Source organism: Piliocolobus tephrosceles, chromosome 9, assembly GCF_002776525.5.
Source record: "Piliocolobus tephrosceles isolate RC106 chromosome 9, ASM277652v3, whole genome shotgun sequence".
NCBI lineage: Eukaryota > Metazoa > Chordata > Mammalia > Primates > Cercopithecidae > Piliocolobus > Piliocolobus tephrosceles.
The window spans coordinates 25,688,274-25,760,362 of NC_045442.1; positions in this window are offsets into that span (position 1 = coordinate 25,688,274).

The following is a 72,089-nucleotide window of genomic DNA, read 5'->3' on the forward strand; positions in this document are numbered from 1 at the left end:
TTTTTGTTTGCTTTAATGTTAATTTTTATTTATGAAAATTCTCAGCAGTAGATTACTGGGTCAAAGCTATATATATATATGTATTTTTTGGTTTTTTTTTGGGGGGGTAATTTTATTTTTTTTAATTGTGGTAAAATATACATAACGTAAAATGTTAACCATTTTCAAGCGTACAGTGCAGTGGCATTAAATAGTACATTCTGATTATTGTGCAACCATCACCACCACCCATCTCCAGAACTTTTTCATCTTCCCAAACTGAAACTATACCCATTAGACAAAAACTCCAATTCTCGGCTGGGCACAATGGCTCATGCCTGTAATCCCAGCACTTTGGGAGGCTGAGGTGGGCAGATCACTTGAAGTCAGAAGTTTGAGACCAGCCGGCCAACATGGCAAAACCCCAGCTCCACCAAAAATACAAAAATTAGCCAGGCATGGTGGCAGGACCCTGTAGTCCCAGCCACTCAGGAGGCTGAGGTGGGAGAATCCCTTGAACCTGAGAGGCAGAGGTTGCAGTGAGCCAAGACTGTGCCACTGCACTCCAGCCCGGGTGACAGGGCAAGACTCTGTCTCAAAAAAAAAAAAAAAAAAAAAAAACCAAAAACTCCTTCTCCCCTGGCAACCATCACTCTAGTTTCGTGGGTTTTTTTTCTTTTTTTGTGTGAGACAGAGTCTCACTCTGTTGCCCGGGCTGGAGTGCTGTGGCCCAATCTTGGCCCACTGCAAACTCCGCCTCCCCAGTCCAAGCCATTCTCCTGCCTCAGCCTCCCGAGTAGCTGGGACCACAGGCACCCGCCACGACACCCAGCCAACTTTTTGCATTTTTAGTAGAGATGGGGCTTCACCGCGCTGGCCACGCTGATGTTGCACTCCCGACCTCATGATTCACCAGGCTCGGCCTCCCAAAGTGCTGGGAACACAGGCACGAGCCACCGCGGCCAGTCTCTAGTTTCTATCTGTATGAATTTGATGACTCTAGGTACCTCATGGAAGTGAGAATTGTAGAATGTCTGTCCTATTGTGTCTGGCTTATTTCACTCAGCATAATGGGGAACTTTAATTTTTGACGTGGATGTTTGTTTGCTCTCTCATTCTGTGTGAAAAAAGACTTCCAGGCAGGTACAGTGGCTCACGCCTATAATCCCAACACTTTGGGAGGCCAAGGTGTGCAGATCACCTGAGGTCAGGAGTTCGAGACCAGCCCGGACAACACGGTGAAACCCTGTCTCTACTAAAAATACAAAAATTAGCCAGTGTGGTATCTGATGCACCTGTAGTCCCAGCTACTTGAGAGGCTAAGGAATGAGAATTACTTGAAACCTGGAAGTGGAGGTTGCGCTAAGCAAAGATCACACCACCACACCGCAGCCTGGGCGACAAAGCGAGACTCTGTCTCAAAAAAAAAAACAAACAAACAAAAAAAAAAGACTTCCGTCATTGGGATACTTGTAGGAACGTCCCTCGTCCCGGATGTCCCGATGGTCTAAAAACGCTCAACAAATTCGGTATTGATGGAACGTACCTCAAAATAATAGCTATTTATGACAAACCCACAGCTAATATCATACTGAATGGGCAAAAACTGGAAAAATTCCCTTTGAAAACTGGCACAAGACAGGGATGCCCTCTCTCACCACTCCTATTCAACATAGTGTTGGAAGTTCTGGCTAGGGCAATCAGGCAAGAGAAAGAAATCAAGGGTATTCAGTTAGGAAAAGAAGTCAAATTGTCCCTGTTTGCAGATGACATGATTGTATATTTAGAAAACCCCATCGTCTCAGCCCAAAATCTTCTTAAGCTGATAAGCAACTTCAGCAAAGATATATGTATTTTTTGTTTGTTTTTTTGAGACAGTCTTGCTCTGTCACCCAGGTTGGAGTTCAGTGGCCTGATCTCTGCTCACTGAAAGCTCCGCCTCCCAGGTTCATGCCATTCTCCTCAGCCTCTGGAGTAGCTGGGACTACAGGCATCCGCCACCATGCCCGGCTAATTGTTTATATTTTTAGTAGAGACGGGATTTCACCATGTTAGCCAGGATGGTCTCGATCTCCTGACCTTGTGATCTGCCCACGTTGGCCTCCCAAAGTGTTGGGATTACAGGCATGAACCACCGCGCCCGGCCCTCAAAGCTATTTTTATGGCTCTTGTAACCTGGTCAGACTGTCCTTTCGAATTATGGAAACAATTTTTGCTGCCAATATTTGAGTGAACCAATATCTCACAATCTTGCTCATTTTTTAACCAATTTATTGTTTTTGTTAAGATCTGGAAATCATTTTGATAACATTTGAATGTATTTATTTACTACATAGTCTCCTTTTTCCCTCTAGGTAGCATAACAAAGACTCTTGGGATATGTTTCAGATATCTGCCCTGGGACTCAGCTCTCCTATTTCATCTTCCCATTGACTAGGTTTAAATAATTCTTATATTTCTTTGCACGTGGTATGAACAATGATAAAGCACTGGAGCATGAATGTTCCCTAAAGCAGGGCTCATACTGGAGCAGTGTGAGAGAGTCCTTTTACATCTAGGAGATACACATTTATCCCACTACCCTGTATCCTTTCCTTCCTAAGCCTCACAACTATGAGATATTGTATTAAAATCAACTAAGAGAAGCTTAAAAAACTAAGAAGACCCATACGGGTCACTTTAGCCTGAGGCAGCCTGGTAGGAATGGGCAAAGAGCACATTGACTGAAGCCTCATAAGCTAACTGCATGAGACTTAATTTCATTATCTATTTTTTAAAACACTATATTACATTCAGCATTCAACATTTTTCAGAAAGAGTGCACATATTCTTAAATTGAAACAAAATACAAGTGTGAAAATTTTATTTTCTATTTTTACTACTGTGAGGTATCCTGTGTTAAGATTTTAATTCTTTTATAGTTTTTAAATATTATTTAAAATATTAATATAAGCATACAAGAAAAATCAGGGAAGACTGCAATGTACACTTATTTACTTATAATTACCCACCATTATCAAACTCCTATAATTAAGAGTTTTTAAATGTTTTTTATTTTTATATACATTACTACGTTGGCAAATGTTTTCATTCTTTTTTTTTTTTTTTTTTTTGGTAATGCAATTATAGTCTGCATACAATTCCTTTTCTTGCTCTGACATTTTCCCAAGTCAGTATATCTGGATAATAGTTCTCAAAGGGACTGTATATTATATTCATATGAAGAGATTTTAAAAGTTATCACCAAGTTCATCGCTTGATGTTTGAAAGTGTCTTTTAGGGCCTTTAGATCCTTGCTGGATTTTTACATAATTTTGAATTATGTTCCCCACATTGCTTATTTATTACAAAGAGAAAGAGTGAGATTAGAGTCATGCTGATATGAATGTGCTGATAATTTCACATGTATACATACGTAAAAAATCAAGTTGTATATCTTAAATATATACATTTTTGTCAATTATACTTCAATAAAGCTAAAACAGAACACTATAAACATGCTCACTTTTTACATACATATCTATTTTATTTTTCTAAAGCTATTAATGTACAAGTTTTACAAAGAATGTAGATAACTTACAATGGACTTGGAATTTGAAGAAGAGTCTGTCAGACTCAGGGCCAACAATACTATAAGTCCTGATTGTTTCCTTCTTAAGTATCAGGGCTGTGTGTGTGTGTGTACAAAGGTGTGTATGTGTGTGTGGATGCATATGTCTGCATACACACACATTTGCTGTTTATGCCTGGCATGTATACAATGTGGGTCTATATATGCACCTGAGCGGGGATTTTAGAACATCTGATGACCTTATCATTTCAAGAACTGTGGCCACAGATTGAGAAAGAAAGCATCCTTTCAGCAGTCTGAGCATTTTTCAACAAAAGTAGAGACTTGCCTATCCTCAGTCATTTCTGTGGGAGGAGTGGCCTCTCATTTTATGCTTTTGTAGGGACATCTATTCCCAGCCCATAGTTTATGAGCAACATTCTGTCAGCAGGCAGGAATAGTAGCTCACTATAATTAATTCCCTTCTTGCCTCCACACCTCTGAGAGTGAGAAATAAAAGGGCATTAAAGGAAAGGTAGTTACAACCCACAAAGGGACCACATAAAGTGTCACCTGTTGGCTAAACACATGGCTCCCTTCATGACTCCTAGTTCTGAGTTTCCATCTCACAGGGCAGAGAGAGTGTATGGCCAGCTGAGACCCAAGAGAGACACACTGGCAGTCTATCTGCATGATGTGGTAGGGGTATTAGCTAAAACTTTACTGAAAGTTAACATTCTGTATCAAAGGTTGTTCCTTTTCTTATGTGTGTTACATGGAAGACAGAAGAAAACAAAAGAGATGAGTTGCTGCTGCAATTTAAAGTATGGGGGCAGAGAGTTGAGTGTGATCTGCAGAAGTTCCATGTGACAACATAGAATAGTGGTGAAGTTACTTTTGTGGGCTTCAGTCCTCCTTGCCTCCCTTTGTAACATTAGCATCATAATACATGTCTCCTGCTGTTTCAGGGAAGAGTAAGTGGGTTTAGATATATGTAGTGAATAACACAGTACCTGACATATAGTCAGTTCTCAGTGCTAATAATCATATAAATTGAAAGCAATTAAAACACCCCCATTTATCTTCCCACGTGTAATTTCTAACACACATTCACATCATGCAGATTCATCCTCACAACACTCAACACTCAATTAAGGTAAGCATGCACTCTTGTTTCCCTTTGCACAACTTTTGCAAGTTGAATGGCTAGCTTGGTTAGATTCAATCCAGTGTCCTTTGCATTAAAGGAGCTGCCACCTAGAGAAGAGGATGATGTTTCTTCCAGCCATGGAACATGCTGCATGCCTCTGTGAGGGCAGCCATCAAAACTCAGGCCTGCTGTTCTCCTCTAGGAGGACAGGTGGTCTTAAGGAATAGGGACCTTCTAGACCAGAATCCTCACACCAAACTTTTAGTCCATGGTAATCACTTTATATAAAACTTTTTTTTTTTTTTTTTTTTTTTTTTTGTTTTTGTTTTTGAGACGGAGTCTTGCTCTGTCGCCCAGGCTGGAGTGCAGTGGCCGGATCTCAGCTCACTGCAAGCTCCGCCTCCTGGGTTCCCGCCATTCTCCTGCCTCAGCCTCCCGAGGAGCTGGGACTACAGGCGCCCGCCACCTCGCCCAGCTAGTTTTTTGTATTTTTTAGTAGAGACGGGGTTTCACCGTGTTAGCCAGGATGGTCTCTATCTCCTGACCTCGTGATCCGCCCATCTCGGCCTCCCAAAGTGCTGGGATTACAGGCTTGAGCCACCGTGCCCGGCCTATATAAAACTTTTATCTTGTTCACTTCTTCGAAAAATTTCAGATCATTGGTGTTTATTGACTTTTTTTGTTACTTTAAAAACAAGGGCAAGCCGGGCATGGTGGCTCACGCCTGTAATCCCAGCACTTTGGGAGGCTGAGGTGGGTGGATCACCTGAGGTCAGGGGCTCCAGACCAGCCTGACCAATATGGTGAAACCCTGTCTCTACTAAAAATACAAAAATTAGCCAGGTGTGGTAGTGGGCGCCTGTAGTCCCAGCTCTCCCAGAGGCTGAGGCAGGAGAATGGCGTGAACCCGGGAGGCACAGCTCACTGCACTCCAGCCTGGGCGACAGAGCGAGACTCCATCTCAAAAAAAAAAAAAAAAAAAAAAAAAGACAGCATTTTCTCCATACAATATGCATGCAGTTCAAGGTTCCCTCTTTTTTTAAAAATCAGGAAAAGTACATTTTGGAGACGGTTGGTACAACTCTAAGGCATGGATTTGATATCCTCTCCTCTCCAACAGGACATGGGTGAGGCGATGCCACAGTGTGACTTCATGCATCTTCAGAAAGGTACAGACAAAAGGCTTAGAGATTCTGAGGAAGGAGAATTCTACAGTAAAATGCAGATATCCCTTCCCTAGCATTTTTATCAGTCTTTGATAGTTTTTTGAAATAAGGAAAAAGCAACAGGTCGAGGGCTTTATTCTTTCAAAAAAGTGAAATAAAGACAGAACAGGGAGGCAAGGAAATATGAGAAAATTTCAGCTCTGCATTCTTGAGCCTTGTATCTTCAGGTTGCCAATTCAGAAAACACAAAAAGTACATAGTAGTCTTATGTTTAATTTTTTATCAGTAAAATATATCCATATACTCATTTTTAATTTGCTAAAACTAAAATCTGTTATCAAAGCATTCGGGTGCGAGGTGTCATTCTACTACTCTGGAGACCTGTCCTCTCTCATTATCATAAGAGCATGATTAGGAATGCTCTCACAGAGCCAAGGAGGGGAGGAGACAGTGAATTCTCTACCACTCATCCTATATTACTTTATTAAAATTCATATATTAGCATTTACTGAGCATCTGCTTTATGAAAGGAGGAGTTTTCCCTGTTCTATTATTTCTGGATTCCAGGATAGAAAGTATGTTATTCTGGAGAAACAGAGACTCAACAGGAGTGAGTACTGGTGCTGCAATATAGGATCCAGGGAAAGAGTGTGGATCAATCATCCCCTTGTGCTAGAAATGCTACCAGAGGTTTCCTTGTGGTCAGGTGGTATATATGAACACCACCTTCTGTGCTAGAAGATTATTATGCCTTGATGTGCTCTGGCTGGAGTGTGACTGCCAAATACTGGAAAGTATTCAGAAGGGTACATCATGATGGAGGTGGTGGTGGAGACAGAAAGAATCATTTATGTCATGGATTAACGGAAATTATACCACCTGAACTACATAAAGGATGTACAATTGTCCAGCCCAAGTTTTTTATCTGGGAGATGAAAAATCTGAGATTCAGAAAGGAAAGGTTACTTTATCTAAGTCAGCCAGTTAGAGAGCAGCAGGAAGATTAAAATTCACATACTCCAATTTCATGTTCGATGCTTGTTTTCATAAACACACATAAACAGGAAGTCTTGGGAAGAGAAGATATTAGCTGTGTCTTTATACCACCCAGAGGCTTCACCTCTCTCATGCTTCTAAAATAAAATACCAGGTTGATGTTCTGACTATGGGCCATAAACCAGGGTCAAGGAAGTCCAAGGAGACTGGTCGTCTTCCCAAGGCATCCTCTCTTCTTTATCAAGGACACTCCCACAGGTAGTTAAGACAGAGTCCTAACATGGCTATAAAACCACCACTTAATTTATCCCTTCCCCACTCTAGTCAGATAGAGGCCCAGTGCTTCCTACACCCATCCAGACTTAGCAGCTCCTGGGGCCAAAGTGGTGATATTTGTTCAACAGTACAGAAGACAGGTCCATGAACCAGACTACCAATGGTGTTGGGTTTAGGAAACGAAGACTGGAAATTGTAACGTCTTTTGTAGTTGTTTTGTATAGACCATACCTTTTTGGCAATGTTTATTTTTTCATCATTTGGATGTGCAAATATTTAAGCTCATCAAAGTGGTACAAACCTAACAAGATTTTCCCTTATAGACAGTAACAGTTAGAAAGGAACTTAAGCCTTCTTTACTCTACCTAGAACATAGGAAGTGCTAATAGTTGTAAGGTAAGCAATAAAAAAAAAAAAAGTTTACTGTATGCTCGCACTGTACTTCACCATGAAAATATAAGAGAAAACAAAACAGACATGGTCCTCCTGACATTTAGCTTATAATTTTTCAGATGTAGATACCTTAAATAATCAATTATAGTGGATCAGTGTCTTGTCGAGGTAAAGGTAATATGAGATTGAACCACAGGGACACTAACCTAGTTTAGGGAGGCTAAAATATCTTCACACAAGAAGGGCATTTTAAAAATTGTTTTGTTTTTTTTTTTTTTACTTTAAATTCCAGGATACATGTGCAGAATGTGCAGTTTTGTTATATAGGTATATGTGCTGTTTGCTGAACCTATTTACCCATCCTCTAATTCCCTCCTCTTGCCTCCCAACCCATAACAGGCACTGGTGTGTGTTCCCCTCCGTGTCCATGTGTTATCATTGTTCAGCTCCCACTTATGAGTGAGGACTTGCAGCTTTTGGTTTTCTGCTCCTGTGTTGGTTTGCTGAGGATGATGGCTTCTAGCTTCATCCATGTCCCTGCAAAGAACATGATATAATTCTTTTTTGTGGCTGTGTAGTGTTTCATGGTGTATATGTACCACATTATTCAGTCATTGATAGGAATTTGGGTTAGTTCCATGACTTTGCTATTGTAAATAGTGCTGCAATAGACATACATGTGCATGTGCCTTTATAGTAGAATGATTTATATTCCTTTGGGTATATACCCAGTAATGGGATTTCTGAGTTAAATGGTATTTCTGGTTCTAGATCCTTGAGGAATCACCATACTGTCTTCCACAATAGTTGAACTAATTTACATTCCCACCAGCAGTGTAAAAGTGTTTCTATTTCTCCACAGCCTCACCAGCATCTATTGTTTCTTGACTTTTTAATAATCACCTTTCTGACTGACATGAGATGACATCTCATTGCGGTTTTGATTTGCATTTCTCTAATGACCAGTGATGTTTAGCTTTTTTTCATATGTTTGTTTGCTGCATAAATGTCGTCTTTTGAGAAGCATCTTTTCATATCCTTTGCCCACTTTTTGATGGGGTTGTGTTGTTCCTGTAAATTTGCTGAACTTCCTTCAAATTTGTTTAACAAGGAGTTAAAATTTGTTTAACTCTTAATAAACATAAAATTGTTTGTTAATTTGTGTATGTTAAATTCTGGAAATCAAACCTTTGTCAGATGGGTAGATTGCAAAAATTTTCTCCCATTCTGTAGGTTTTCTGTTCACTGTGATGATGGTTTCTTTTGCTGTGCAGAAGGTCTTTAGTTTAATTAAATTCCATTTGTCAATTTTGACTTTTGTTGCAATTGCTTCTGGTTTTTTCATCATGAAGTCTTTGTCCCTGCCTATATCCTGAATGGTATTGTCTAGGTTCTCTTCCAGAGTTTTTATGGTTTTGGGTTTTACATTTAAGTCTTTAATTTCATCTTGAGTTAATTTTTGTATAAGGTATAAGGAAAGGGTCCAGTTTCAGTTTTCTCCATATGGCTAGTCAGTTTTCCTGGTACCATTTATTGAATAAGAGATCCTTTTCCCATTACTTGTTTTTGTCAGGCTTGTCGAAGATCAGATGGTTGTAGATGTGTGGTCCTATTTCTGAGTTCTCTATCTTCTTCCATTGGTCTATGTGTCTGTTTTTGTCAGTACCATGCTATTTTGGTTACTGTAGCCTTGTAGTATAGTTTGATGTCAGGTAGTGTGATGCCTCCAACTTGTTCTTTTTGCCTAGGATTGTCTTGGGTATATGAAGTCTTCTTTGATTCCATATGAATTTTAAGGTCGTTTTTTTTTCTAATTCTGTGAAGAATGTCAATGGTAGTTTGAGTGGAGTAGCATTGAACCTACAAATTACTTTTGGCATTATGGCCATTGTCACAATATTGATTCTTCCTATCCATGAGGACAGAACATTTTTCCATTTGTTTGTGTCCTCTCTAATTTCCTTGAGCAGTGTTTTGTAGTTCTCCTTGAAGAGGTCCTTCACATCCCTTGTTAGCTGTATTCCTAGGTATTTTATTATCTTTGCAGCAATTGTGAATGTGAGCTCATTCATGATTTGTTTCTCTGCATGTCTATTGTTGGTGTAAATGAATGCTTGTATTTTTTGCACATTTATTTCATATCCTGAGACTTTGCTTAAGTTGCTTATCAGCATAAGGAGGTTTTGGACTGAGGTGATGGAAATGGGGTTTTCTAAATATAAAATCATGTCATCTGCAAACAGAGGCAATTTGACTTCCTCTCTTCCTATTTGAATAAGCTTTTTATTTCTTTCTCTTGCCTGATTGCCCTGGCTAGAACTTCCAATATACGTTGAATAGGAGTGGTGAGAGAGTACATCCTTGTCTTATAACAGTTTTCAAAGGGAATATTTCCTGCTTTTGCCCATTTAATATGATATTGGCTGTGGTTTTGTCATAAATAGCCCTTATTATTTTGATATATGTTTATTGAGAGTTTTTAACATGAAGGGATGTTAAATTTTATCAAAGGCCTTTTCTGCATCTATTGAGCTAATCATGTGGTTTTTATCTTTGGTTTTGTTTATGTGATAGATGGTGTTTATTAATTTGTATGGGTTAAACCGCCATGCATCCCAGAGAGGAAGCCAATTTGATTGTGGTGGATAAATTTTTTGAAGTTCTGCTGGATTCGGCTTGACAGTATTTTATTGAGGATTTTTTTGCATCCATGTTTATCAGGGATATGTGCCTGAAGTTTTCTATTTTTTTGATGTGTCTCTGCCCGGTTTTGGTATCAGGATGGAGATGGTACCATTCCTTCTGAAACTATTTCAAACCATTGAAAAGGAGGGACTCCTCCATAACTAATTTTATGAGAAGGCCTTTTAAGTTGAGATCTGATGGATCAGTAGAGGTTGGCCAGGTGACTCATATCAGTGTAGCACTGAAGCATTTTGAGGCTGGGGTGTGCAGGTTTCCCAAGTAGAAATATTGTAAGTTGAATTTTATAATCAACTTTTGTGGTTTTTCACCCTATCAAGAAGAAAAGACAAATAAAAATTAATGAAACCAATCACCTGGCTTATTATTACAGCAATCTGGGGTAGACTGCCAGTGAAGAACTGAGGTTCTCAGTCTAACAGCCTATGAGGAATTCATTGTTAACAACAGCCATGTGAGAGCTTGGAAGGGAAACCTCCCTCAGGTGATCCAGTGATGACCATAGCCCCTGTGAGAAAATAACAAATTTTTTTTTAAGTTGCTAGTTTGGGGGTATTTGTTAGGCAGAAGTAAATAATTAATACACCATTACGTGCTGGGACCAAGACTTGTTCAGCCTCATTTTTGTATGTTGTCTTTAAGTTCTTGTCCAAATCGGGGTATGGATGGGGGGCAAAAAAAATTTTTGTTATTTTTCTCAGTGAAGACAGAAACGATGAACCGCACAAATGTAGACATTGGATTTTTCATAGTCATAGAAGTCTGAGTCAGTGGTTGATTGACATGAAAGCACCCCATTATGCAGACACTATATCATAACACTGATTAATGCCTCGTCAAAACAAGGCCCTTGGGATTCTCAGCCTATGGTGCACTTTGGGCTAAAGGAGGTTAAGTGAAGAAGGTTGGAAGCCAATTCCAGAAGAAGAGCAGAAGCTGCTGCCATATTCTTTTCAATACAGCCTTTTTTACGAGTATATCTCCAGATGGCTTCCTTGGATGACATACGTCATTCCCAGTGAGTTTGTTTCCCTGGCCTCCTTTCCCTCAAGGGCCCCAAAAAACAGAGATGTGATTTGTAATCTCCTGGCAACCTGGGGCAGCTCTCATGTTAATAACCAAGGAGACAATTTTTTCCTTGGGGAATCAAGATTCCTATATGCCCTCTGCTTCCCACTTCTCTAAGGGGGAAATATTACTGCCAAGTATATTCTTAGAGATGCTTAAAAAGCACATACGCAGCAACATGTTCTGGCAGAAATATAGGCAAGAATAAGGATAAGCTATTTCTAGATAAAAATACAAGGAATGTATGCATACAAGAAAAACCAAGTTTATGTGATCTTTTTGCCTCTCCCACAGTCCTAGGGACCAACATCCCAAGAGTTTTGTTTTCCTTCTGTTTGTTTTAATATTTTGATTATGGAATATTTCAAACTTATCCAAAAATAATATGACAAACTCCTATGTACCCTCTTTTTCAACAATTATCAAGTCATTTATATTTTATCTAGACCCTTCACTCACTCCCACCCCTAACACACACAGGACAATATTTGATGCATTTCTAAGAAATGTAACATTGGTATGGGGAGGTATATATGATACCTACCAGTGGTATTTGTTTTTTCCTAGTACCATATGTGGAGTGAATCCATAGGTAGTGAGGTAATAGGACTTTTCCTAGATCTCCTGTTTATCAAACACGATTATATTGAATACTCATAATGATGCTCTAAAGAGAGTACTATTATTAATTTTATTTTACCAATGGAGAAACTGGTGTGATGAAATGAGGTCAGTTGCTCAAGGTCAAATGGTCAGCCCATGATTTGAAGTGAAGTCTCTCAGAAAACTGGTAAGAACACTTTACCCAAGAGTTATATGGTCCCTCAAAAGGATTAGATTTTCTCCTTTTCTAACATAGGCTTGTTGTTTGTTTTCCATGCAAGAGGAAGCAACACAAACCTTCACTTTTTGCTCTTTGCTGAAATAAGAAAGTGGGGCACCTAAGGATCTTGCAGTGCTTATGCTGAAAGCACTTTGTGAACGAAAGCCATGGCTCAGCTCAGGACTTCCAACTGGGATGACACAAAATCAAAAGAAAACAGTTTATTTCAGCTCTAATCAGAATAAAAGCAAATGGATCAATGTTTTCCAAATGAAACTTGTCTAGAATAGCACTTATTTTCTAAGTCTCACAGGTATTACAAACCAAAACAGGAAATGAAAAGCTATTAAAATAAATGGTCCAATAGTGTCCTTTAAACAACTATCAGCACTTCGATGAAAAAACTTTTACCCACCCCCACCACTTGTTTATTCTCTAAATTCAAACTCATATATCCTTCTTGGTATGTCAGCATTAAATTAGGATAAAGACTTCTAAGTCTCAGGTACTACTATTTGAAAGGAAGTTGAGATAAAATTAGAAAAAAAAAAAGACAAAGAATTTTTAATATATGTGAGTGTTATGTTTGTAGGTAATCTGTTGCTGGACCAAGAGGAAAGTTGATAAGACAATAAAAATATCCCAATATTAGTCAAGTATTATATTTTAATTTTATGTGCTGAAAAATATTTATTAATATGACATTTTCAGAATTTGCTTTTCCCATTTTCCCATGATGTTTACAGAGGATTTTTTGGTTCTCTCAATCTCTTTTCTCCCCTCATGTTTCTAGGAAGCATCTGGAGAAATGGAAGGAGGAGGAAGATAATAGGGATAAAGTAAAATAATAGCAGTCTCCATGTCTAATATTATTTTTTATTTGTACATAGAGTTGTGAAAGCGATGTAGTTTTATTGGGCTGGTAGCTTTTCAATGGGGTTTTAAGGAGGGTGGAGGAGGAGTTATTGTAGAAGGTTTTAAAATATATATATGAAGAGACTCAAGTCATTTTGTAATTACTTTTGTATGTCTGGATTATGTGTCTTTAATGGCCTCATTAAAGGGTTCCAGGCATGAACCCTGTAGGTCACAACTTTTATAAGCAGCCTGTATTTGTAGTGATCCTCCAGTCTATAGGAAGAGTTCAGCAATTTTTCCTCTGCATTCTTTCCTCCTCTGCTGACTTTTGCTTACAGTAGAAACAGCTGATTTAAATGCTTGCTCAGTACAGTGGAAAAGCCCTGGATTTGCCAAAAGTAAAATTTTGGTAAAGTAAATGAATGTGTAAAGAAGGACAAACAGCTTTGAAGGACTCTAGCATCAGTTTTTGAAGCTCTGCATGTGTTTTCTGCAATTAAAATCCCTTTCCATTTTCTCAATTTTGTATCTCCCCGAGGAAGCTCAAATCAGCCCTCTCCCTCAAATGCCTGCTTAATCTCCAGGGGAGGCTCATTCACAGAGACTGGGATTTACTCAAGAGGTGATTTGAGTATTTACAGAATATTTGATATCCAAACATTTTTTGCTTGAGCTGTTAGTCACTTTGGGAGGAATTCAACAGAGGTGGTTGTCACTGAAGAAGGCAGGGGTGGCTGCTGAACATTAGCGATCTCAGTTGGAAGCAAAAGTGCTCAATTTGCAGAGGAGACGTGGGGAGAGTGAGAGGACGCCCTGATATATTTAGCCAAATATAAATAGTGAACATGTATTAGTCATTTATTATAATGGCAGGCATTGTATTTCTTCCCTATAACCCTGAGAATTATGTTGTATTAATATCTCCCTTTCAAAGAAGGAAAATATGAAATTTAATGAGCTTGCAAACATTGCCCATGGTGTTTCAGGTAATAATTTTCAGAGCTGAATCTAAGTCTAAGTCTGTTTGATACTGAAGTTTAAACTTTTATTACTCTTTTTCTTCTCTTCAGAATGTTTTAGGTGGTGTTTGATCATTTAAATGGAACCTAGCTATCAAAGTACTGGGTTTTGGAAACATTTGTATTTAGTAAGAATATATTATATGAGTCAGGCTCTTTCTAGATATAGTGGAGGTCACAAAGATGAATAAAGTCCAGTATGTTTTCATGGAATCTGTAGGCTGTTAGAATAAGTTTTTCTGAAGCAAGGCAGATTATCAATGGCACAAGACAAGAATAAACAAAGGTTACGTGAGTTTACAGGTGAGAGGAGTTCCTTCAGGATAGGGGAAGAGAACTTGTGAGCTGGTTCTGAAATTCAGTGAGAAAGCTTTAGAGCACAATGAGCACGAAGCAGCACAATTGGAATACTGAACTACAATTCACCACTGAGAAGACTGGTTTGATCCATACATTTCTTTTTTGTTGAAAAGTATCCTCAGAGCACTTCAATTTTTCTAAAGGTTAATTAATGGATGCATCGAGTATTATGGTAAAGATTAATTGAGGTGGTGCTGGAGGGATGATGGAGAATTGAAAGTATTATGGAAATTTTCTGCTAAATCATTTTTCTGTGAAACAGCAATGGCTTTTTGTGTTTTGTTTTGAGACAAGGTCTCATTTTGTCACCCAGGCTGGAGCACAATGGCACAACCATAAGTTCTGCAACCTTGACCTCCTGGGCTCAAGGGATCCTCCCACCTCAGCTTCCTAGGACTACAGGGATGTAACATCGTGTCTAGCTGTTTTTTTTTTTTTTTTTTTTTTAATTTTTGTAGACACAGGGTCTCACCATGTTTACCTGGCTTGTCTCAAATGCCTGGGCTCAAGTGGTGCTCCTGCCTCTGCCTCCCAAAGTGATGGGATTACCAGCATGAGCCACTATGCCCACCAGAGACAGCAAATTCGATGGCAGCCACAGTATCAAATTCCTGAGTACATTTCTGAGTAAATTGTTTAAATCCTCACTCTAGTTAGGTTTTAATTTGCAAATCTAACAGCTAACTTCCCTAGAATGTGCAAAAGATAAAAAGTCCTGCGTAGATTTTGATTTAAAGTGTGTTTTGACCCTAGCTCAGGTCTAAGGAGTGGCTTAGGTACCCAAAGCAGAGAAGAAATTGTAATTTATTTTGAAGAAAGATCTTCTAGCATCTTGTGCCTTCCAGAAAATAGCTAGCACTTGTTAAAAAGCTAACGCTTGTCAGAAATAAATGCAAGAGGATTTATTTTCCTGATGCTTTATTCACACAAACATGTCACAGTAAAGTCAAGGTGTAAGTTGCCTCATACATTTGATTGGACTTTGAATATCACTTTGTAGAATCACTTGCTTGGGGCATGTCCAAAATGTTGGTTTGAAACTGCACATAAAGCCACTATTTGGTCGCCTGAGATGTTACTGTGAGATACTTCAATGACTCTTTTCTTCAAATCTTCTGCACAGTATTCTTCTACTTCACCAATATTTCAGTGATTCTAGGCTAAAAAGTTAAGATTATGTGAAAGTACATGGATTTTACTAACCAGAGTGTGACCAACAATCCCGGTATTCTCTCTGCAGATGACAGAAATGAAGTCTTTAAGGGTGTGGACCCTACACTGAGATCCTCTGGATTAGGATTTGCAAGTTCACCTCCTACTATGGGACAGTCAGAATGTAACTGCTGTTAAGAGTTCAGAGCCTTGACGAATTTGGAGTTAGACCATTGTTCAAATCTGAGCTCTACTAATTAATAGCTGTGCATTCTCAGATAAATCTGTTAACTTCTCTGAGTCAAGGACTAAGAGTGCAAGGGGAAACTTTGTGGAAGGAATAGATGTAGAAGACCTAAAATATGGAAAGGAGTCTACCAACATACCAATACTCCAAGCCTGCATTTGATAACATAGAGTTAGATGCATCTGAATGAATGTGGAAATTCTCATAAAATAGAATTGAATGAGAATGCTGGCCACTTCTAAGAATTACATTAAATTACTTGCATGATTTCTTTTTCAGACATATGTTCACTAGACTTCTCTGAGGCTCCACATTTTCCATTCCTGTTTGTGCTGTCCTCTTAGCCTAGAACATTCAGTGTTAGGCTGAGAATGCACTCCATCTGAGAAAGAGGGAAAACAAGGCAAGCATCTCTCTCTCTCTTTCTCTCTCTCTCTCTCTGTGTGTGTGTGTCATAGAAATATGAGCACTAAAGCTCAGATATGCCTGTCTTTTTACAGTTAGGGTTTACAGTAAAATGCTGCTAGGTCCTGAGACTTTGACTCTCTTGACAGCCAATGGGTTTGAATTTAGTATTTGTGGGGAGAAGGTTACCAAGTGTGGTGAAAAGTTCTGGCATTTCAATGTGAATTATCAAAACCTATTACTGTTGGATAATTCATCAGATATCAATGTTATGTCTTCTTCAGAGTCTTTGGAGTGTGAGAGGATTTTTGTGGTGATTGTGCTAGTTTTAGTGTTTTCTCATTTTCCTATTTGAACCAAGTGTTTAACTGTCGTGTTTTGATTGTGATCATTCCTCATGTGCACCATCTAATGACCACATTACCCACCTCCTTCACCCCTTGAAATCTGGAGTTTGTCTGCTAACGTGTCAGGTCATGAGCACTAGGATCAATATTACTGAATGCCAAGACATAGCCTATCTTCAGATTTAAACTCTGACTTAGCTTGGGTTCAACTACTGGAGGCCACTGTGCAATAAAAGTTGAAGTAGGATGGAAGAGGGAGAAATGCATAAAATAAAATGAAATACCATTATAAATATTAAGTCTATGGCTTCCCTCTTTTCTTGAAACAGAGCTATGGTATAAAGCAGGACTGTATTTACAATGAGTTAATGAAATTTTTATTTGAATAATCACACCCAAAGTTGCTTCCAATTTTTCATAATCTCTCTAAATGTCATCACATATTATTTGCTTTTTCCATTTTTCAAGACATCGTATTTTTAAATTTGTTCACCTGGTAAAACCTGTTGGTTTCTGCCAGAGACTTGTTAACTAGAAAGCAGCAATTTCCCTTTTTCATTCCAACCTCATACAATTGCCTGAACTAAAACATAATGAAAAACATGAACAATTTCGAGGAGCAGTACTGTTAGAAATGAGCTGAAATGTCATTGGATTTATTGGAAAACATCTCTGTAGAAAATCAGGACTGGTTTTCCAAGTTTGAGGGAGGAAAATGGTTTAATCAATATTGTCCAAATTGATTATAGGGAAATAGCAATATGTATTACACAAACTATGTTTTTTCATTGGAAAACATCGTGTTAAGTATTTTTAACAACAGAACTTGTTCAGAGCCTTTAACATATCACTGTGTAAGAGAATCCCCGATATAGTTTACAGCAACAATGTCTTTCTCTTAGGCCTTATTTTAGGACTAATCTTTAGTGAAGCACATTTAGGAAAGCTGACTTAGATTTCTTATTTTAACACTGATTTATTCATTCTGATAACTAGGATAGGAGCACATACCTAACCTTTACAGGGAAGATAGTATGAGGGTTCATTCTATTCATTCTATGACTACAATTTACATCTTGGTGTCTCTTTCAGAAACAGTCTTAGAAGGATGAAAAGATTGAGCCAAAATAAATAGCTTTGGAAGACACTCTTAGTTATAGTCTATCCAGTAGTCCTTCTACCTAACAGTGCTTCTTCTTGATAGTAATGTTTTTGTTTTTGTTTTTGTTTCTCCTCCCCAGGGAAGAGCCTGGCAGGGCGGGTAGTATTAATTGCAATAATGTTATTGCCCCTTTTATAGTTTTCCTTGCAACTAAGGGTTTCCAGGTGACTCAGTTATGGTAAAGGACACAAAAGGAAAATACTATTAGTAAAAGATGTGCATCTGAGAGGAGAGGAGATAGAGTTCTTGAGTTACCAGCTCTTTCGTTTCTGTTTGCATTGATTGTGTTTAGATGGCTTGTGACCATCTTGTAAAGGTGAGGCCAACATGTTCAATGTATACATTTAACTTCATTCTTTCTTTGATATAAGCAACTTTACTTCATTCTCTTTAACCTCTTTCTTTGAATGATTAGAGAAATGGCCAGTGAAGTTGATAACTTTTACTAATTTACACAATGTTCAAATAGTTTCTATTTTGACTTCTCTTTGACTTATTTTTTATTTTATGATGATCAAACAGGTAAAAGTTTCTTAAGAAACTTACCCATGTTCCTCAAAGGCACCACAGTAGGACCTGTGATATTTTAAAAAATGAAAGCAAAAAAGAAATATATAAAAGAAGTTCCTTATGATGTGGAGGTGCATTCCTTCTACACCTAAATTGTTTAGTTCTTATCATGAAAGGGTGTTGAATTTTGTCAAATTGCTTTTTCTGTATCTGTTGAGATAATCATATGATTTATATTTTTAACTCTGTTAATATGGTGAATCACATCTATTGATTTGTATGTTGAATCATCCTTGTATTCCAAAGAAATCCCACATGATCATGATGTATGAACTTTTAATGTGCTGTTGAATTGTTTGGTAGTACTTTGAGAAATTTTGCTTCTATGTTCGTAAGAGATATTGGGCCTAAAATATTATTTTTGTATTATCTTTATCTGGCTTTGATATCAGGGTTGTATTGGCTTCATAAAATGAGTTTGGATATGTTACCCCATCTTTAATTTTTTGAAAATGTTTGAGGATTGGCATTAAGTCTTCTTTAAATGTTTGGTAAAATTAACCAGTGAAGTCATATGATCCCAGGCTTTTCTTTGTTGGTGGATGTTTGATTATTAATTAAATCTTAGTCCTTATTGGTCTGTTTACATTTTCTATTTATTCATGATACAGTCTTGGTAGGATTTATATAAGTAAAAACTTATCTATTTCTTCCAGTTTATCTGACTTGTTGGCCTACAATTCTTAATAATATTTTTATATAATCCTTTTTATTTCTATTTCATTCATTGTATTATCTCCTCTTTCATTATCTGATTTTATTTACTTGGGTCTCAACTCTTTTAGTCTGGCTAAAAGCTGAAAACAATCAGCAAAAGGAAAAGGAAACCTATGGAAAAGGAAAAATATTTGCAAATGATATATCTGATAAGGGGTTAATATCCAAAACACATAAGGAATTCACATAACACAATAGCAACAAAACAACTAGCCTAATTAAAAACTGAGCAAACGACCTAAATAGACGTTTTTCCCAAAGATGTACAAGTTACCAGCAGGGTGAAAAAAATGTTCAATATAACTAATTATTAGGGAAATTCAAATCAAAATCCCAATGAAATATTACCTCAAAATTGCTAGAATGCCTATTAACAAAAAGTCAATAGACAGCAAGTATTCACAAGGATGTGGAGGGAAAAAAAACTTTATACTGTGGGTGGGAATATAAGTCGACTCACCCATTATGGAAAACCGTATGGAAGTAACTGAAAAAATTAAAAATAGAATTACTATATGATACAACAATCCTACTCTTGGGTATGTATCTAAAAATAAAAGTAAAATCAGTATTTCAAAGAGATATCTGCACTTCTATGTACACTGAAGTATTAGTCACAATAACCAAGATACAACAACCACCTAAGTGTCCATCAGTGGTTGAATGGAAAAGGAAAATGTGAGGATATATGCGATGAAATATCATTCAGCCTTAACAAAGAAGGAAATTCTACCACTTGATACAACATGGGTGAAACAGGACATTATGTTAAGTGAAATAAGCCAGACACAGAAAGAGAAATACTACATATTATCACCAACATTAGAAATCTAAAAATGTTGAACCCACAAAAACAGAGTAGTATGGTGGTTACCAGGTTCCGGGGGAGTGGGAGAAATGGGAAGATTTTAGTCAAAGGGTACAAACTTTCAGTTACAAGATGAATAATTTTTAGAGATCTAATTTATAGTATGGGGATTATACTCAATAATAATAAATGTACTGTACGCTTGAAACTTGCTAAGAGAAATCATAAGTATTCTCATCAAAAAAGGGCAATTATGTGGTGATGAATATGTTAATTAGCTTGATTATGGTAATTTCATAGTCAAATTATTATAGTGTATACCTTATATCATTTTGTCAATGATACTTCTATAAAGCTATGCAAAAGAAAAAAATGGACAACACGTACAAATGCATGTAATACATCAGGATCATTACTCATTTTAAAAAGCAATTGTTGTTGGCTAAAGTTTTAAATTTCCTGGAATCATTTCAGATAGGATTGCTAAAATATATTGTTCAGAGTCCTTGAAGGAACATTTCAGTTGTGTTGATTGTTCATTTTCTCTCTCTCTTTGTCTCTCTCCCCATCTCTCCCTTTCTCCCCTTTCTTTCCTCGTTTCCTTCCACAGCCCCCTCTCTCTTCTAATTCTGGTTGCTGCTAAGCTCTGTATAGAAACAACTGAGCATCTTGGCTGACAAGGACATTTCTAGGAGCTAGATTAGAGTCCTTGGGGCTAAGAATTACTATGTAAAGTCAAGGGTTCCATACAGAGCTCTAGAATTACAGATTATGGGGATGTAGTATTGAGAAAAGCTGTGTTGTAAGGGATGTTATTGACATGCTTTCATTTACAGTTTTGACACAGTAGTTGATGTTCTTAACTCTGCCTTCCAGTAGTTATCATGTACTCGAGGTTCCCAAATCTCAACTTGTCTCACTGTGGCCCTCCCCACTTTGTATCTTGTTTAAGACATGGATGAACTATGGCTGTGGTTAAGGGGTTCGAGAGTGGTAGAATGAATGAAGGTCCAAAGGCTCCTACTTACCTGTTCAAACTAACTCACCTTGCCTAACCTAATTACTTACCTATTTTCCATTTCCACTTACCCACCTACTTTCCTAACTTTCCATAATATAGTGAATGTTATATAAGTTAATGTTTAAAAATTTCTAAAAACGATAAGGCTGTGCTTTATATATTTTTTAACTTTCTATGTTGAGATCATTAGACTTAGAGCAGAGTTGCAAAAATAGTACTAAAAATTCCCAGATATTCTTATTCAACATTTCCTAATTTTAGTGTTATAACCATCATACAATTATCAAAATTAAGAAATTAACTGATAGAATGCCACTTACTGAACTAGAGTTACTCACATTTCACCAGTTTTACATGAAAATCCTTCTGTACCAGGATAAAATTCAGAACAAATGTATAGAGTTGTCATGTCTCCATAGTCTCCCCCACTATGAAACATTTTCTTTAACTTTTCTTTTTCATGAACTCCAAAGTTTTAAATTACACTGGTTAGCTATTTTGTAGAATATTTTTCAATTCGAATTTGATGTTTTTTGAAATTAGATTGAGATGATTCATTATGTAAAGGTCATGAGACCTCTGGGCATAATATGAGAGGGTATTATCCCCACCTTTGTAATAATAACTATTTTCCATAATTAGTGTTTTGGAGGCATCGGATATTATGAGACTATGTGAATAGCCTTTGCATCTTTTTTGTCAGTTTCAAAAACCTTAAAAACATGTATTTCAAAACCGAACTAAATATTTCTATGGTGCTGTAATGGTGATTTTCTAGTTTTCTCATTTTAGTACATTTATTGAGATTATTTTGTAAGAAAGAACTGTTTTCCCACACTCACACTTATTTATTAATTCAGTTATGTACTTACATTAGCATGGACTCAAGGATATTTATATTATTCTTTGATTATGATCCAATACTATCATTATTTATGTTGCTAATATTATTCTTGCTGTGACCATTGAAGTTTTTGCAGATTAGCTCCTATACCCTTTCAACATGTACCCATTCTATTTGGCACATGGCGGGGAGACTTTCTTACTTTTAGGTACCACATGACGTTCCTATATCACATTAGGTTTTGCCTGTCTCAGTCCTGAAAACAATCACTTCTAGTAAGTTGTTTTATTGGGGCATGGTACTTATAAACTGAGGCCTGGGTGTTTCGTGTTTTCAATGCTACTGTGGTGTCACAGCTCCTGCATTCTTTCGACAAACAGTTAGGAAATGTATGAATGTATAATAACCCATACACACACATGCACACATACATATATGTATAATTATTTTTCTCTCTGCATATATATTTTAAATAGGCCATAATGTCTGATTCCAATCTAGTAAAGGAGGTCTTATTTATTCTAGTCTTCACTGTTATTTGTAACTTCTTTCTCTGATGGTTTCTCTGAAACTGTCATTCAACACTAGTGTACATATAGACTTGCCTGCTCTTAAACAAGTTTATCAACCATATGCAGCGTTTGTGATTTTTCTCTGTCTTAAGTCTTACAGCATCCAATCAAAATAGCTTTGAAAGTGGTTATTTAGGTCCATCATCTTCAAAGAAGTGAGATTATTCATTGATAACTCAGAATCATTTGTTACAATCTACATTCTATCTTGAGTTCCCTCCATATCCTTGGAGATTTTTAAAAAATTTAAACAGTTACATTCATTCTTTGTGGTATATAGTTCTACCATTTGAAAACACACACAAACCCTACCAGAAATTAGATATTTACCAACATGATGTTATGTAGAAGAGTTCTATAACAGCAAGAAGTTCTTTGTGCTTCTCCGTTTTAGTCAAAAACCCACTCTACCCACACTTTTGGCAATTGTTGATCTATTTTCTGTGTGATTTTGGTAATTGCAAATAGAAATCACATGAAGTATTGACTATTGCTTCTTGCTTTTTACAACCTAGTAAAATGTTTTAAAGATTTATTCATATCACTGTGTAAGAACTGCTTCTTTGTTTACTTATCTTTTTATTTTCCTTTTTATTAAATGGCTCAGTAGTGTTTCATTATATGGGTATACAATGGTATTTACCTGCTTGAAATATACTGAGTGTTTTAAAAATTTGACACATCTGAATAAAGCTGCTGTAGGCATTTGTGTCAGTATGTGTTGTGTGTGTGTGTGTGTGTAGATACCTTTCTCTTATTTTGGGTAGATTACCATGTGAAAGAAAAATATCTTGGGGCTCCAAAATCACTAAGCTAAAGGGAAAAGTCAAGCTAGGAACGGCTTAAGCCAAACCTGCCCAAGCTTTGAATTATTTTATGCAAAGTCACCCCTCTCCTCACTGAGATAAATGCGTATCTGATTGCCTCCTTTGGAGAGGCTCATCAGAAACTCAGAAAAATGCAACCATTTGTCTCTTATCTGCATATGACTTAGAAGTCCCCTTCCCCATGTCTAGTTGTTCTGCCTTTCCAGACTGAACCCATGTTCATCTTACATATGTTGATTGATGTCTCATGTCTCCCTAAAATGTATAAAATCAAACTGGGTTCGGACCACCTTGGAAACATGTCTTTAGGGCCCCCTGCAGCTGTGTCATGGGCATGCATCTTCAACCTTGGCAAAATTAGCTTTCTAAGTTGACCAAGACGTGTCTCAGAATTTTGGGGTCCACACCTGTTAACAATTAAGAGTCGAATATCTGCGACATATGGTATGTTTATATTTAATTTTATGAAAAACTGCCAAACTATTTTCTTTTGCAAAGTGACTGTATCACTTTGTGTTCCTGATGCAATGTATAATCAGTGATGTATGAGAGTTCCAGTTGCTCCTTTTATTTCCAGTATTTGCTATTGTCATTTTTTAATTTCATTATTTATTCATTCATGCCATTCTAGTAGGTTTAGAGTCGTCTCTCATGGTGGTTTTTAATTTGTGTTTCTCCAGTGACTAATGATGTTGATCATATTAGTATATGTTTATTTGTTACTCATATAACATCTTTGGTGGACTGTTTAGATATTTTGCCCATGCTTTATTGGGCTGTTGGTCTTATTTTGAGTTGAAACCTTTTTCTATATCCTCAATTGAAGTTTTTTGTAAGAAATACCATTGGAAAACATATTTCTTTATATTTAAAATGGGATTAGTGGGCCAGGCGCGGTGGCTCAAGCCTGTAATCCCAGCACTTTGGGAGGCCGAGGCGGGCGGATCATGAGGTCAGGAGATCAAGACCATCCTGGCTAACACGGTGAAACCGTCTCTACTTAAAAAAAAAAAAAATACAAAAAACTAGCCGGGCGAGGTGGCGGCGCCTGTAGTCCCAGCTACTCGGGAGGCTGAGGCATCTCCGGAGAATGGCATAAACCCGGGAGGCAGAGCTTGCAGTGAGCTGAGATCTGGCCACTGCACTCCAGCCTGGGCGGCAGAGCAAGACTCCGTCTCAAAAAAAAAAAAAAAGGATTATTGTGTATGATTTTTATGCGGTTTTGCTTTTCTTTCCAATTTTCAATAGTATGTTTAGACTGTTCACATCTAATATAATTATTTTTAAAAATTAAACTAAAATCTGCCATTTGTTTGTGTATTCCATTCAATTTTGTTTCTATTTCCCTCTTTTTCTGTCTTACATTATTTAAATTATTAAGATTCCATTTTATCTCTGCTATTTACTTATTAAAACCTTTTAAAAAATTACAATGGTTTTCCTAGGATTTAAATTATATATCTTTATTAACTTGAAGATTACCTTCATATAATGTTATATAGTTTTAAATGTAATTTTAGAAACACAATTATGTAGTCTCAAGTCTTCCTATATTTGTGTCATTGCTGTCAAATATTTAACATGTTATAAATACACATATCCTTCCTGCTCAAGAATTTTTTTAATGTTTCTAAACAATGTGACTCAATCTCCAAATAACATTGTGCCACTCCACATGTAGTTTAAGAGCTCATAGCAGTATATTCCCAAGTCCTCTGTTTCATACATTGTGCCATTACTACGTTTTACATTTACATATATTAAAAACACAATTAACTGCCATTATTTTAGCTTTAAATGACCTATTATCTTTTAGAACAATTACAAATTTAAAAAGTTTTATATTATCTTTTACTTCATTTACAATGCTGGGCATTTTATTGTGCAGATCCAAGTTTCCAATCATTGATACAGGAGTTAAGAAGAAATTACTTTGGCTGATAGTGAGGATACAGAAGTCCTTGGTAAGGTTTTCCTTTTAATGAAAGGCAGCCCAAATCATTTTCCTTTCTAACAAAGAGCAGCCTGTAAAGTCGAGCTGCAGACAGAGATGCCAGCAGCTGTGCCAATCATGTTCAAAATGGTAGCTCCATCTTCCCTTGTCTGCCAGCCAGGTGTACAGTAAGGAGCAGACAAGATGGCACGGGCCAAGAGGGAAGTTCATTTGCATAATAAGATTAGGGTGGGGCAGCCAGCCTTCTCCTCAAGCTGTGTAAATGTCATTAACTTTACAGCCATTGATTTTTTTCTACTCAGCGCTACTGAGTCCTCTGATGACCTATCAAAAGCAGTTCTCTTTTCAGTTGTATTTTTCACTTGAATTGTTCATATTTGAATGTTTCTTATAGTTTCCTTTTTGTTTTTGCTGAACTTCTTCTTCTGATTTTGCATGTGGTTCACCTTTTCCTTTAGAACCTTTAGCATATTATGTTTGTTTTGAAGCTGTGGTAAGGTTCCAATATCTATGTCATATCTGATTCTCATAATGCTGACTGCTTGGTCTTTGGAATTATGTGGTATTTCTGTGTGTTGTTTTTAATATACCATAATTCTTGTGGAAAGGTGAATATCTTGAAAAGAATAGTAGAGACATATGTAACTAGCTATATGTCTAAACATGACCGAAGCGTTCTTCCTGGTAGGACTTTAGTGTAAGCATTTGAGTTTTTTTAGTTGGGATTTGGGCTGGGTTTGAAGTTTATTAATGTGACTATCTTCGCTGGGCCACAGGCTTTAAATTCCTCTAGCAAAACTGTGTTTAGAGTAGGGGCTTATTTGTCAGATAGTTTTTCTCATAGTCTACATCACACTGAGCTTTTGTATTCCACCTCTGAAAGAATATTTTTCATACTCATGTCCCTTTCCTATCCCTATGCAACATTATTTTCCAGTTTCTTATGATTTGAATCTTAGCCTAGTGAGAGGCATGCAGGATGTTACCTGTTATTCTGATTATATCTTGGTTTTAGCAGGCACAATGGCCGTGGGTGTGTGGTCTTGTCAATACTCCTGATATTCCGTGGCTATAGAACTAGATTTAGCATTTTCCCCACCCATACTCCAGGGATAGATTTTTTTTTTTTAATCTGTTTTCCTCCTCCAGCTGAGATAGATTTTCACTAGTGTCCTTAAGGTGCCAGCTTGTTACCCTCTGAATCAGTATCCTGAGGCTGCTCTAACAAATTACCGAAGACTTGGTGGCTTAAGACAAAATAATCACTCTTAGTTCTGGGTGCTAGAAGTCTAAAATCCAGCAAGGTTGTGCTCCCTGTGGGTACTCTTAAAAAAAAAAAAAATCCACTAGTTACCTCTTCCAACTTTTAGGGACAGACCTGGTGTTCCTAGGCTTGTAGCTTTATCTCTAACTCAGTCTTGATATCACCCTCTCTTCTATCTTCTCCTCGGTGTGTCTATCTTTTAAGAACATGTTATTGCATTTAGGGCCCACCCAGATAATCCAAGATAAGTTTCTGTTTTTAAAACCCTTAATTTAATGATACCTTTTGTCATATGACTTAATTTCATAGGTCTGGGAATTAAGGAATGAATATATCTTTTGAGAGGTCACGATTCAGCCCATTATATTTTACAACTCAGATAATAGGGATAGGAGAACAGCGTCCAATGGAGCTGCATGATTCTCTGGCAGTGGTTACTATTCCCTCCCCCAGACCTGCACCTCAAGAAACATTTTGTTAGGACTTACTACAGTCTTTTTTGTAAGCTCTTGCTGGGGTAACTACATAAAAAAAATCCCAAAGGAGGGTATTGACATCTTGAATTTCTGTCATCTTCAGGGACATTAAACTTTATCACCAGTACACAGTTGTCCCCTACCAAATTCTCAACCAAACTCTTATTACCAGTATCCACTTGTGTCAAACTTAAGCCAGTGTTTGCATGTTGTCTTTCCTTGCAGGTTTTTTTCTCCCTCCTTAAACATTTTTTCTAGTTTATTGCCTTGCAATTCCATCTTCCTGATAGGATCAAGAAACGTTGTGAATTTGCATGGGGTATCATCACTAAGAAATGTAGTAAGCTAATTTCCCTCTTATAAAATTATATCTTACTGTTAATTTGCACATTCTGATTAGTAGTAAAAAATGTTTCATGTTTGTTTAAATAGTTGAGACTTCCACTTACATTTTTATTTAAGAAGAAACTTCATCACATTTAAAGAAGGACTGAACTGCTAACCAAGGTCATATGTTTAACATTCCAGAAGCTATTTAAACATAGGCTCAAGAACTACTTGGTAGAAATGTGACAAACATAATTAGAAAGTGATATTTGGGGCCAGGCACAAATGGCTCACACCTGTAATCCCAGCACTTTGGGAGTCCGAGGTGGGCAGATCACCTGAGGTCGGGAGTTTGAGACCAGCCTGACCAACATGGAGAAACTACATCTCTACTGAAAATACAAAATTAGCTGGGCATGGTGGCAGGTGCCTGTAATCCCAGCTACTTGGGAGGCTGAGGCAAGAGAATTACCAGAACCTGGGAGGTGGAGGTTGCAGTGAGCTGGGCAACAGAGGAGACTCAGTCTCAAAAAACAAAAAAAGTAGTATTTGGAACAAAAAAACTTCAAGTTTCTGTGAATCCTGACAGTGTAGTTGGAGATAAAAAGCAACATAAAAATGAGGTATCTCGAAGTGCAAAAAAATGTCCCCTTTAGATCTTGCCTCTGTTTCTTCATTCCTACTCTATTCTTTCTTCATTCGCTGTGCCCCCAGACTCAGGAACAAGTTCTTGATTTTTTTTTTAATCAACTGGTCACTTTCAGATTAGTATCTCCTACAACCTGCCAAGTTTTAACCTAGAAATTGCTGTTTCTCATCCTCATTGTCTTAAGATTCTATTTTCCTCTTTCCAAGGGAAATTTTGCACTAATAAGTTAGAGTTCAATTTTAAAGCTAAGTAGCCACAGTGGTTATTAAACAAGGGGGTGGTGAGATAAAAGCTGGATCTAATTGAAAGTACAATCAATTTAGCAATTTTTTTGGCTAATTTCTAATGATTGATTAATAGACTGCAGAATACTACATAAAACTCTAAAATCTTGATTTTTTTCAGGGATGTTTTGGGGAAAACAAAATTAGAAAAAATTATTTTGATTTTTGTTTTGAATTTTTTCTTGCAGACTATGATATAGAGATTTGATTTTATTAGAGTGTAAGTATCCATCCCAATGCCTCAGAAGTTTATCAGTCTAAGTCAGAGGTCAAAATAACAAAAGCTGTCCCAAAGGATTCATTCTAAGTAATAAAACTGAATAATGTTTGTACCTCTGTTTTCCATGTTAATGCCAAGGTACAGAGAAAAGGAACCTTTTAATTCCCATTTCAGGAAGACGTAATCTTCCTATTAAGAATTTATTGTGGATCAATGGACAGAAATATCCAAGGGATGTTTTAGTCCAGTCAAAGTCAGTGAGGTCAACAAATCTGTCTTCCTGCCTCTAAAGAGTTCTCAGGAAGATTAAACAGCTGATATCATCAAAAGATGTGTAGATAAGGAGTTTGCAGAACTCAATTCTCATCCTAATCTTATTATTGACTAGTTTTGTTACTGGACAAATTTATTCAGGTCTATAGGTTACTCAATTAAAAAATCACAGAAATAGAACCTAACAGTCCCAAGGGCAGCTGTACAATTCTGTGGGACAGACATTCTTTCATATTTTAAAAATTGCCAAGCAAAGTAATTTCGTATATTTCCTATAAGGTATTCCCAAAGATATATACAGAGACAGTATATATCTTGCACTGTACTTAAGTATCTTAGTGTGTGTTTTTTAAGGAAGTTGGGTCATATGCATGTTAAGTAGTCTCCATTGAAGTTTCTCCACCACATTTGGTAATTGTTTTGTCAGTCAGAACCTCAGTGATCGTAAGCATTTTTGGCACCTGATACTGTTGAGGTTAAGAAAAGTCAGAGTGTAGTGGTTAATTATATGGGTTCTAGAGTCAACTGGCCTGAGTTAGAATTCTCAATTATCTTTCACTAGTCATGTGACCTTAGGCAAGTAAATTTAACTTCTTGAATTTTAATCACTCTTGCCTGTAAAATTATGACTCTACTAAACCAACCCACTGAGCCAAATGGGAATGTGAAATAGGCCTTCTGTGTAAATAATAGTGTTAGTACATAAGGGCAATCCAATATGTGATAGTTATTATTTTTATCAGCCCAAATCCCTCTATGTGAGCTATTTTTAGAAGCTATAAAGGATTGTATAAAATATGGCTAATGTTTCTGGGTAAGTTGTGGTATAAAACTGTTTCCTTACTTTGTTTTTCTATTAAAAATTGACATTATTAAATCAAGCTAATTCTGACTCATAGTCCTCACTTCTACCTCTATCTTACCAAGTTTTTGGTCTTTCTAGAATTACTTTATTTCATACAATAGTTCCCTTGTGAGAAATTTAGAGACATAAGAGAATTTTCTCATTGATTATTTGGCTTTTAGTCTGCTAAAGACAGATACCTCTATGCAGCCTATTCAGATTGAGCAGATTGTTAAAACCAGACTTCTCCCCAATTTATTTCTCAGATATTTACTGAGCATTTACTATGTGTCATGTAAACTTCTAGATGCAGTAGTGGACAGTGAGAATATTGGGAATTTTAATTTTTTTTCTTGCCTCAGTAAGTGAAAGTCTGCTGTCCACTGACTCTTCATTACCACGAATGTCAGAATTCAAATCCTCAGGAGCTGAGAGATCTCCATGAACTGTGGTTGGTGGTGATAGGTTTAGTAAAAAGTCCTCACCCAGACAAGCTCTCACTCCAAAGACTCCTCCCATCCGAACTGCAAGTGGAGTCTGCAGCCTGAAGGAAGGGGCCCATTCCCTGCCTCTAAGGCTTACAAAGTTCCTTGATTGTCCATGGGTGTCCCTTTCTTTCAAGTTTTACATTCTGAGGTTTTATTTTTTGTATTCCTTCCTGGATTCTCCCCTTCCCTTAACTTTAGATCTCTAATGTGAACCACCTTTTGCATTTTCTCTTTTTTTAAAAGTTTTAAAATATTTTATTGACAGATTATGTATATTCAATGTGATGATTAGATATTGTACACGTTGTACAATGATCATCACGATGAAATTAATTAACCCAATCTACCAGTACTCATGCTGTACATTTGATCCCCAGAACTTATACATCTTGTAACTGAAAGCTTGTACCTTTTAGCCATCCTCTCAGTGCCCCTGCAGCTGCTGGCTACCACCTTTCTACCCTCTGCTTCTATAAGTTTCCCTTGTTTAGATTCCATATTTAACTGAGATCATTTCTCTTTCTTGACTCTCCCCATGGAAGGAATATTGCAAATGTGCTTTTTTCCCCTGCAAATAAAACATTTTGTTTATTATACTAATAAATCCTCTTTGGGTTTACCAAACACCCACAGAGGCTCTGAAGAATTTATATGGAAATTAAGGCAGCAATACATCTGCTTAATTAGACAGAATTAGACAAATGTACTCATAAAAGGAAACAGGTATCTGCTGGAATGGAAGGAGGACTGGGCTGGGAGGGGAATTCCTTTTCAGCTGTTTTCATAGGTTAATTTAGGGGTCGTTATCATGCAGGCTTCAGTCTCCTGGGATAATACCCTGCTCCACAGGAAAGGAGAGGATAAGTTCTCTTTTACATCCAGTAAAGAATTCAAATTAACCTCTCTCCCCACTGTATGTAATTAATACCAAATTTAAGGAAAGCAGGTTGCAGATTTCCAAAAAGATGGCAGTGCTTTAGCAACTTTACTAGTATAGGAGTATTGCAGGTTAGACTCACCACCTGGAATGTTTTAAAAATGCTTATGACTAGGGTCACCTAAACCCAATTAAATAAGGTATGGATCTCAGTGTGAAAAAAATCAGAATTCAAAATTATTGGTCCACGTTTTCCACCAGGCCTGTTTAAACAATTCAGTAACAACAATGGGCCCAATTAAAGTTGCTCAACTTTCTTTTTTAACACATTCATGCAAGTACTCAGAACCAATACGGACATTGACAAATGCAAACATAGACAAGACACAAAGAAACACCATGCTCATGGTAATACACACCCAGATACAGACACAGAGGAGATCACACACAGGAAAGAGATCCAGAGATCTACAGACACTGATCCATACAGACTTAGGTACTGGTACACAGAGAAACAAACATATATGTATTTGTACACATTCAGCAGGAAATTTATATGAACTTAGTCTGATGCACACAGAAAGACCATCTGAAATATTCTACAAAGAGATAAGTAAGAATCATAGAATGAACATTGTGGTTTGTAAATTATATCTAAATAAGGATGTTGAAAACATAAGAAAAAGTATCACTGAGATAGACACCTAGCAAACAAAAGCATAAGAGGAGACGCACATACTCAGGAACTCTTCTTTGGAAGTTTTGAGGTCTTTGTGGTGTATAGGCTCTTAGACTAGCATTGTGGTGTTATTTGCTGCCTATCAGTGGATATATTTTTTGTCAAGCTCACTTGCAACCTCCTTGGCTCCTTGCCCAGGAGAACGATGTAGAAGGCAGGGTTGGAATTATAACCTTCAAAAAGATAAATTATACATATTTTATTGAAAAAGCAGGTTCTGCTGAAATTTTCCTCTCATGGGAACCCGGAAATTTGCATAGCAGGTAAAGAATATTTCACTGGTTTTGGATGCTGATGGAGCTGAAGACAGCAGAACAAAACAGCCTGTAATAATGATAATGAATAATATATCTGTGGTCTTTTATAATATAGTAAGTTTTCTTGTAACTAACTCAGTTAATCATGACAATAGTTGTTCCCTGTAATTTCATTTGATCTTCAGAGCAAACAAGTGAATAAAAATTATCAACATTTTACATTTGTCAAAATTAATGCTGAGAGGGTTTATATAACATTTTTTAGGTCATCCAGCTACTAAGTTACATGTTTTAAAGTCAAATACATGTCTGATGGACTCCGAATCTGTGTTTTCAGCAACTGTATGACACTGACCTCTGCAAACAATGAGCAAGCTTGGGGTTGATCTTACGGCTGTTCTTACTTTGCATACAAACAAACTGAAGATCAGAGAGGCTACTTTGTCCCAGGCTCCTGGGGGCACACACAAAACTTGAATCTAAGGTTCTGATTCCTGTTCTAGGACTGATCAGACCCAAGAAATAAGCCTTTGAACCATTCCATGGGCTATATGTAAACTGGACTCGGTGAAGAAACTGAAGCTTAAGAAATGTGGCTGAGCTAAAACTGCAATGGCCAGGCTTTGAGCATACTCCAAAGGATTCTGGATTCTCCTAGAAAGCAATGGGCTCAGAGGACTTCTCTACTTCTCCCACTTCTTTATTCCTTCTCTGGGGACTGTGACACTGCTTTCTCTGGCATTGGGGTTAGTGATATCTCAGAAAGCTCATGGAGGGGGCTACATCCCAACCCCAAGAGCAGTGGTACAGCCTTGACTTCAGGAGAGGTTTCATCTGTTTGCCATTTTCTTAAAGTGGGGGTTTGGCTAGAATGATAAATGATCACACTGGAGATTACATTGATCACATTGTAGAATTTTCTCTAAATACTTTTCCCAGAATCTGAGTGTGATTATGAACTTTCCTGTTCCACAATTTTTCAGCATGCATCATATTCTCGGCTCTGTGATTGGCTCTATGTGGATTAGGGTGAAAGACCAGTTCCAAAGAGCTTATGCCTTAATTATGAAGAAAAATGATGATTACATATTATGTAATAACTAGAAATCATTAGGCCATACATTCTCAATAAGGCAAGAATTGGTTCTTGGGGAAGGGCAACAAATGTTAGATGGTACAATGATTTGTAGCTCTCTCTCCAAATTTCAGCCCTTCCTGACACAATCTTTAATATTCCAAGGGTAAATGATTGGGATAAAAAGATGTTTTAAGGTTTCTTAGGGAGGTGATAATGAAACAAAAGGTCGATAAATACTGTGTTAGACTATACATCACAGATCTTCATGTTATTCATATTACCATTTCAAATTGTTGCCAACTTTAGAAATTAGTAGATTTTATTTTAAAACGTAAATTCCTGGTTTTTGTTTAAAAACAAAATTAAAAAGATCTTGCAAATCTGGGTCCATGGTTCCTCTGGCAATAATTGGCCAGGTCTGGGGAGCAGCCTCACCTTTAGGGAGGTCTTGTGTGTCTGTTGTTCACCCCATTCCACGATTCACAATTCATTATGTCCATTCTGACCTGACTTTCTCATGAAAGTTATTTGTTTGGCCACTGTAGGGATCTATGTACATTCTCAGTATTCAGATAAAAAATACAAATTCAGCAACGGATATCTTAGCTGTCTAGGGAAGAAGAAGTCAGCAAGAATTTGAGTGTTAAATGATGGATTCATAAAGGAAGTGGGAATCAAAATTTCTTAAGTCAAGATTGAGTAAGGCAATGAAAGAGGATTCTTGAGTGAAAGGTCCGTAAGAAGAGGAAAAGATTAACACAAAAGTAAATTCTGATGCACAAAAGACCAACTGTTCAAAGTGAAACTTTAAAACCTTTAGAATATAATGTAAAACATATTTACAGGTTTAGGTTTGGAAGAATTGTCTTTTTTTAAAATGACACAGGAAAGGACAAACCATAAAGGAAAAAGTAGATAAGTTTGAATTCATTAAATGGAGAAACATCTGTTCATCCAAATATATCATAAACAAAGTAAAAAGACAAGGAACAGACTTTGAGGAGATGTTTGCAATGCCTAATACTGACAAAAGATAAGTATCCAGAATTTACAGAGAATGTCTACAAATGAAAGAGATAAACAATCCGGTGGAAAAAATGGTCCAAATGTATGAAAATGCCATTACAAAAGTTAAAAGCTAATAAATATATCAGAGCCTGCTCAATCTGACATAGTGTCAGGGAAATATAATTTGAAACCATAGGAAGACATCATTCCGTAAGCATCATACTTACAGGAATCTAAAGCTAAATGACTCCTAAGGGCTGGGCAAGGACATTGCAAATTTGTACATTTCATGCAGTATTTGAGTCAGGGGTGCTCTCTTTGGAGGACAATTGACAATATTTAATAAATTGTATTATTTACATACCTTTTGACACAACAAGTCTGCCACTAGGTATGTACCTTGAAGGAATTTTCACATCTGTGCAAAAGAGGATGAAAACTTGAATGTCCATGATATCATTGTATAGGATTGGGAGGAAAACTTGAAAACATCTTAAATGATCCCCAACAGAAAAATAAAAAGATAAATTGTGATGTATTCATAAAATTAAAAAGAATAATAGGGAAAAATAAAAATAATAATACAACAATAATATCAAGTTAGCTAAATCTTGAAAACTTTGAAAGGATAAAAAGGTACAGAAATACAGTGTTATAATTTTACTAAGTATAAAAGCATGTAAAACAGAAAACTGAATAACCTGATCGCAGGGGAGCTTGGAAGAGAAATGGGTCTGTGTAAAGGGAGATAAGGCTGCCAAGATCTGGCCCAGGGCACATTGAGGCCTGGAGCAGGAAAGCATGTGGAAAGCTCAGTTTGTTGTAAAACTTTGAAAGTTGCTGTGCTCTCATTGTCTGATCAAGCAACCATTGACAAGGTCTTTTCACAAGGCTGTTACCCGGGGGAAAATAGCCATTGTAGATTAATGTAGAAGACAGTAGTTTCTAGTTTTAAAAATTGTATTTGAAAAAATAAGAGTCTTTACAGAGCAGCTAGTCCTGAGAGGAAAAAAAAATCAGTCAATGTTATCTTTGGTGTAAGGACATTGTGTAGGAGGAAAGACTTAGGCTCTCATAGATCATGCACTAAATTAGATAAACTTGATCTCCATGTTCAGATGCTTTCTATGACCTTACTGTTCTCGCTACCCTCTATCCAGGCCTACAGTCAGTCTCTTGCATACGCTCAAATCTCCCCAAAGCTGTCTTTTCTAGGCTTGAAATTTCTACTCCCCCTCTCAAAACCCCTAGATCTTTATTATTCTCTGAATCAAGTCTCGGTCCTGAAGCCTCTGAGGTGGTGTGATGTGTCTTCCTTTTTAAATAGACTTTATATTTTACAGAAGTTTTAGGTTCACAGAAAAATTGAGCAGAAAGTATAGAGGTTTTATAAACCCTGTACACCCAGGCTCAACCACTTTCGCTATCCACATTCTCACCAGAGTGCTACATTTGTTACAACCTACATTGACACATCATTATCAACCATCATCCATAGTTATATTAGAGTTCACTCCTGGTAGTGTACCTTCTATGAGTTTTGAAAAATGTATAATGACGTATTAGTCCATTTTTGCACTGCTATAAAGACATACCCAAGACTGGGTAATTTATGAAGGAAAGGAGTTTAATTGACTCACAGTTCTATATGGCTGGGGAGGCCTTGGGAAACTTAAAATCATGGCACAAAGCGAAGGGGAAGCAGGCACCGTCTTCACAAGGTGGCAGGAGGGAGTGAATGAGAGAAGAAGGAAGTGCCACGCTGTAAAACCATCAGCACTCCTAAGACTCACTATCATGAGAACAGCATGGGGGAAACCTCCCCCACAGTCCAGTCACCCTGCATCACGTTCCTCCCTTGACATATGGGGATTACAGTTCAAGATGAGATTTAGGTGGGGACACAGAGCCAAAACATACCACATATATACCCACCATCATACAGAATACTTTCTCTCCTGAGGACTAACTAAGCCCTGATTGTTTTATCTTGCCCAAATTCCTGGGGAGTCATGCCCTACAAACCATAAATTATCAGATGAGTTTTGTCTAACCATATACATAATGACTTACCTTCCACCCTGACCCTGGCGTAACATTACAAACGAGACAAGGAAGAAAATCAAAATATTTTACCCCCAAAACATGTTTCTTTGCCATATTTTGAGATGGTGCTGCAAAGCTGTCCTTTGTGGGGAAAATGTGCATCTGTAAAGAATCTCCATTAACATAGCTAGATCTTCTTCCAGGCCTTCTCAGTCCTGAAGAGATTAAGTAACAGTCTGGCATTTTTTAAAGATCTGAAAATTAGAAACATTCGTCATCTATTGTCTTTCAGGGCAGCCACTGTAAGACTTCAAAAGAACCTTGGCCTCCACAATCTTTTATCTTAACCTGAACATTTCCTTTATATATTGATCCCAGGTCTTTAGACAAACTCAACCAATTGTCAGTCAGAAAATGTTCAAATTTACCTATAGCCTGGAAGCACCCTCCATCCCCACACTCCCACTTTGAGTTGTCCTGCCTTTCTCAACCAAACCAAAGTATTTCTTAGATGTATTTGATTGATGTCTCATGCCTCCCTGAAATGTATAAAACCAAGCTGCACCTCGACTACGTCGGGCACAAGTTCTCAGGACCTCCTGAGGGCTATGTCACAGGTCATGGTCACTCATATTTGACTAAGAATAATTCCCCTCAAATATTTTACAGAGTTTAACTCTTTGTTAACACTCCCTGAAAATCTTCCATGTTACACCTATTCATCACTCCTTTCCCACTATCACCCCTGACAACCATATATCTTTTAACAGTGTCCACAGTTTTGATTTTTTCCAAATATCATATAGCTGAAGTCATACAGTATATAGCATTTTTAGATTGATTTATTTCACTTAGTACTAATATGCATTTAACGTTCCTCCATGTCTTTTCATGGCTTGATTGCTCATTTCCTTATAGCAATAAATAGTATTCCATTGTCTGGATGTACAATCATTTATTGTTCATATTGTTCACTGCACCTGTAACCAAAGCACATGTTCGGTGGCTCACTGCTTACAGAGTCCAATTAACAAGAGCAAGGTCTGAGATTGAAGAAAATGATTTTCTATCCTAAAGCTAGCTTAGAGGAAGTAGTACAGCTTCCTGCCTTAAGGGTACCGCTTCCACTTTGGGGTGGAAAGCAGGGCCTTTTAAAAGGAAACGAGGCATGGACAGCATGCAGGGAAGGGGCAAGCGAGTGGGGGTCTGCATGAATTATCTACTGGGTGGTCAAGTTGGAGCCTTCGTGGGTAGAACTGGGTTGTAAGGTGGCTGTTGTCTTGAGATACCTTCCAGGTAGGAGAGAATTTCATAGAGGCCATACTTTAGGTTGTACATTGACTGTTGTCTCCTGAGGCAATGGTCTGGTAGGAAAGAGTTCCGGCTCTGGAGCTTCTAAGTAAGCAAATAGTTAGATAAGCTCGCCCTATAAGGAATATCTGGTGAAGGGAAGATAATGGTTATAATTGAATTTCTGAAGAGTTAAGTAGGAAGTGGGGAAAAGGAGGAAAGAGAAAAAAAGAAAACATAATTTAAAAAATAACTCATTTTCATTCTCTTAGAAAAATGATGGTACTCAGTTAAACACCTACTGAAAAGATATCTTGGCTACTTCCGAGTTTTGGCAATTATGAATAAAGCTGCTATACACATCTGGGTGCAGATTTTTGTGTAGACATAAGTTTTTGACTCGTTTGGGAAAATATCAAGGAGCAAGACTGCTAGGCTGTTGTAAGGTAAGAGTATGTTTAGTTTTGTAAGAAACTGTCAATCTCTTTTTTAAAGTGACTGTACCATTTTGCTTCCCACTAACAAGGAGTGAGAGCTCCTGTTGCTTGACATCTGTGTCACCATTTGGTGGTGTTAGTGTCCTGTATTTGGGCGATTCTAGTAGGTAAGTAATGGTATCTTATTATTGCTTTAATTTAAATTTCCCTAATGACACATGATGTGGAGCGTCTTTTCATATGCTTACTTGCCCTGTGTATGTCTCCTTTGGTGAAGTGACTATTCAAGTCTTTTGCTCATTTTTTAATCAGGTTGTTCCTTTTATTGTTTTTGAGTTTTAAGCATTCTACATATTTTGGTACTAGTCCTTCACTGGATGTGTTTTGCAAATATTTTCTTTTAGACTGTGGCCCATCTTTTCATTCTCTTGATAGTGTCTTTTGAAGAGCAGAAATGTTTAATGGTAATATACTCCAGCTTATCAATTATTTCTTTTAATGATTGTGTTTTTGGTATACAAAGAAAGCATACTTTGGGTTAGTAAAGCCTCTGACTTCTGACTCTAGCTTTATTTTCTGCCTTTCTTCACCTGTCCGCCTCTTATTTTCAATAGATGTTTGCTGTGGACTTTGTGAGCAGTGGGGATTGAGAGACAGCAAGATGACAAAGGCAGTGTTCTCATGTAGCTCATATACCAAGGTAGAAAGAGATCATAAACATATTGACAAACAAATAGAGAATTTCAAAGGAAGTTAGTGCTATGAAGTCTGTAAATCAAAAAATATGGTGGAGTGTAATTCAGGATATTAGGGTGGTCAAGGAAGGCTGTCTTGGGGAGACGAAATCCCAGCTGACACCAGTAAGATGAGAGTCAGTCATACAAACATCTGTGGGAGGCATGGGTCAGTCTTATGGCTTCCTCCATGCTGCTTATTCTGACTAGACCATTTCTTCATTGATCTCTGTCTATGAAAGCCCCGCCTCCTTTGAATGCCACCTCTTCCAGGATGCCTTTTCTGACCTCCCCCCAATTCAATGCCATCTCTCTTGCTGCTGCTGATCCCCTTGGTAGTAAGGCCAGCGTATGCCTTCTGTTAGTCTGGGCTATTTTAATTACAAATGACTGGACCACTGAAATGCACATAAGAAAAAAGCAAGATGGCATGCATTGGGTTTAGTAAGCAAGCACTTAAAAATGGACAGGTATGAACTTCCAAACCCTGCTTCCTAAAATCAGGAGACTAGTGCCTGCTTTTTGATGGCAGAGATTTATTCTTTCTGACCATGCTAATCGCTGTGCCTTACAAACTTTAGATGCTAATAAAATATCTGTTGAATAAATCTTTGTGTTCCATTTATCATTGTTATTATTGACTATTACTTTTTGAGCACTTATGCTGTGCAAAGCATTGTGCTAAGAATTGCTTGTGCATACCCTTATTTATTCCACATAAGTAGTCTGTGATTTGGAAATTGTGATTATTTCTGCCTTACAGTGTTTTCACTAAATAGTCAACTACAACAATAACAACAAGACAAAGTATTCCATGATTTTTTTTTTTTCTTTGACTCGGAATAACTTGGTAAAGCACAACCCCTTTAAAAACTTCCAACTCACCTACCCTTTCTGCAAGGTGGTAATTTAGGTGAAAAGCTAACAACACACAACCTAAAGGGAACTGTCAACAATTTATTTTCCTTAAAGACAAATTATTCGGCTATTGAACCTCCATTAAAGACTTAATTGTAAGGTGCTACTAGATTTGGGAAAGGGGCAGTTATCCATTAGTTTAATTTAAAAAATGGAGATTAGGCCGGGCGCGGTGGCTCACGCCTGTAATCCCAGGGCTTTGGGAGGCTTAGGCGGGCGGATCATGAGGTCAGGAAATTGAGACCATCCTGGCTAACAAGGTGAAACCACGTCTCTACTAAAAATACAAAAAAAAATTAGCTGGTGCATGGTGGCAAGCGCCTGTAGTCCCAGCTACTTGGGAGACTGAGGCGGGAGAATGGCGTGAACCTGGGAGGCAGAGTTTGCAGTGAGCCGAGATTGTGCCACTGCACTCCAGACTGGGGGACAGAGCCAGACTCTGTCTCAAAAATAAATAAGTGAATAATAAAATAATAAAAAAAATGGAGATTAACGTACTGGTCTGTTAGAGCTACCTTAGGCTGTAAGTGCCATGTTCATTCATTTTTATGAACAGCAAAGTTCACTGGGTCTATGGCTGTTACCAGTAGGGTATTCTCCACGAAACTGTCTCCCAGGCAGTTTCTTTTATCCATTGACCTTTCAATGATTTGTGTTCACAGTTCTGTAAGATGACCAGTCCCCACTCTCACTGCCAGCTATTTTCCAGGATAGACTTTTCTTTTCATTTCATTGATTCTGTGGAAGACGAACGCCATTTTGACCATGGAGCTATCATTCTTTGCCCATATCACACTCCATCCATGGGTCCATTAGCAAATTAGCAACTGGAAATGACACCCAGGAGGGAAATTCTCCTTAGAAATAAGGTGAGAATGTGTTATTGACAATATCATCCTTTGGATCAGAAAGGCTTACTTGTGATGTATATTCAAAGAAGCTTTCCTAAATCTAAAAGAACTCCTATGTATTTACCTTATTGTGCGCCAATTTTCATATTCCTTTGTATTACCATTCTACCTTATACATTTTGACATTTTCCCTTTCATGTGGGATCATGAGATATGCTGAGTGGATATTATCTCCATTTTACACATGAGAAAACGAGAGATCAGAAGGGTTAAGTGACTTGCCCTGCTTTAATCATCCTTCCTCTTATCGCCAAATAACTGGCAGAGGGATTGTATTACTTTCCTAGGGCTGCCAGGAGAAAGTGCCAAGAGGTGGGTAGCCTTAAATCACAGAAACACGTAGTCCGACAGTTTTGGAGGCAAGAGTCTCAAATAAAGGTTTTGGTGACGGTGTACCTTCTGAGGGCTGTGAATGAAGTATCTGTTCCAGGCCTGTCTCCTTGGCCTATAGATGGCTGTCTTCCTACTCACATGGCATTCTCCCTGCATGTGAGCCTGTCCCCAAATATCCCCTTTTTATAAAGAGACCAGTCATATTGGATTAGGCCCCCTTTTTAAACTAGATACCTCTGTAAAAAGACCCTTTCTCCAAATAGGGCCATATTCTGAGATACTGGGAGTAGGACTTCAACACATAAATTTTGAGGGACACGGTTTGGGGAAACTTATGGGAATAAATCTGGCTCAATTACTTCCCACTGGTTATGGAATAAAGTGTAAGTTTCTTGTTATGACCCATGACTTCTTTCTTGATGTGGCCTGACCTCAGCCTAATCTCTTACTGCTGCCCAACAGAAACTGTAGCCATAGTTTACTTCATAAAAACATTTTACTAAGTATTGAGCATTTAATATCTATATTTATTGCAAAATATTTATTGAGCATTTAACATATAATGCTAAGTGCTTCACATGTGTAAATAGTGTACACATATGCTTAGCTCCTAATTATCACCCTATCATAGACTTATCCATTTATGCATTCAATCATTCATTCATTAGAAGTCTTTTATAAATGCTGATTACTGCAAAGCTTTGTTCAAATTGTAGGGTATACAGCATGGCTGCCAAGAAAATGGAAAAATATATCCCCAGCCTCACAAACTTATATTCTGGTGGGAGAAAACAAACTTGAAGAGAAATTAAAGCATTATATAGTGCTATAGAAGGAATTTGAACAGGAATGAAGGTACTGCAGGGGCAAGGTGTGATTTTTAAAAATTATGTAAAATAATTTTATACTTATGGAAAACTTGAAGGAATACTCTTTATCCATATTCCTCAAATGCCATTCTGAAATAAATTTAAACTTATAAAGAAGTTACAAGAAGAGTACAAACAAGTCATGTATCTCCTTGATGCAGAATTGTTGATTGTTTATTTGCCAATGTTTGCTCACAACCTACACCTTCTCTCTCTCTCTCTCTCTCTTCCCCCCCTTCCACCTTTAACAGATTTCCACCTATGCTGTAATTCCAATTGACCTTGGTTCCTGGGCAAACTATTTCTGCCTGTTCATTCTGAGGACCCTGATCATTCACCTATTCACATCTGCAGCCTTCTCAAGACCCCACCTTGACACTATTGCCTCTGCAATTCCCTTCATTTCCTTAGTCCACATGCCGCCAATCTCCAGAGGAAGGGAAGGGAAAAGACTGGAAGGAGAAAGATTGGAAGGAAAAGCCTGTGGGATTTGTAAATACAGATGTAGACATTGAAGCTTAGAGGATTAATTTGTGCAAACTCAGCCAGGAGTAGGTGGTGGAGCTTTTCTATCAGACATGAGCAATAGAACTAATTCTTGGCCACTGTGCTGTATTTTCTCATTTCCTAAGTGGGGAACTGAGGGTTAGAATGGATAAGGAACTTCCAGGTTATTTTATGACCTGCTGCCCTGTGTAGTGTCTTTAGCCGGAAATCCTGCTCCTTTCCTGCTGCCCCAGAAAATACATACTCTTCAAAGTTCAGAGCAATCATCACTGTAAGGTAAAATTGCTTCTGATTCTCCTTCATCTGAATACAATTGAACACTCATCTTTTCTAGTTTGCCTCAAGTGCCCTAAAACCTTCTGTGCAGGCTTCAGCCTCATCACCTAATACATTTCAGGACACCTACTTGTCCCCAACCTCATCTGTCTGCTCCACAGATGGCTTCTCTGTGGTAGTGAGAGGGTTTGACACAGTCATTCTTATATCTTCTGGGCCTGGCACAGAGTGGGTGCTAAGAAATGATTATTGTATAGGCGAAATGAAAAACTTTTTGAAGTAGGCAGATCTTTTCAATTATTCTTCCCCTGAAGAGTTCCTACATATTTTATAATAAACAATAGGTTGTGTTCTAAAAGTTTTATTAGAGGAATTTTTACAGTAGTGATCAAGTCATTTAAAATCACATAATATATGTATATATATTATTTTTTTTAACCAAAACTTTCTTTAGGCACAAGCTTGTTCACATTTACATCAGAAGGAAAGTAAGTTTTTAAAACACACTTTCTTTTCAAGATTTACATGATAGGGAGAGTTGCCTCCATCACAGGAGGCGGGACACGTCTGGCAGTGCTGAGGGAGTGACTCCCCATACAAGTGCTAGTTTGAAAGGCTGCCCATTGCTGGTGAAAGACACAGCAGCTAACAGACAAAAGCCCACAACCCAGGTATGTTACCCCACCTGGAATCCATGCCTGCCTCTCTCACAACTTCACCTGCTCTCCACCTGGCCTCCCAGGCTGACTTTAGCCCCCATTTAAGCTTTGTTAGGCCAAAGTCTGTTGTTTACCATCTCAACTGACTTTGACCAAATATTACAAAATGCAAATAGATGTTTATTTTGTATGCTGATAACTACGATTGGTTGAGCACTCACTATGTGCTGAAGTGTCACATTTTGTGTATCAGAATCATATAGGAACAGGACAAAGATGAATTTAGCTTAACCCCATTAAAAGTGTGGATACTGGATTCAAATTGCTGAAGTTTAAATCCTGCTTCTGCCACATTGTATAATTGCCTTATATAAACCTCACAGCCATCCTGCAAGTCAGGTAATAACATCTCCAATTTACTAATATGGAAGCTGAGGCTGAGCAAGTTGAATTTCCTTCCAAATTTGTACAGCAGGAGGCAGAGATGAGATGGATGCAGGTTTGCATAGATGATGGCTGAAGCCCTCTCCTGCTGCTTAAAATCCTTCCCTTTTGTCACTTCATCTGCCCATGATACCCCTCGTGCTAAACTTGTAATATTGACTGGCTGAAACTATACATAGTGCATGCACCTGAGAATTATAAAACCCCAACCTCTCCCAAAAAGAATTTACTATGCTCCAGAATGTGGAGTTTAAATAGTTATTATCCCATTTTTTTTAAAGATGTCTTGTCCAAAGTTACCCATTACATGCCAAAAACTTTTCAATCCCTATTTCAAATATTCATTTTCTAAATAAACTATGACTTACATGCTAACAAAAGTTGTATTAGTCCTAGACTTAACATAATAATGCAATAACCAGTATGTTTGGTTGGACCCTCATTTCTGTGGACATTTTATTCAGAACCTCACTGTGCTTCCATCTTTCACATGTGTTTAATGCTATACCATCCCCCCTTCTTGCTGGCTCATACTGCTGATAACTGTTGGTTATATATGTTTGTTCCTTCAATAATTAGTATTCTGGGGAGTTTTTTATGAGGATACTATTAATCTTATCTCAACAAGAAGTTGGGTATGCTTTCACCTTATACATCAACATAAAAGTTCAATTAATTTTCAAAGTATTGAGCATTGAACTCTGCAATTACAAATTAGATGCTAATTAATGCTCTTTTACTTGCTCATTTATTTGGAATCTTCTCTTTTTTTCCTGTCAGAGCCCAAGTAAGTATGTAAATTCCATTAATTGTTTTTACTAACTCATTAAATGGGTTGTAGACCAAAGTAGTAATTTTGAAAATTATAGCCATCCAACACCACCTACATTTGTAAAAGATGCAACATTCTAAAGGATATTGTTAACTAGACAGTAATTAAAAACTGCAGGGAAAGCGCTCCCCTGCAAGATATGTGATGACTTTATTTTAATGAATTTCTGAAATAAGATAAATACTTTAAGGGATATATCTAACTTTGAGATTTCATGAAATTGCTGCTAGTAAAAGAGTGAAAAGAAACATATCATTTGATATGTTTTAATATGAAGATGATTGGAAGATATGAGAAAAGGCCTGAACATATGCAGAAAAACTAAAATTTATTTACTTATACACATTTTGTTTCACAGTTTTAACAATTCTGTTCCAAGGTTTTATACTCATTTTATAGATGAGACAACTGAGGCTCAGATTTCTGAAGTAACTTATGCAATGCTTTTCTGAGGGGAGCATTCCAAGCAGAGGGACCCATGTGAAAAGCTGAAGACAAAGAAACATGTGGAGTTAGAATTAAAGGAAGATCAACATGCCTGGAGTATAGGGACTGGGGACCAAGGCCTGAGCTAAGGCCCATGTAGTAATCAGAGCCGCACATGCAGACTTTTCTAAGAAATATTAAGGATCTGGGGTTTCATGTCTCATGGTTTGAAAAGACCACTCTTTCCACAATATGAAGAATGGCCTGGGAATGAAAAGTGGGAGACAAGATGCCAGAGTGCTGACAGAGCCCTGGGGAGATGGTGACAGCAAGGACTGCAGATTAGCAGGTGAGAGTGTCAGGGATCACTCATGATGCCAGCAAAATGGGTGATGTGGGAAAGAGACATGTGAGGATGATTTCCAGGTTTTTAGACTTGTCACCTGAGGGAAAGGTGATGCCCTTTTTGAAGTAGAGAGTGCCGGAGGAAGAGAAATTAACAGGGAGTTTGAGTTTGTTCTAGGCCATGAAGAGTTGAATTATGACATGTAGAAAAGGTATTTGAATGTACAGCAACAAAGTTCAGAGTAGATATCTATACTGAGTTTGAAAGCAAAAATGAACAACATTTAAAATTGTTTTCAGTGTTTCTCTAAATGTTTTTAACATTACTTATATCAGAAGTGCTTGCACATCTCTCATGACTCAATAGTTCTCAGACTTTAACATCCCCCGGAATCACCTGGTTATAGTGAAGAGAGGAAGTTGAAAGCTCTATAGTTTGCTTGCTTTGGTTTGAATCAGCTCTGACGCTTTCTGGAATAAATTTGCACAACTTGGTGCCTCTGTGCCTCTTTCTTTCTCTAGAAAATGGGGATAATACCTACTTCATTTGGGTTTCTTGAAGCTTACGTACAAAAATAGGGACATAAAGAATTAAGCCAAATAAACTAGTACACATAAAGGCTTTGGAACACTTAGTGGCACTTAGTAAACAGTCAGAAAAGGCTGGTGTAGCCATGATTGTTTTCCAGATAATTTTTTTAAATGTAGATTCATGAATGGCAGGCACAGGATTTTGACGTCGACATCGAGTTACAGAACAAAGTGAGCATTTCAGTGTGGATTTGGTGGTGTTTCGGACTGGAGATAGATGATTAATTAGCATTCAGTGAGTCTGGGCAGGATAATCTTGGACTCTACCACACCTATTAAATCACAATCTCTTGGTTCAGAGGACAGGAAATCTATATTTCTGAATAAACTCCCCAGGTCTTGGTGATGTTGATCCACTGCCAGGCTTGAAAGTGGTTATATTAGACAAGATCCTGTGATTCTCGTTGTGTCAGTTCTGGTTGTTCATGAAGATGTGCAGTCCTCTTTAAGATGTTACTTTTCTGGGAAGTAGATGGCCAGCCAGAAAGCACACTGAGTATGGGGTGTGAGTACATGACTAGCACTCAGCAATGGACATGAACGGAAGTGATGTTTATCACTTCTGGGCCAAGACTTCTAAGAAGCAGCGGCGTCCTTTCCACCCTGTTTTTCCCCTTTGGCTCACGGAAGCAGAGAACACTGAGCACTAGGGGGTGCCGTAGCCATAAGATGAAAGGAATTGAGGGCATGGACTTGATGATAGGATAGTCTGCTGTCACACAAATGAGGAAAAAAGCTTCTAATATGTTAGGGAAATATTGGAAATGACTTGTAATGGCAGTTGGTGTTACTCTAATAGGTGCTTTAAACATGAGACTTCTCTCTAAGGCAATATTTATCTGAAACCTATTGATGGCGAGGGTCACTCCATCACAATCAATATGCTAGACTCTTACGATATGATGAATAAAAAGATATTTTGTTTGGTTCTTGAAATATAACTATCTGAACAATCCCTATTTTTTATTGTTTCTGGTTGTTATTTTTTATTTTGTATTTAAAGTAGAATAATTACTAAAAGTGTGAATTAGGCTTACATCAAACATACGACCTCAATAATTGAACCTGCTGTCTGTAAACTCTCTTAATTTTTTCTGAGTACATATGTGTTACAAATTAGTGAAAATTGGTAGCTTTCTCTCTGTTATCAAAGCTCTTCGATGGCGCAGGAAAGGTTTCGGTGGTTTTGTCTGTCTGAAAGTAAGTGATTGGTCTCTCTTCTGAGTCTCTTCAGACAACCAAACGACTGTTTTTGTAAAATAAAAGAATGTGGTTTGTATCTAGATCATTACTTAAATTAATAAAAAAAAATTGCCAAGCAGTATAAACATCAATACTTATGAATTATTACTCTTTAAAGAATGTTGACTAAATTTACATATAGATTAAACTTAAATTTATGAAATGTGATTTTCTTTCATTCTGATGACTTAATGTCATTTGTATTTCATAGGTAAGGTTCCAGCACAAAATGCTCTTTGTTTTTCTATGTGACTGAGGGCATGGAAGACCCCACATTTGATAGACCCCATGACATTAAATTACAAATTGAAATTGAGATGGCAAAGAAAGAATATGTTGAGGTTTAGAAATTAGAATAACATGGAGGTAACACCCATGACCTGAGAAACTCACAATGAAGCTTCCTCCTCTTGAAAAGGCATTTACAAAGCACAGTTTTTATTACTGAGGCCATATGTTTGATATCAGCCTTTGATTAACACCCGCCCCACTTGTTCTTTTCATGGAGAGGACATGGATCTCCATTCCTGGAGTTTTATTATATGAACACACACACACACACACACACACTCCCCATTAAATTGCAAATTGATTTTGAAAAGCAGCAAAAAGATACGGTAGAAAGTGACCAAGGCCTAGAAATTAGGATGATGCAAAGTTAATATGTTACCTGATAAATTAATAATCATCTTTCCTGCTTGCTAATGAGAGTTTACAGAGAGCAGGTTCAATTATTGAGGCTGTATGTTTGACGTCAGCCTTTGATCGGCACTGACTCAGCTTGTTCTCTGCGGGGAAAAGACTTTAATCTCCTTTTCTTGTAGTCTCTTGCACATACACACCCCTCCCACATAACTTGACTGGATAAAAGAGAAAGCAGACGCTTATGTTTTCACTTTGATTGTTTCATGCTTTAGATTGAAATGGCTTTCCTATTTTGAGGGTAGTGACAAGACTTTTTTTAAAAATCTTTTGTTACTTTTTCCCCAAGGGCATGTGATTTAACCCAATCAGCTTCCTAATGATCACTAATTTCTCAAGAAACACCATGTGTAAGGGTACCTAGACACTGTACTCTTCCTACCTCTTCTACTCCTGTCTATCACACTGGCCCAGTCCCTTCACTTCTCTACACATCAGTTCCTTCAACCAGTAAGGGGAGTCTGTAATAGGTTGTAATATAGAGCTTCCCAAATCACTGGAATGATTAAACAAGATTGTAATGTTTCTTTCTCAAAGTCCATGTCTGATACTTCTACCACTGTCTCTTAATTCCTAGCAGAACCAGGGAAGGTGATTGTAGTCTTACAGGGAGACTTTTCTACTAGTTACCAGTTTAACTTCTCCGAATGAACTAAAAATGGGTTTAGGAGGGAGTCAGGTCACTGGAAGAGAGGAATAGGAATTGATCAGCAAGTCATGCACAGAATATTAATAAATCAATCAGAGAGAGTGATCACTGTGTCATTCTCAAAATATGTTTTCTAACCCAGCAAACTTGCCTCGGTTGCTTACTAAATATTTAGATTCCTGGATCTGATAGGACACTCATTGGAAAAGAAGGTCTGGAGTTGGGGTCTAGGAAGCTGCTTTTGGAACAAGATTCCCATGTGATCATAGCACATGTGTAAGTGTTGTGCACTGTAATGGAAGTTTTAAATGGGATATAAACAAAATACTCAAAGTAAATGGTTTTCCATTTTTCATTTTGATATATTAACTGACAATCCTTTCCCCTTTCCCCTCACCACACCCATATTCAGACCTTTTTTTTTTTTCTCTCTCTCTTTTTACCTGGAATTCAACAGAACCAGCTCTCTTTTCCCAAAGCCAGAAGAATGATAAAACATAGTCTTGGCGGGTATAGAAGTAAAGGTGTGCTTTAAGCCATTGCAAATTCTTATTATAAACAGAAATATGTAACTTATGAATAAATAAATTAGAAAATCAACACGTGACTCTACAAGGAGCCTTGAGTCTCTGCTCCTCAGATCCAAGAGCAGTTATGAAGTTGGCAGAATAATTCACAGTCTTTGCAACCTCCCTCTAGAATTATCGCCAGCTTCACAAAACAAGTATGAAATGAAAGCCTTTCCTTGTGGGTGAACATTATCGCCTATCAGTGCCAAGTTGAAAGTTACAGTTAAAATGCCTTATCCATTATCCCCACTTGTCCATGTGTTTTAACACCTCAAGATGAGATTAGCTTTCACACTCGGGCTCCATGTTGACTAGTGCTGTAGTATTGATTTTCGTTTTTCATTAGGAACAAGCATCAATATTGTCTATACATTTGCTTTCAACCACCAAGAGTCAGGAGTGAAGTTTTATTTTGTCTTGTTTTGTTTTGTTTTCTTTGGGGAATAAAAAATACCTTTCAGTTTTCTGATTTTCCTGATGATTCTAATCTCCAGAAGAACTGTGAGGGACCCAGAGAATGGCTCAGCAACTCACTTTGCCATGTTGTTTACAGTTGTTCTACATGTATCATATATATTTCATGTCTCGGTGAACATATGTCTTTGACTACAGAGCACACACAGACACAGACGCATACTTTCATATAACCAAGTCTGTATAGAAGTTTGTAGATCAGCGTAGCAAAGCAAAATTCATAACCAGACTGATGGATACTTAATTCTATAAAACAAAAGTCTAAATTATTTTTTCAGTATCAGCTTCATTCTCTTGATTTTATTGTTTTCCTGGAAGGAGCATCAAAAGTCTAAAATTTGCTGCGGTTGATTTTGTTTTGTTTGGCTTCCTGTTGTTTGTGATAGGTGAGTCTAAAACAAGGCAGGGCCACTCACCAAAATGGAAATACTTGATGGGTACCTTTGTTTTGCTTTATTTTCTCTATCTATTCCCCTCCCTCTTTTGCCACCTGTCTCCCTCTCTCTAAATTCTATGAACTAATGTTTATTGGGCATTTGGTATATTACAGGTCCTATACTATGGCATTTACTTCATTTACAAAACTATACAGAAGAGGTACTTGAATTTAGACAAGGGAATAAGTTACTCAAGATCATAAAGCTAGTAAATGAAAGGGCCAGCTCACTCACTTATTCATTTATTAATGACACCAATATTTATAACTGACTTATGTGCCGCTGTTCTTGATCCTGGGGTGCGGCAGTGGTGTCCATGCCTCATGGAGCTTTTATTCAAAGGGGGAGATGAACACACACAGACACACACTATGGACTCCAAAAGCTATGGAGAAAAATGAAACAAGATAAAGACTAGAAACAAATGAAGATCACATATTAGTTTAGATAGGTGATCAGAAAAGGCATTTATAAGAATGAGACATGTGAACTAATAAAACTGAATGTTTGGAAGCAATGGATGATGTGGGTATTTGGAAGATGTGAAATTTTATATTATCTGTAAGTACCTGTACAATCAGTTTTTGCCTCCCTTATAATCTTATTTTTTCCTATGCTGAGGTGCATTCTAAACATTCCCGATTTTCTCTTTGTTTCCTAATGGTCTATACATCTTCTTAGTTTAGAATTCTCACCTGTGCCATTCCTTTTTTTCCTCCTAAAATTGCCTCCACACAGTTTTTTTTTGTTTGTTTTTTTGTTTGTTTTTCTGGCTGTTTTCTGCTCCTATACCATGGAGTATGTGTCGTGGTAGCAGAGTATTCACAAATTGCAATTTATCTGATTGTGTATCCTGTTAAACTGTAAGATCCATGAAAGAAGTAGTTATATCCCCAAATTAATTAAAAGCATAGAATCATGCAGAAGGATGTAGGCCAATGATCAGAGTAGCCAAAAGGTGAAAAGAACTGGGTGTCCATCAATGAAGGAACAAATAAACAAAGTAGGCTGTACACATACAATATAATATTCAACTATAAAGAGACAAAACTCTGATACATGTGACAACATGGATACAACTTAAAAAACATGCTAAATGAAATAAATCAGACACAGAAGGACAAATATCATATAATTCCACTTATGATGAGGTACCTAAAATAGGCAACTTCATAGAGATAGTAGAATAGAGGTTAAGAGAAAACAGGAGAGGAAGGGGGAACTGAACTTTTTAATGGGTTCAGAGTTGCTGCTTAAGATGATAACATTCTGGAAATAAATCACAGTTGTGGTTACACAAAATAGTGAATTTATTTAATGCCACTAAATTATACACTTAAAATGGTTAAAGTGGCAATTTTTAAAGATATATTTTATCACAATATAAAAGAATCCATGGAGGAAGTTTCTTTTATTCTTCCACAATTATATCCCTAGAACCTTGAACAGTACCTGACAGACACAGCAGATGCTTAACACATGTTTACAGAATGAATGAGCCAATATTAAGTTCAGCTTTATGTTTGGGACCCATCTACGCACTTAACCGCTGCATAGGTGATTTTCAGAGTGTTATGCAAGCATCTTGCAGATGATTTCAGGTGGAGTTTAAAGTGGTTTTAGGTGGAACAGAGCCACAACATCACCACCATGTAACACAGCACTATGTCTCACACACACACACACACACACAAAGGTTTTGACGGACTCTGATTATTGCTACTTTTAAAATTCCTGTTTTTCAGATCAAAGTGAGTCTCATTTTTGTTATCTTTCTTCAATGCTCTTGTAACACTTTCTAAACTTCTATTTTTTCTTCCCTTTATCTTACCCCTGTCCCCACTTTTATTTTTTTGAGACAGAGTCCTGCTCTGTTGCCCAGTGAGCACCATCTCAGTTCCCTGCAACCTTCGCCTCCAGAGACTAAGTGATTCTCGTGCTTCAGCCTCCCGAGTAACTGGGATCGTAGGCATGAGCTATCATGCCCAGCTAATTGTTTTAGTAAAGATGAGGCTTTACCATATTGCCCAGGGTGGTCTCTAACTCTTGAACTTAGGCAGTCTGCCTGCCTTGGCCTCCCAAAGTGCTGGGATTACAGGTGTGAGTCACTGTACCTGGCAACCCCCTTTTTTTTTCTTTCTTCTTTTCAGGGTAAAGAAGAAACTTCAGGCTCAGATCTCCCCATCCCCCATGGGCAGCAACACTTAGAAACCAATCATACAATTTGTAATGTTGTTTTCTTGATCTTTGAAATGTAAAAGTGACACTGGCTTTTCATAGGTGGTTATAACACAACACATAAAATATTTTAAAGGATTTGATTTAAGGAGAATGTTAGAAAATAATAATAATAATAATACTGAGGGACTGTGGATATTGCCAAAACCAAGAAGGTGTTACAAAGATGGCTGAGGGAGCTGAAGCTGTCCTAACTTGGGCTCCTTGCATTCCTGGGCTTGGGTCTGCGGGTCTGCGTTTCTCTTTGTCTACAGCTGTGCGGTTGGTGTCTGCCTCTCTTTCCTTTTGGCCCGTGCTCTCTGTCCACTGCTCCATCTCTCACCACCCCACGTGGTGCATCTCAGGCTGCTTTTGCATAGCTCTGTCTTCCACAGCATCCCGGGAGAAGGGAGAAAAGTGCTGCTAGTCTGGCAGGGGCTGTCTGTGTGGAATAATTGTGGTGTTTCCTTCTTCCAGATAGATTCTTTATTAAAAGTGCACAGCTGCTTGTTTTATTCATTACTTCTGACATTTCCCCTGAAAACTACTGAACTTTTCCCTGGCTGCCTTTAGTTTTTAATGTTGGTTCCAAGTGAATAGCAATGACAGTAGTTACCAAAATACAAAGAGGTGGCGACTTGTTTTAGAGGGGAATGCTAGTTTAAACTGAAGTGCATTTACTGGTTTTGTTTCATTCACCCAATACAGGCACACACGCATGCACACACACACTCACAGTCCCTCTTATGATTTAGAACCACAGATTATGGATACCAGATGTGGGTTGATAGGCTGGTGATTAACTGAGTCCTCCACAGGGAAGGAGAGTCAGGCCAATTCTCTTGGGAGTGGAGACTCAAACATGGAACGTGATATGTTTGTGTGTGTCCGTGTGCTATATTGATAATAAAGACATTAGCTTTCTTCTTATTTCTCCTGTGTAACCTTAGCTTCAAGACAGCTCCCTACCTTCCTTTTCACTGTATTAAACAATGGGGCGGCAAACTTTGGCATATTCAAGGTCACCCTCTACTTCTATATCATGTTTTCATCAGAAGCCATGGTAAAAAAAAATTAAGTATAACATGCACAGAATTGTGTAAATCCAGGACAGGACTTCTACAGAGATGCACAGAAGGAAGGTAGGGGTCAGACATGTAGCACAAAATTCTTAAACCTTGACTTTTTCCCTAAAAGGCTCATTTACAGTCTCTCTCTCTCTCTGTGTGTGTGTGTGTGTGTGAGAGAGAGAAAGACTAATGCACAAACACATTCTGAATTAATCTCCAAGAAAACAGCATTCACGCATCACTGCAGGCAGCTCCTTGCAACATGCTTTACACTTCACAGAAACCAGGACAGTCAGGGAAGCCCTGAATGGAATAGATGCTTCCTTTTCTTCAGCAAAAGAGCTGAGATGAATGACAGGAGTGTGGTTGTGACTGCTAGGGTCTGTCCCTGCTTTTATCTGCACAAGTTATGAACCAGCCTGCATTCTTCTTACTCCTTACCTCTGACCTCGCTTTACTCAGACATTTATAGATATAGATACAGCCTCTGTTGCTCCCTAAATCTCACCATCACCACAATGCATCTAATTCTGGTTCACTACCTAACCATCTAACTATGGTTCACTAGTTCCAGTGTTCTCTTTCTGTTAGAGATGATAAATGGAATGGTCCATTTGTCACCCATACAGGATTAGGGCTGTGTCGCACTGAAATCTAATGTCTCTTAACCTGTATGACTCAATGGCACATTTACATATTGTTTTAAATTATTTTGAATCACATCGTATTTTCAAACTATTTCAGATCATAGGTTAGTATCTCTCTGGATAAGATGGCTTTCTCTTTCTGCCAGTTTCATTAATTTCTGTCACTTTCCTTAAAATTGTTTAGCTCCTGTGAGCAGCACCTTGAGAACAGTCCTTTTATCTGGTGAAGAAAGGATGGAAAGAACAATACTATCAGAGTCAAGGACCTGCGTTCTCTGCTTATTCCCAAGCTCCTGACTTTTGAGTGATCTTTGGAGAATGTCTAATATTTTTGAATCTCATTTTTTCCATGGGACAAATGGAGCAATAAACATTGACCTCCCCTTATTATTGCTAAAATAAACATTGATCTCCCCTTATTACTATATTATTATATTATAAAATATACGGGTATTATTATAAAATAATATATATTGTATTTCATTATTATAAAACTAATTGTGTTTTTTTTCTTTACCATTACTTTCAATTGCAAAAACTGCAATTACTTTTGCACCAAACTAATATTACAGGGTCCCAGTTAGAAAATGAGTAGAAATCTATATTGTTAATGAACTTTATCCACAGTCTATATACAATTATTTAAATTATAGCCATATTTTATATTATCTTTATGAATTACATTTATCAAAGTAATACGTAGCATGGTTAAAAAAATTCAGTTAAATTTTAATGAAAAGTGACAATTTTTTACCTCATTGTTCCTTGCCTGAAGACCATCTCCCTGGAAGCTTTTATTTTAATACTTTCTGGCTTTTGATTTTAACAATTTCTGTCTTTAGTGTGTTGGTCGTTACTTCATAGGTCTTAAACAGTATTCTTCAAACTCTATCTTTTCATTTACTGCTTAGACTCTTTTGTTTTTATTTCCTTTATTTTTCTATCTCACCTTCTTAGAATACTTCTGATTATTTCTTTATCTCAAATTTCTGCCCAGAAAAGAACCTGAGTGAAATGAAAAGGGACAACCTTCCCCCTTCATTCCTACATCCTGAGCTCCATAGAACCATTGACTCTGCCCAGAGGGAGCACTCACCTGAGACCAAAGGTCAACCTGGAGCACTCGCTCAAGGGGACATTAATGAAAACATTGGGTCCTGGTATGGTAGCTGTGAGAGGGTTATTTATTTATTCAATGATAATAAAAACATATAGCAAAATCACTTGGAATTCTCTTCAATCAATAATTTGCCAAGGTAAAGAAAAATAACTTAGTGCCCTTCTAAATTTAATAGTCTTTCAGCTGCAGCGAGGGTTGCTTTGACAATAATATGTCTTTTCTTTTGAGCCAGCTTCTGCCTTCAGCTTGAATAGCAGCACAATTAGACCTGGATTCCTGCAACTGTCAAGATGAGTAAGATGAAGCAAGAATTCCATTGCTTCATCCTGCTGCATTTTGGGTTTGTTTTCTAAGTTAATTATTCACAGGATGTAGCATTTTGTTTTGTTTCTCCATAGCAGAGGATGAAGACACAGTATAAATCAATGCCCTGTGCTTATCTAGGATTGCATAGGGAGAGAGCTCTGAAGTTGATTGGAGATGTTTGGGAGAAAGAGAGATTTTTTTTTTTTTTTTTTTTTTTTACAAGGAAAGTGTAAAGGGCTGCTTAGCTAATACTGAAAAACTTAAATGGTGCCAAGGAATACAAATTAAGAACCCACATGGAGAAGGCTAATAGGATGTCCCTGTTTATTGAAGAATAATAAATATTTTTTAATAGATGTAATTTTCATTAAAGCAAAGCCTTTCATTGGGTGCAGCATTTAATCTATAGAAATTCTGTTCTATAGGACTAGTTAAGACAGGTTTGCTCAGCAGAATAATAATAGTAAAAATAATAGAACAGAATAGAAATCGATAGGTAAATTCGTTGATTCAAAATTCACCTCTTCTCTTATCAAGTTGTAAAACTACTATGGTGACAAAGAACAGTTTTCCCTCTGATTTTAGAAATGATATTAGTACACTGAAATATCTTCACCAGTTTGAATTTCCCAAGACTCTGGAAAGTAGGACAGCAGGCATTAGTCTTTTTACTGTCTAGATGAGACATGTGAGCCTGAACTGAAACTTGCTTCTCATTAGCTCTTAGCCTTGTGATAGTTCAACTGGAGGAAACGTCAACTCACTTTTATTTAAGCCTAAATTCCATAACATTTCAACTGGAAGTAGAGCTCTGAACAAAATGTGTTGTTGTTGTTGTTGTTAAAACTGATTGAGAAAAATAGCATCTCCCTTCCCTTTCCACTCAGCCAATCCTACATCCTTCTTCAAATCCTTATAAGATTTCTCATTCCACTCAAATTCTCCTTATATGTTTCACTCCTGGAGTTGGTAAGAAGAGTTTGGAACACCTTTACTATTCTTAGGTTGTCCTGAATTCAACACACAGTACATTAATGCTAGACCTTCCAAAAGATTGTAAATATAATCAGGCCTCAAGTCAAATTTTGCTCTCTCACTTATGTGGATGACCATCCATAAGTTACTAAATTGCTTTAAACTTTAGTTTTCTTACCTATAAAATACTTAAATAAATATACCTCCTATGGTAGTTATTGGATTTTTGTATGTGTCTCTTTCACTAATCAGTTCTATTATTTTTGATCTATCAAAGGACTCCACTTCCCGGAAATTAGGGTTTTGTAAGTGACTCAGGATAAGCCAGCGAAGAAAGTGCAAACCCCTGCTTATGGTAACTGGTGTGATGCTGGACATGTGACCCAAGAAAGACCAACCAATGCTCTTCCTTGGGCCTCCTCTGCTGGAGTCATAGGCAACTACTCTTGCAGCCTCGTTTGTCCATCTTCCTTATCATATGAAGGAACGTGTCTATGGAACGGGAGACTGAATCCCATCCAAGGCACAAAAAGTCAGGGGAGGAGACTGAGCAGGCAGTAGATGTAATATTATTTTTACATTTAATGTTTAATTTTAATAGTTTATTTTTGCTTAGTCTACCTTGAGTCTTCAGACTTGATAATTTGAAGATCTGTGATTAATGATTACTCCATAGGGTTATGGAGAATACTAAATGAGGCAATACATGAAAGTGCTTAGCACAAAATCTCACACATATGAAGCACTCACTTGTCTTGGAAGTAAGAGTACTTCCAATATTATGTTACTGAGACTCAGAGAAGCTAAGTAATCTGCCCAAGATCAAATAGGTAGAATGTGGAAAACCAAGTTTTTCACTCAGGTATGCCGGACCCCAAAGTCCATGTTCCAAGACACTGTGATTCACTGCTATGCTGATTTTTCTGTCATCCAGAAGCAGTGTTGTTGGGCATGTAGCTGAGTGATCTTGTTCTTTTCTCGATTGTCTCGTCATGTTTTTTATTATTCTTAAGGAGCCTAGTGCTGGTGTGGCCCAGTCACTAGAGAGGAACAGGTTTCCTTACTTCCAAAGAGTAGCCTTCTGTTCTTAGATGGAAAAAAGATACTGAGACCAGAGAGAACCCTGGTGAGTGACTGAAACCCTAGAGATGTCCGTCAAGGTGTTTTCATCTTGGTTTTCCATTTTTCTGGAACACGCCCAGCTAATTAAACTTGCAATGAGCTGCAGGGCTGCCTTCCTGATAGAATTCTATCAGGGGCCATTGACTGTGTATATATTTTGGACTGTTTTGCAGCCTGCAGAGATCGATAATTAAAGGTGTGTCCTTCTGCTTTTCAATTTTAAGGAAAATATAATTAACTGGTTTTTTGTTTGTTTGTTTTTTCTGTTTTAACAGCCTTCCTTTCCCCCAACTACATTTCTGCTGACTTAGAGAGAGTGAAGATACTGTTTCCTTTTGATTGAAAGTCCACAGTTTGGTGCTGGGACTGCAATACTTTTCCTGAAGTTTAGGAAGGGCTGTGCATTTACGTGAATATAAGCGTGTATATGTGTGTGTGCACGTGTGCGCATGGGTGCATGCACGTATGCATTCCCTGTGGCACCTGAAGAATCATCAGCTTATAAATCCATGAAACCCATTCAATGCTAATGTTTGCCACTAATGTGGTGGACAGACTTCAGGGTGGCCCCATGAACCCTAGATCTTGGGATTTACATCTTGTATAACCTCCCACCTTTGATTGTGGGCACCCTGTTTCTTGCTTCTAGAGTAGAAAATGGCAAAGGTGATGGGAATTCACTTCTGTGATTTCTGTGACTATATTCCATTGGATAAGACCTTCTTGCTAGATGACTCACTCATGCTCCCCTGCTTGCCTCCAAGAAGCAAGCTGCCCTGGTCTTCCTATAAAGAGGGCTACATAGGAGACAACAGTAGGCAGCCTTCAGGACCTGGGGACATCCTCCAGCTGGCAGCAAAAGACTAAAACTCTCAGCTCTACAGCCACAAGAAAATAAAATCTGCTGATAACCTGATTGTTCTTGAGAATTCTTCTGGCCAATGTCTTGAGTGCAGTTTGGTGAGACTCTGAAGTAGAGGACCTAGTTAAAATGTTGGCTGAAATATTTATCCATAGAATATACAAGACAATAAACCTGTGTTGTTTTAAGCTGTTAAGTTTGCAGTAATTCGTTATGCAGAAAGAGATAATTTATGCAAAAGACACCAAATTATAAACAGATTATTAACATGCATATAATTTGTATAAGATAAGGGCTTTGCAGTCAGATCCTCTAAATTTTGAATATTGGGTGCAGACTTTATTAGCTATGTGTTTTCTTCAAAACCTTATTTAATGTCTAAGCTTAACTTAGACTTCCTAAACTGTTAAAAAAAAAAAAAAAAGAAAGAAAAAGAAAAAAAAAGGAGTGGACATGGGGTAGTTTTAAAAAGCATACCCTTAGTGCTTAAAAGACTAAATGACAAACTGGTTACACACTTTGTTTTCTGTTTTTTTTTTTTTTTTTCTTTTTCTTGAGAGAGGATATTGTGCTGTGCTGTTGCCCAGGCTGGAGTGCTGTGGCATGATCATAGCTCACTACAGCCTCTACCTCCCGGGCTTAAGTGAACCTCTTGCCTCAGTCTTGTGAGTATCTGGGTCTGCAAGTGCATGCTACCATGTCCAGCTAATTTTTTATTTTTTGTAGAGATGAGGTATTACTATGACACCCAGGTTGGGGTTACAAACTTTATATTGGTTCAATTTGTAGAGATGAGATTTTACTATGTTGCCCAGGTTGGGGTTACAAACTTTAAATTGATAAACTTTCAAAAAATGTTGCCTACATCTAACCCTCTAGTTAACCTCTCACATAGTGAACCTCATTTCCCATAGTACTTTATTAATAACTTTATTTCACCTTACAACTAGACTGTGAGATTAACAAGAATAAAAAGATTCCTGTCTTATTCACTTTAACATCTCTAGGTAAAACAAAGCCAGCTGGGCTAGCAAATAACCTTAATAAATAATTGTCAGATTTGTAAATTCATGAATCTACATTAGGGGTTCTGAGCAAAACAACGTGGTGTTTGTTGAACTTGACAAAGTGATAAATTATGTTTGTGTTTACTCTTTCAATCTCAAAGTGAACTGATGTGCCAAGAGTCTAAAATAAGATGGATACATACATTTATTGTTAAGCTAAAAACTGAGTTTCTGCAAATATAATTTACACAATGGCTGACCACTGGGTGGCTCATTGATGGTCACTAACTGAATATCAGTGTCGTTCAATGGCTAGAACATGACATTTATATCAGAAACATATAGGCTTAATGATCTAGGACACATCTAACATATGATGAGTATAAATGAGGATTTTTTTCAAAGCACTTTTTACCTGAATCTTGAATTCTGATGCAGTCACCTTCAGGATGTATGATAGATTGCAAAATATGAGCACATTTTCTTCTCACCTTAGTATGCACCCCCATCTTCAATGTACCTTTGCCAATTCTTTTATAAAGGGGTAGAGTCCACTTGCTAAACCTTGAAACTATCTGGCCTCATGACTGGATTGACGAGTGGATTTTGACTGATGTGTTGTTAGGAGACTTCCAAAGCTAAATCTTATGAGGACTCGCAGCTTTTTCCTTCACAGTCTTGGGAACTGCGCTGTGAAACAGCACGTAAGAAGGCACTGCCCTGCGACCAGCACACAGATAAGTCTTAAAAGGAATGAGAGGCCATGTGAAGAATTGAGATTCCCGTATAACAGTTCACAGCAACTGTGAGACATCCAGATAACCCAGCCTGTAGCTAATGGAATCACAGTCAACCCACAGATTCATGAATGAAGTTAATCATGGTCATTAAGCCATTGACTTTCAGGTAACTTGTTACATGACAAAAGCTAATCTAACCCTCCCTATTCAAACTCACACACGTACATGTGCACACACAGAGGTGCACACACACACACACAGCATTAAGAGTTATTACTAGATATTCAGTGACTGATGATTTGCTTGCTATCCTTTATATTTGGGTCTAGGGAAAGAACAAGCAAAGAAATGAGGATTGAGAACCATGACCCTATTTTCTGAGGCGGTTTTCTTTTTGTGTAAAATGAATGTTAAAGGGTTGTTTGTGAAGATTGAACACATAGGGCCTGAAACATAGGAATTAGCTGGCTTTGTTTGCTTCTCTGAATCCTCATGTTTCCTATGAATCCTGCTTTACTCCTGCTATCACTGTAGTATAAAATTTTAGTTAGCAGTGGGTGCACTCTTTCTCATGGTTTTTTTTTTTTTTTAATTTGTTTCTTTGTGTGTTTTTAATCTAAACCTGTGTATTTAATCCAAAAAAAAAAAGAGTGGAGGGAATTAGAATGTAATTCAAACTCCAGTCTGAATGTCAGTCATTGTCAAAGACATTTTATTCATTTACTTTCCCTGCATTCCTTTATTTTGGGAACGGCTCCTCCCTGATGCAATATAATGAAGGAGAAAATGCAGTCAGTCAAAGAGCCTGTCTCCTAAAGAAGGCAATCAGAGCCCTCTTTTAGGAGTTAGTTTTAGATACCAGGAGAGGCAGGACCTCTGCTCTTCTGAGATCCCAAGCTCTTCGTTGTCATGTAGACATAGAAGGATCACTGCCTTTCCCACTAAGGGGAAAGGACCTGCCAGAGAATGAAAATGTCACAAAGGAAAGCAGGGGGTAAAGAGAGAGAGAGAGAGATAATGCATAGAGATATATTTCTGTATTTCTTAAACATGTAATTTGAACTCTTGAGTCCAGCTATTTCTCATATATGAATTTTCAGTAATGTGATCACATGAATTCATTTTTCTTCCTTCAACAAGCTTGAAATTAGGCATCAATATCTCCAAGTAAAAAACCCTGTAGTTAATATCCTGATAATGTTTATTTGGAGGGTGCAGCAAAGCTATTTTGGGTATTTCTAAAATGAGATTCATAGATGTATCAACCCAGTCCCTTATATTCTGTCATTTAACCTAAGATTGCTAAGTACAAGATAAAAGGATCACTCTATGTTGTGTACATATGTGTGTGTGTGTGTGTGTGTGTATCTGGGTACATGTGTGTTCTGAACTAATCACAGAAAAATGCTATGGGAGCTGTTATGAATGTTTTAACAGTTCCACAGATGTATTGCTATGTGACTTCAGGCAAATCACTTACCTTTTGTGAACACCTAAACTCTTCCATTGCCAAAATAAAATTGTCCATATGAAATGCCATAAAGACAAGTAAATAGGATATCTTCACCAAATCAACAAGTAAATAACTTTGAAGAAGTTACAAAAGAGATTAACTATTAACTCTGGAAAGTTTACTGGGTAAACACTAAGCAGTCCAACATTATAAATCTAAACAATGAGCATTTGAGTTCAAAATACGACCTCTGAAGTACTGTAAGTAAGTGAATGAAATTATTTCAGAATTGCCAAAGGGAGTGTATGTATTTGCATATGTATGTGTACTTATGCATATGTATGTATGTATATGTCAGTGTGTTACTACATGTCACTTCGGGATATTAATGATGTTCTTCCTTTTTTTTCTCTTTTATCCTCTTAATTCATGCAAGTAGCAGCTTCTACCCCTCCCCTCTGGTGGGCCTGTGGGAATGTAGGAAGCAGGGTGCCACAGATCCTGGCATTTGTATTTGAAAGCCTAAATCTGTCAATCAGAAGAGTGACTGAAAAGAAGTGAAGTGAATTAAAGGAAGCTGGCAAAAATAAATAAATAAATAAAAGTTTTTTTCTTGACACAAGAAAGAAATGCTCCCAAGGCAGTGAGAAATAGAAATAGACACTGAGCTATGCAGCACCTGAATGGAGTAGGTAAGAGGCACCTGAACATATTTAGGTCCCCAGAAAATAACGGTCCTCAGACATAGCTTCACTGCAGATTCTCTACCTGGTATTGGAACAGGAAGCTCCCAGCCTTCATGATAGCTCTGCTTCAGGATAGTCCCGTCTTCATGATAGCCCAGATGATGAACGTGTAGCAATAAACAGATAAAGAGGGCTTGGCCCATTTTCTGGACATGAACTACATGTTCAGATGCTGGTGCAGCTCCCATTTGTGGCAAGGGAACAAGTGATTTCAGTATGGATATGTGAGAGTTCAGCTGATTGAAAGTATGAAAGAATGAGATGCAGATTCTGGAGCCATGCTTGTATAGCCTACAGAATCATGAGTCAATTAAAATATTTGCTCTGTAAATTACTCAGTCTAAGATATTTTTCTTTTTTGTTTTGTTTTTGTTTTTGTTGAGAAAAAATCTCACTCTGTCTCCCAGGCTGGAGTGTAGTGGTGTCATCTTGGCTCACAGCAACCTCCACCTTTTGGGTTCAAGTGATTCCTGTGCCTCAGCTTCCCAAGTAGCTGGGATTACAGGTGTGCACTACCCCACCTGGCGGATTTTTGTATTTTTAGTAGAGATGAGGTTTCACCACATTGGCCAGGCTGGTCTTAAACTCCTGGCCTCAAGTGATCCACCCACCTTGGCCTCCCAAAATGCTTGAATTACAGATGTGAGCCACTGAGCCCACCAGGTATTTTATAGAAATGCAACAACAGACTAACACAAGACGTAAGTAACTGAAATCAATCCTAACAATTTTTAGAAAGTATTTATTTAGATGGTCTTCTGGTATCTCAAAAGTCTATTATAACTTTTCTTATTTAAAAAGAAAATTAAGCCGGGTGCATTGGCTCATGTCTATAATCCCAGAACTTTGGGAGGCTGAAGCAGGAACATTGCTTGAGCCCAGGAGTTTGAGAACAGCCTAGGCAACAAAGTGAGACACTGTTTCCACAACAAATTAAAAAATTTAGCTGTGGTGATGCGTGCTTTAGTCCCAGCTACACAGGAAGCTGAGGCAGGAGGATCCCTTGAGCCAAGCAGTTCAAGGTGGCAGTGAGCCCTGTTGGCACCACTGTACTACAGTCTGGGTGAGAGACTGAGATCTTGTCTCAAAATAAAATAAAAACAAATTAGACCAGAAGGAGGAAAGTAAGAACAACTCAATTATATCATCTACAATAAATTAAATAAATTTTAACCATTTTTTCCCTTGCTCATTCTTCACTTCACTGAAGTGTCAAAGTCCTGCAAACGAAGATACTGTTTGCTGGCCAAGATTAAGCAAGCTTCATCCTTGCCCAGACAAGCATAATGTAAAGAAGAACCTATGGGAATTTGATTTTACAGAAACTCATAGGAACCTAATCAGCATTCTCATTGAAGGACTGGGCTTTCTAACCAACAAACTCAACTAGCTTGTACACTGTGTGAAATAATAACTGAGGGAAACCTGAGTGCTGGTTTAGAAGGGGAGATAAGTGGGGGAGATAAAACATTTACAAAGTCTTTTATCTTTTATGATCCTCTATAAACATCTTTACACATCTTTATGAAATGTGTATCCTCTTCTTCTAGGGCATATTCCAAGAAGTAGAACTGCTGAAATTAGCCTCGTTGGACTATCTCTAGCTATGACCATCCAAAGTCATGCTACAGAGGTATATCTATGGCTAAATCTGTTCCCACTTATGCTTGCCAACTGCTGAACTTATCAGACTGTTTACTTTTTGCCAGTCTCTTACCTCTCAACTCTTTAAGAGTAAATTACACGCTCCAGATAGGAGTTTGTGTCAAGTCAAAAAGGTGAGAGAGTGTGAGTGGTGGGTGACAGGAGGAACACACTTCCGGAAATGGAATGTGAGGAGATTTATCTTCTCCTCAGTGCTCTGTTCACCTGAGGGAGGAAAGGTGAAATGCTAACTGACCCCCAGTCAAGGGTAGACCAGGAGACATTGTTATAATGGCTTATTCCCATCTTATTTTGCTCAGTTCCTAGATAGAAGCTATCCACCTCCTGATCAGTTTCTTCTAAAGGGCTTCTGTGAACCCATTCTGGTGAGGGCTGTAAGAAAAAATAAGAAAGAAAGCAGAAACCATTTGCCTGCTCTCAGGGACTTCCTGGCTTACAGAAATCACAAATTTGACAGCCCTTGAATTTAACTTAGGTAAAAGATATAAATCGTATGACCAACGAAGTGTTTAAAGCTTTTAAAATATTTTGTCCACAAATTGAAACTCAGGACATTTTAGTTACTAATGCAAATTCTAGTTTCCTTTAAATAGGTGAAGATCTTGCAACACCAGGTTTGAGTTTCCACTCACTGTAGATCACACACTCTTCAGTTTCCAATATCCTCCCTGTTTTCTTACACTCAAGATGCCTCATTCTTTGTTACCTGCAGGCACTTGATATTGCAGCATCTTGTCTTATATCGTTGTTTCTGATGACTTCAGGAAGACAGTATTAACCAGAGGAAAAGAACTGACAAGGACTCTCGTCAACCTGTATTACTACCAAATCAGAAGCATGCTAATGACCCTTTTAAATATCTTGCTTTCTTGCTCTTAGCTAGTAATAGGCTTTCAGCACCAGTAACAAGGTGTCACGCTGGAGAAGGGGAAGAAGGATAACAATCTTGCTTAAAAATGGCATGAAAAAATGGCCTGTTCTTTACAGACTTATCTGTGGCTTTCTTGCTTGCCTCATCTTGAATTTACCCTGAGTCAGTTATCTGCTGTTGAAATGAGAGAAATGTTTTAAGGTGAGAGAATGAAGTCTTTTCTCAAAGGGATGTGGCAACAGTAATGAATATTAACATTACGTTTCCACCTGCTACCTGATACTGCCACTTTAAAACAACACATGGCAAGTGTGGAAATATACATTATTAGTCTTTTTTCCCCCTCTGTTGAGATAAATAATACTGGTCTATGATGCAGAGGAGAGTATAAATAGGTTCCCAGCTTTATAGTTCACCATCACCTCTTTTGGCCTAATGTGGAAGAAGGAACTGTCTGTTATGTATTTCTTCATATTTTACAGGAAAATATGAAGAAAACACTCTTTGGGTCAATGATAGCTGGACACAATGGAATTGGAAACAACGCAGGTTTAAAGACATATAAACCCAAATATGGCCAGTATTTTCCTGGTCATTTTTGAGAATTGCAAAACCATGGAAAGCTCTCTGATGTCAAGCTAATGTTGGTGACTGCTCTCTCTTTCTCTCCCCTTCACGTTTAATATGCGCTTACTGTGGCTTCTATTTTTTTTTTTTTTTTTTTTTTTTTTGAGACAGAGTCTCGCTCTGTTGCCCGGGCTGGGGTGCAGTGGCCGGATCTCAGTTCACTGCAAGCTCCGCCTCCCGGGTTTAGGCCATTCTCCTGCCTCAGCCTCCTGAGTAGCTGGGACTACAGGCACCCACCACCTCGCCCAGCTAGTTTTTTGTATTTTTTAGTAGAGACGGGGTTTCACCGTGTTAGCCAGGATGGTCTCGATCTCCTGACCTCATGATCCGCCCGTTTCAGCCTCCCAAAGTGCTAGGAGTACAGGCTTGAGCCACCGCGCCCGGCCTGTGGCTTCTATCTTAAAGTTCCCCAAGGCACTCCATGATCACCTTAAATTCCCTGAAAGAAGAGAGATCGTGTTTTTAGCTGGAATTGTCTATGCAGGTATGGGAAGAAGGAATTGGATAATTTAGGAATACTTAGCAGTTTAGTCACAATCAGGACTGAGAATCAGCAAGGAAAGTAAGAGTAGATTATTGGCAATGATTTACACAAGAGATTAATAATGGGTACCTGAAAGAAGCCTTTATTGGAAGAAAACTTAGCTATAAAGGAAAAAGGAAAAATACATATATAAATATTTTATGTATGTTATGTATGTGTTATAACACGTGTGTGTATATATATACACACATACATAACACTGCTTTATGAGGCAGAGGATACAGTGTGTGTGTGCGTGTGTGCACTTAAGCTCCTTCACCCGCATAAACCTTTTACCACTTCTGGATGTGTGGCCCAAAAGTAAAATGCATCAATAAAAAAAAGCTTCATCTCAATATAGTCAGCTTAACAAGAGGTTCAGAGTGTTGGGCTGTCCTCCACATGGACATTACTGTGACATCTAACTGAGATTGAGACTTTTTGTGGTAGAATTCCAGAAAATTATTGCCTCTAAATTGATTTGCTGAAGTCCATGGGAATGCCCAGATCTTAATGCTTTCCAACTTCTGATTATTTATTTATTGGATTCAATGAGCTATCTCAGTACCCTTCCTTATTTTGCTTAGGATATCACTGTGTTTGTTGTCTTGTGTGCGTTTGTTTTGTTGTTTTGTGACCAAAATAACTTAATGTATGTTCTAAAATTCACATAGCTTTTGAGTAGTTGCTGAGGATTTGGACTCATATGAATCTGATTCCCAGATGGAAACTGCTTCTTCTCATATCCTAACAGTATTAAAAACAATTCAGTTAAGAACAAAACTCTATAGATGCTTCATTTATGGAATAATATTGATATTTTTACATTTATTTCCTATTCACTTTTTGTTGATTTAAATTAATATATTCAATTCCTTTACTTTGCATTTTCTTTAATTTAAACATGAAAGAAATACACCGTAATCACTTAGAAACGTTTTGTTTTCACTTTCTTCACTTCCTAATTTCCAATAACCACAAAAGACTTTCTTGAGATTTGAAGGCTTGAAGCTTTTCTTTTCCTGAGTTTTTCTAGAGAAGGTCAAGTTCTCTAAACAGCACAAGTAGGCAAATGTTGTGATTACCCCTCACCACAGCCACCAGAATGGAGCTGGCTGTCACACCCAATTAGTTATGCAGGATACAAAGATTCCACAACAGTGACTGATAACACTGGGCTTTTTTCCCTTTCAAAGATCATTTTACTCTTGGAATTAAACTCACTGATCCCAGCCCACCAGCAAATGTCTGCTGTTCATTGATAGCACCCTCAGGTGCTTATATCAGCTCCTCATTCTGCTATGAAAGCATCTGTGTGGCCGCCTCCCAGAAGATGCTTATTCTGAAATGACACGATTGAAGTGCAGGCCTCATAGTGCAAACTAATTTTCTCTTTTCCTGCTCTTGAATGGACTCTCCTGATGCCTTCACCTGTTCATGGTCAAAGCAAAAGTATATTTGTATATCGTATTTGAGAAAATACATATTAATGTGCCTAGTGAGCAGTTTGAGAAGAAATGTGTTTATCAGAATTTTAAGCAAAAGACCATGTAAGTTGCAATCTGAATAATTTATTTAGAGAAACGATTATGGCAAGGTGGGTTGAGTTGCAAATGTCTCATGACCTTTGGTAGTGCTTCTGAGAAAAGTGATGCCTTTTAATATATCCATAAATGTTGCCCCATTCAATTAGTAGTTCCTTGAATTATTGATTAAACAGTTAAACTTATTGAAGTGTCTTGATGTCTCACTGGTTATTGAAGGAGCTAAATTAGAGTGGTGTAATAAAAATAGCCCTGAGTAAGATAATTAACTAGCTGTGTGACCTTCAATAAGTCACTTGACCAAACTGAGCCTCATTTGTCTAAATTGGTAAATAAAATTCTCCTCCATCCTGCCTATAGGTTGTTGTAATGCTTAAGTGAGATAACGCACGTGAAAAATACGTAATGAGAAGCAGGTAGGGTATGTATGTTTGATATAACTCTATCTACTTGTTATTGTTTGATCAGAATTTGATGAGAGAAAGTATGGCTTATTTTGTGAATTTGGAGAAAATTGATTATATATTTGGAGCAGGAAAACATCTGTTTTATGGACAAATTATCTCATTCTAGCTTATTCTCAGTACATTATAACCTAAATAGCCCGATATTTGCTGAAACTATAAACCCTTTATAATTCGAGCCACATAAATGTTCATAGGCTTTCATGGGAAGAGCACCATTATTTGAGGGGTGTTGATCTTGAGTCTACCACTGGCCTGTCAGCTTAAGAGCAGAAACTATGGTATCCTTTCCTTCTGAATCCCAAGCAAAGAAATGGAACATTTTTTATGGGGGCATAACAAATGTTTTGGTTATTTTATTGACAGGAAAAAAAGAAAATTTAAAGGCATCTTTAATTTTATTTAGCGTATTTATATTTAGCTTATTTAAGAATACCAAACTTGCAATAATAGACTCATATCAGGTTTACATGAAATACTATGGACATTGCTTATTTGCTTCTAAGCCACACATATTCTTTTCTTAAATAACCAGCTTGCGGAGCCAAACAACTTAGATATTCCATTTAAAAGGTGAACATGTTTGAATTGAGGCATTTCATTTGATTCAAAGCTTGATTCAAGAATTAAGCTGTGCCTAGAACTTGAGAGTAACTGAACGCTGTCTCTAAAAGGATCAGTGAAGGATTCCAGGCCTAGAAAATCTATTTCATTGGAATGTGGGAATGGAGTATACAGCTTATGAATGTTGAGCACATTAATTCTATGAGCAAAACAGAAAAGTCACAGAGGAATGGCCTGGAACACTGTGACCAATGTGGAGAATCAGAGGTCATTCTTTTCAGAGTCAAAGCCACAGTGATGCGTGAATAAGGAGTTAAGTTGAAAATCTGCCAGTGAGACTCAAATCCAGGTCAGCTTCAAAAGAAATGACCTAACTCTTATTAAGATTCACTGAATTAGGTAAGCATGGAGGAGAGAAAGCTGGATGTATTCAAATATTTTATTTGCCAACCCAACTGTGAAATAAAAATGGGAGTAGAGACGAACTTTAGATGTAGAGATTGGAGGAACTGATATTGGTGAATTGGATAGAGTAAAGGGAGTAAGGCAGAGAGGGATGGCACTGTCACTCGACTGAGCATAGCATTTCACTGAACGAGCTTCCATACTGGGTGGGTAGAAGGCGTAATAATAAAGCAGATTAGTATTTTACTGAACAAATGAGGTAAAGATAGAGTTCAGACTACTGAGACCGTGAGAATATGCTCAACAAAATAATACAGAAAAGAATGTTGTACACAATGAGGTGCAGAAGACAGTACCCTGATTTCTGGAGGGTCCTTGGCTTAAGGATGGCTGGCAGGTGTTCAAGGAAATGTTCTATGAGGTCTTGAGGAGAGCTGTTACTGTGTGATTGAGACTTGGGAAACTTACTGGAGGTTGGGCAGGGCTGGAACACATTGGAGTTATAGCCAAACCATAGTGAAGAAACCTCACTAAGCAGCTCAGGCATTTAGTTGAGACACCAGAAAGGCCAAATAAGTAGTAAAGGACATACCCAGAGTAACAGAAGAAAGTTAAGAATAAAAGAAAAATAAAGTCACCTTAGCAAACAAAAGAAAAAAGATATCTCAATGATGACAATGTCTGTCATTAATCAGTTTGACAAAACAAAAATCAGAACTATCTAAAGGAGAACAATATATTTCAAATTCCCTATAATAAATAGCTGCAATGTGCAAAATGCAATAAAAAATACTGAGCATCAGAAAAAGCAAGAATATATGACCCTTATTTCAAACAGACTAAATTGTAGTCAGTTAGAAAAGAACTCAAGATAAACCTTTTTTATGATCATAAGTCAAGGACTTTGAGGCAGCCATTTAAATTAGATTCAAGGGGTTAAAAAATGTAATAATGAAAAAACTGATAGGGAATATCAGCAAAAAATAGAGTCTATAATTTTATTCTGGGAATAACAGGCAGAGTATTTCACAGGAAAAAATAAATCAGTGAATGGGATGAAAAATAACAGATTCGAAACTGCAATTGAAAGAGACAAATAGTATGAAGACAGATCAGTAGAGATTATCCAATTTTCAGAATATGGAAAAAAATGGTTTTGAAACAAAATAAACAGGATGGGGAGAGTTGTTCACAGTTGTAATCCCAGCACATTAGGAGGCCATTGCAAGAGGATTGCTTGAGCCCAGGAGTTTCAGACAGGCCTGAGCAACATAGGGTAGAACCCATCTCTACAAAACAATTTCTTTTTTTTCCTTTATGACATAGCTTGTCATAGCGGTACATGCCTTGTAGCCCCAGCTACTTGGGGAGCTGAGATTAGAGGATTACTGAAGCCAAGGAGTTCAACACTGCAGTAAGCTATGGAGTGAGACCCTGCCTCAAAGTAGATTAATTAATTATTAAATAACTAAACACAATAAACAGGTAGTAAATTGTACTGTAATATTAAGCAATCTAATGTATAGACAATTGGGGTCCCAGGAAGTTAGAAGAGAAAGAACAGATGAGAAAAATTATTTCAATAAAATAGATGAATTGCCTTAAATTTGGTGAAAAACATCAAACTACATTTCCCATATGCAAGTTATTTGGATCAAAAGATTCAAAAGAATAAATACAAAGAAAATATATAAGCACATCACAGTTTAAGGAAAATTAAAGATAAATTGAAGAACTTAAAGGCAGTCAGAGAAAATAGATATATTACATAGAGTGAAGAGCAATATAAATGATAGTGAACTTCTCATTGAGAAAAAATAAATATATGTATAGGTGAGTTTTATCAAATATTTAAGAAGATAGAATACCTACATTACACAAACTCTTCTAGAATATAGAGGAAGAAAAAGAATCTCCCAACTTGCTTTATGATTCTAGCATAGTCTATCACCAAGAAAGTTACCAGCAAATATCCTCCATGACCATAGGTATAAATATCCTTGACAAAATATTAGGAAAATAAATCCAACAGCATATTAAAATAATATATTTTATAAATATTATAAAATTAATATAAATACACTTTTTCTTTCTTAGAATTTTTTTCTAAAAATACATTTCAAGGAATAAGAATACAAGGGCAAAATATCTGAACAAAAAAATAAGAATTTTTGAGTAAAATACATTTTTCCCATAAATATTAATTTTTAACTCTTCCAAGTTCCTACTGAACTAAGCACGTCACACATAATTTCTCTTTTTTATGGCTGTAGAAAATGCAATTTCCTAAGAAAGATGAGAACTGACTTTCCCAAGGCCCAATAAACAGTATCAGGGGACATAGAGCAAAAATCTTCTGTTACCAAGATTTTTCTATAAATCGCAAAGGAAAAGGAAAAATATCTTTTCTCTTTAAAAATGTTATTGATTACTTTCCAACTTTTTATACTTTTTTATGGTTAATTACAAGATTTGGGGGGAATATGTCAAGAGAAGAGAGAGAAGAAATTGATTCAATTTCTTAGGTGTGCATCATTGAATTATAATAAAAATAAAATATAAAATTTTGCCTTTATTAAGTACTAAAGTACTATGTTAAGTGCTTTCACGAATTATTTCAATACAGTCTAACTGTAGTTATGACAGTTTTTCCTTTAAGATTTGATTTTAAAATGTCCTCTTTTTATATACTTTCCAATGATATAAAATTCCAATATCAGATTGTTGGTTACAGACTTAGGACTTAAAACAGGAGAATTGAGACACCAAAACATTTAACTTAATTGCATATTTAACATCTCCCTATTGGTTTACCACAGCATTTACAAGATAAGAATATTCCAGAATTATTAGAAACAAATTCTGAGCTGTAGATTTAGCTTTAGCTTTGTTTTATCAACTATATTTGTCTAGTGAAACTCAGCATTAGAACTAACATGTTTTCTTCCAATAATCCAACTGAGGTCCTCAGGGTGGGTTAATAGCAAAAGTTCCCATTTTTATTAATGAACCTAGTGTTCTGAGGGCATGAGTAACTTGCCCAAGGTCAATAAAAGTGTCCCCATTCGTGCAGATAATTGAGTTTTGCCGGTTTCTATGATAAATGAGTCAAGGGCGCCAAGATTGTGACTTAGGTAAGCAACAGAGATGGATGCTTTGGAGGGAATCACTATGGAATTCCATTAAGATTGATATTAAGTAATCAAAATTTACTCTCTCCTTTAATGATAGTGTGAGTTGTAATATCACTATTCTGTCACAAACCATCTGTTACAGTACTAGTTATTAAGAAGAAAAGGTTTTTTGTTTGTTTTCTTGCCTCTCTCTTCTAGTTCCAGGTGGCTCCCATAATTGATGTATTACCTTTGCAGATATTTTAGGAAAATTTTAGGACAGAAGCCAATCATGGATCACAACAGCTGATGTAAGAAAGCTTTTACATTGATTATTTACTGCCAGAAAAACAGGTATATTATGTAGGTCAGCTGAAGGCTGTGTGAATCTTGATCTCAGAGTATCTGGTGTTTAAAGAAAATGTAGATTACTAGGATAAGGAAACTGTACTCTTACCTCTTAGAAGACTAGAGTTTAGAAATAATGAATTAGGTCTTCCTTTTAGCTCCCCCAGAGAAAATGTGTGTAATTTTATCCCTAGCACTTACACACAATTTTCCTTTCTATAAGTGTTTTGTCAACATTTGTGAGAAGAAATACAGAAA